Genomic DNA, 57,161 nt, shown 5'->3' on the forward strand with positions numbered 1-57,161 from the left:
TTGTCCGCTTTTGACTCCCCCGAACCAGACTTTCCGGGAAGTCACCCATTCTGAGATTGCTTTCGCAGAAGCACGCTTAATTGTGAAGTTCTGATGGGTTCATGGCCATCACGGCTTGAAAACGCGTTGTGTTATAAATGGTGCATTTGTACATATAAGCACATCTCCATTACCAGGCGATGTGGGACGTCACAATCACCCCTTCTTAGGACCTAGCGTCCCCGCTGGCGACCCTCATGGGATCACCCCATTCTTGGCGTCCCAGTGAGTGCCTGCTGACAACTCTCATGGGTTTGTGCACACTCCCACCATCTCAGGCTCGGCAATGGCTCTAATATCATTTGTAACGACCCACCCCCAATGACACAATATTGTCTGCTTTTGGCTCCCCCGAACCAGACTTCCCAGGAGGTCACCCATCCTGGGATTGCTCTCGCAGAAGCACGCTTAGCTGCGAAGTTCTGATGGGTTCATGGCCATCACGGCTTTAAAACGCGTTGTATCATAAATGGTGCATTATACATATAAGCACATCTCCATTCCCAGGCGATGTGGGACTTTACAATGCTCTGTTATCCAGCTTTGTACTCTATTTCTCGTTCTCCTGATGCTTGAGTGGTGGATAATTTGTCTGTGGTAGGAGACGTGGTTCATTGGAATGTTCTCTTTACGCGCTATGCTCAGGATTGGGAGGTGGAGATGGTGATGTCCTTCTTTGATCAGTTATACTCTACTCAGGTTCAGCATGGGGAGGTTGATAGGGTGGTGTGGAATCTTTCCAAGAGGATGAATTTTGAAGTGAAGACTTTCTACAAAACTTTAGTTTGTCACGAGGCTGCTTCTTTTCGTTGGAAAGGTATATGGCGTGTTAAAGCTCCAAAGTGGGTGGCGTTCTTTGTTTGGACAGCGGCTTTAGGAAAGATCTTAACTCATGACAATTTACGTAGGTGTGGTATTGTGGTGGTAGAGTGGTGTGTTATGTATAAGAAGCATGGGGAGTCCGTTGATCACCTTCTTCTTCATTGTGATGTGGCACGGGTTGTTTGGAGTTCTTTTTATAGTTTGTTTGGGGTGAAGTGGGTCATGCCTAGTAGTGTCTTGGATTTATTGACTGGTTGGGGCACTTTGTTGGGTCATGGTCCTGTTTTCTGTATTTGGAAGCAGGTTCCTTTATGTGTTTTGTGGGGCTTGTGGCGTGAGAGAAATTCTAGGCTTTTTGAGGATGTGTAGGTTTCGGTTGGGGCTCTTTGTAGAAATATGCTTAATATGTTATTTCTTTGGGTGTCGGCTCATAGTCCGGGTAGTATGTTGTTCGCTGAATTTTTACATTCTTGTTCTTTTATTTCCTCTGTATAGGGGCACTTCTGTATACTTCCTGTGTACTAGGGTTGCGCCCCTATGTGCTTTTTAATGAATTCTTACTTATATAAAAAATAAAAATGCTTGCCTTTCTTTTTTCCCTGCTTTGGGGCTTCAAAAATGCCAAGTTGTTATTGTAGCTGTTTGAAAAATGCAATAGTGCTTGCCCTTATGCAAATTTTTGAACTTCATGCTTCAGCTGTTTTAAATAGTCTTGTATTTTTTTTTTTGGTACTATGACCCCCCCTTCTCTTTGCTTGGGGCTTGTGCATCACTGTTGTCTCATTCTCAGGTTATGCGTTCCAACCATGGGGAGGAATATACAATAAGGGAGCTAAATCCGGTTGAGTGGACATTTGACGATTGCCCCAAGGTGAGCTTTGGCCTTTGATGTATACTTCTTGCTGTCCCAGTAATACAGCACATGTTTATTTATTTGTCTTTATTTTTACCTCTTGAGATTATGCTGGTACATTAATTTACAATAACTAAGAACCAACCATGAAATGAATCACAGCGTGTATGAATTTCTTGGCTCCATTAATGTGTTAGACAATATCTGCATAGCTATATTGTAGCCTTTAATAGACATTTATATTGATATAAATGCGGGTAGTGTTGTGTTTCACAAAATTGTAGGTATCATTCTCTTTGCCTCAGCATGTACTAAATAATATTGCTATTTTGGAAAAACATAGTCATAAAATGTTGGTGCAGAGAATCGGCAATCAGCTATTGCAACTCTGAGTGATTAAAATATGCAATATATCTGAAAGTATGCAAATATATCTGAAACTAAGCATGATTACCATGAAAACTACTCAGTTACTTAATGTAGTGGTAACACTCTGCCTTGCATTATAAGTTGTATTATATTCTAAGAGAATTTTGATTAATTTGAGTGTCTTTAGGAATCTAAGTGCCATTTGAATATCAGTTTGATACCAATGATTACTATAAGAGATCAAATTTTTTCTTCTTGACATAATAATTAGTGTCTTCCTTCTCTCATTTACTGTCAACTTATTAGCAATTTAACTGTTATAGATATGTTCCTGGCTGTGATTGTTTGATGTTTTCATATGGTCAAAAAGCAAATGTGTGAAAGCATTTTTATGTTTAATTGTTTAATATGTATTTTAGTAATGATCCTGCCCTTGTTTGCAGTTGCCTGGTTATGATTCCTTACCATTATAATGCGGAGAACTTAGTTGAGATATTCTTTTTTTTTTTTCTTTTTAATTTTCTCTTTTTATATTTTTTTTATTGTGGGTGATACGCGTCACAATCATTGGTGTTGACGTAGCATTAATTTGGACGGAAGTTGGGTGCAAGGATCAATGTGTTTTTTTTTTTATTTTTTATTTTTATTTTTTAACTTACCACAGGGAACTCTCAGCCACTTTTTTATACCACAGGGAGCTAAGTGCAAATATGTGCAACCACATGACTGATTTTGCATTTGTTCCTAAATTTTACAGCACTGATATTTGGTCTCCCATATCCTCTCTTTACAAATAAGGCTTTTTGCTTGCATTTTTTTTTCTTCTATTGTTTGTCTGGGGAATTATGGGTATCTGGTTCTCTTCTTTTCAGATTCTCGTACCTATTGCTAATGGCACTGAGGAAATGGAAGCTGTGATGATCATTGATATTCTTCGACGAGCAAAAGCAAATGTTGTGGTGGCCTCTGTTGAGGATAAACTAGAAATTCTGGCTTCTCGTCAAGTTAAACTAGTGGCAGATGTGCTCCTCGATGAGGCTGCTAATCTTCCATTTGACCTAATAGTGTTGCCAGTAAGTTGGGGGTTTTAGCATGCTACTTGGCCACAACCAATTGTTTAGCATAACTACTTTCTGTAAATTTGCAGGGTGGAATGGACGGTGCCCAAGCATTCACAAACTCAGAGAAACTAGTGAACCTTCTAAAGAAGCAGCGGCAATCGAATAGACCTTTTGGAGCAATATGTGCATCCCCAGCTTTAGTCTTGGAGCCCCATGGCTTACTCAAGGTATGGCATTTAACATGCCTGGATCCAGGATCAACGTTACCTTCTTCATTTTAACCAGTTTCTCCACAATCTTTAAGAAAGAGACTACGTAATTTTGTGCGACTCAATCTATTAATTACAAGATTTGGAATCTAATCGCTTTCTTAAATTTGCTGCTTTACACATTATCAAGTCTGATGAATTTAAGAAAGAAAGACCGCAAAGCACAAATTCATCGGACTTGATGCTGTATATGATTATTGAGTTTGTTCTGATCTATACTGTGATTATCCACTGTTTTTTAATGCTGTTCCCGTATTCTATAACACTGTTGTCAAAACATTTTTGAATTTTATAACGTAAATGGTTTCTTCCATTCATATTTTTCTGCATTTTGGTGGCTTCCGTTGAAAAATATGTATTGCTCTGATCCAGGGTAAAAAGGCTACAGCTTTTCCTGCATTGTGCTACAAGCTGTCAGATCAGAGTGAAGTTGAAAACAGGATTGTGGTTGATGGCAATCTCATCACCAGCAGAGGGCCAGGAACTTCCATGGAGTTTGCGCTTGCAATTGTAGAGAAGCTTTTCGGGCGCAACAATGCTCTAGAGCTTGCAAAGACGATGCTTTTCGTGCGCCCATAGAGCTTTGTACAAGTTTGGATTGACCATCTAATCTAGAAGAGACAAGAAAAATGGTGAGTTGAATTCACTTTGCTGTTATGTACAACGGTTTGTCTATAAATAAATGAGTTTTGAAAGAATTAGGTAGCAATCCAAACACAGAACACTTTGCAGTAAGCTTGTTGGCCATTCTTAAACAATATGTAACAGTACCGAAATTGATACCGAATTTCTAGTGTTTAATTGATGGAAATCTGTAATGAAATTGGAATGGAAATGGAAGAAATTGATGATTTGATGAAAGAATTGATAAACATGGAAGAATCAGTAATGGAAATCTGTATAGAATTGGATAGAAATGGCCACATTCGAGAGTGTCAGTCTCCTTAGTCCTTAGTGACATTTGAGAGTGTTAATCTCCTCTTGTTCCAAGAACTATACAATGATTTAAGATATCCCTACAATTAGACTATGGGCTTTATATAGACAAAGCCTTAAGTTAACTTTAACAATTGGAAAGAGTCAAGCCCATTCAGCCCATTACTACAATTAAGCCCATCCTGCTACTAAAGGACTATTACACAATCTAAGGTGTTTCCTCACTCCTTATAAAATAGGTATAGGCTCTGTTAATATTTTTATTTTTTCTTTTTAAAATAAAAATATTAACTATCAGTCTAAACACAAAACATTTCAAAAATATAAAAATAGTTTTCCTCTTTATGTCACATTAGAATATTTTTTAAAGTAGAAGTAAAATATACTCACAAAAATACACATTAACAAACAGAATAGATCGTATATTTTTTATGAAATATATCAAACTGAACCAATTTAAAACTTAGTATATTGGTTATTAGCGACTTAGTTTTGTGATTTGCCAAATGGCCCAAAAATAATAGTAATGAAAACTTGATTGGCCAGATAAATTCAAAGCTCGCTCTTACTTGGAAAAAATGAAAGGGAAAAATACAATTTAGTTTTTCAAATTATCACCCTTTCTTTGGATGATTTCTCAAATTACCAAGACATGTACTCTGGCCCCTCAAATTACCAATCTTTGAAAAATGCCTATTTTGGTGAAATATCCCCCTAATACCTCTGCCATGTGTCATTTTCAATTAAAAAAAAATTAAAAAAATTAAAATTTTATTTTTAAAAAAAATATTGTGATCGATCGGAGGACGTACTACTTATTTCTAGCATCGTCCTTGGGCACGATGTACGCCTGCAGCTTGGTGAACTCGTCTCTGCCTCTTCGAACGCAGACATGGCTAACTTCATATTCTTCGATGTCTATGATATGAATCTTTCGAAAGTTATGAATGATTCCAATCTAAATTTTGTTTTGTTACAAACGATGAGCAAGAAATTATCATTGTGGAAGACTTCGATTGGTTTCTGACAGAGAAATCAACGGCTGTGAGTTTGTTCGTTGATATTCATATTCATTTTTCTTTCAGTGATTTTTTGGCATTCAAAACGTTGGTCAATGGCTACATGGGGCTCAAAGATCACAAGCTTTTTTCTCAGGTGGAGGATATTTTTCAGAGCGGAGCGAGCTTGAGCTTCGCCGAGATCAGCAAGCTAATGATTGTGAATTTGAGCTTGCCGAGTCGGCCTATAAAATCGGTCATCATGGCGTTGCAAATGGACATTGACTAGAGGGGTGTCGAGAATATCGAGTCGCAGTTGGAAAATAACGTCACCCCAAATACCCATCTTTTTAAAATAATAATAATAATAATAAGAAATAAAATTTTAGTTGAATTTTTTTTTGGATTTTTTTTTTAATTAAAAAATTACATGGGGCAGGGGTATTATGGGGATGTTGCTCCAAAATGAGCATTTTTCAAGAGTTTTGATAGTTTGGGGGTCAGAGTGTAAGTCTTGAAAGTTTAGAGGGCCATTCGAAGAAATTGTGGTAGTTTGGAGAGCTAAATTATATTTTTTCAAAAAGAAATGTATAAAAGAATCTTAAATTTTCCAAGCTACACACTTTCTTACGGTCGCATTAAAAATGTAGGTACAACAAAGACTGCTACTTTTTTTTTTTTTTTTAAATATGTCCATATAAGAGAAAGAATAAGAAATTTGAACTAACATCATGAAACATGATCCCAATTGAATAAGTTATCTTGTCACATCTCTTCGAAGAGAGAGAAAAGAATCAAGCTTGAAGCTTGAAGAAGATGAGTTGAGGAGTTGTGTGGTCAAATAGGGGGTTACGTGGCTTCATCCGTCGTTTGTAGTGGTGCGGTCCAGCTAGGCATTCTAGAAGTTCTTATGCAGTGCGTTTGGGTCCTAGGATGACTGATGCGGTGCGTTTATTAATAAATAAGGGCCTGACGTTTTATCCCTAGAGCTAGTCGTTTTATATAGTTCCTTAAGTGCTATCGTTTTAGTAGGGTTGGAAGTGCAATTGTAAGAGACACTATATAAGTCTCGCCTTAGCATTGAATGAGGTATCTGTTGAATTGTGGACTTGTTCCTTGGAGGGTGGCTCCTCTCTGCCGATTTATGTTTTCCCCAGCAATATCAATATAATTATAGCACTTTTCTCTCCATTTTCTCCCTAATTTCCATCTAAATTCCATAAAAAAAACCCTAAACAGTAACCTGTGTGTAACAATTGGTATCAGAGCACCGATTCTTGGCCTATGAAAACTAGGTTTGGAACTATGGCAGAAGACATGCAACAATTGAGGAATCATGTGACTCAGCTTCAGGTCGAAATGGCTACTAGAACCAACTTAGCTAATCTCCAGGCAAATCTGAAGGAGGCACTGCAGCAAGCTCAGGTGGAAATGAAACAGATGGTCCAATCCCTGCTGTCCAGTCAGGCGGGATCTAGCGGGTCTCATGGGCCGGGTGGTGGGCACTTGGAACAGGGAAGGAATGTAGAGCACGGGGAGACCTCTAACCCAGAGGGGTTTAACTCCAGCGACGGGCTCAAGCCTAAAACAATCCGTTGGGAATTCCCACGGTTTGACGGTGAAGACCCGGAATCGTGGTGTTGCCGTGCGGAACAATACTTCGATTATTATAACACTCATGACCCTCAACGTCTCTCCATCTCCTCCTTTCACATGGAAGGGAGAGCCATGGTCTGGTTCCAAGAATTTAAGGCTACTGACCGGGAGGTTTCTTGGGGGGAAGTTCGTCACAGCTCTCCAAATTCGGTTTGGTAGGGGCGCCTACGACGATCCTATGGAGTCTCTATCTAAGTTAAAACAGGAAGGACCCTTGGATGATTATAAGAGCAAATTCGACACCCTGGCCCTCAAGGTCCAGGGACTGCTCGAAGCACACAAGCTAAGTTGCTTTATGGGGGGATTGAAAGAAGAAATCCGATTGCCTGTGAGGATGTTCAATCCAAAGAACTTGGTGGATGCGTATGCAGTAGCTCGGATTCAAGAAGAGTGTGTAATGAATGTGGCTAAGAGTTTCCGATCTAGCTGGCGATCGGTGCAAATAACCCAGTCACACAGGGGTTTAACCACTGAACTTCCGGTCGGGATTGCTAAGGGGAGCAGTTTTACCCCTACTAAGAACACTCAGCATGTTTCCCTAAGGCAGAATTATCTACCTCCACCGGGGGGAGGATCAAACCGGGCAGACACTGCAAGTCCCAGCCGAGCCTTAGTGCCTGTATAGAAAATTACTCAGGCCCAGATGGAATAGCGCAGAAGGAAAGGCCTTTGCTACTCTTGTGATGCAAAATGGACTAGAGGCCATGTCTGCCAAGTGCCCAAGCTTTTTCTCATCGAAGTTGCGGACCAGGAGGAGGAAGAAGGGGTCAAGATAGCTTCTCAAGCTGAAGAGGACCCATGGGAGTTTTTCTTGGAAGAGTTTCCAGAAATTTCGCTCAATGCCATCACGGGGTCACAAAACTATGAGAATTGTGGGAATTATTCGGTTTCGTAGGGCTATTATCTTAAATGACTCGGGCAGTAACCACAACTTCGTGGATACAAAACTGGCCGCTGCACTAGGAATTCAACCATTTGGGCAAGATGGAATCAAGGTTAAAATTGCAAATGGGCAGGAAGTGGCAAGCCCAGGGAAGAGCAGGGAGGTGGAAGTTAAGATGCAAGGATACCTCTTCCAAACTGAGTTTTTTATCCTGCCTTTGGCAGGCTGTAATGCTATACTAGGCATCCAGTGGCTTCGGGCCCTTGGACCCATCTTGTGGGATTTTACTCAGCTGGAAATGAGGTTTAGGTATGAAGGTACTGGCTGTACCTTGCGTGGACTTAGGCAAGGTTCCCGGATGAGTTGGGAGGAGGGAGATTCTTTCAAACTCTCTAAGCTTGAGAGGAAGGGCATCCTGTTATACTTAATGGAACAGTCTACCAATGGGGTCCTAGAGCCTAAACAGTCCATGACAGTCTCTAAATAGCCCCAGTTACCCAGACCAATGGCTGCCATACTCGAAGATTACCGTGACATCTTCCAGGAGCCAAAGGGGCTGCCCCCCCATAGGGCTCACGACCATGCTATTACACTCCAAGAGGGAGCATAACCGGTGTCAGTTCGGCCTTACCGGTACCCTTTTTACCAAAAGGAGGAGATATAACGAATTGTGAAGGAGTTGCTAGACTCAGGGGTTATTAGGCCCAGTCACAGCCCATTTTCATCCCCGGTGTTATTGGTAAGGAAGGCGGACGACACGTGGAGGATGTGCATGGATTATCGGGCTTTGAACAAGGTAACGATCAAAGACAAATTTCTTATTCCTGTAGTAGATGAGTTATTGGATGAACTGTGGGGAGCACAAATTTTTTCTAAGTTGGACCTAATATCCGGGTACCACCAAATCCGGGTGGTAAGAGGCTGATATTCCTAAAACTGCATTTCGAACCCACGCTGGACATTATGATTTCTTGGTTATGCCCTTTGGGCTAACCAATGCCCTCTCAACCTTCCAAAGCCTAATGAACCACATATTCCAGCCCTTTTTGAGGAAGTTTATCTTAGTATTCTTCGATGACATTTTGATATACAGCCCGGATATGGAGACATACCTCACTCACCTTCAAAAGACACTAGAACTCCTGAGGAAACACCAGTTGTTCGCTAAGATGACCAAGTGTCGATTTGGTTGTGTGGAAGTTGAGTATTTGGGGCATGTGGTCTCAGCTCGAGGAGTTTGTGTAGACCCAGGTAAGATTCAGGCCATGGTGGACTGGCCACACCCTACGACCATCAAGGCCCTGAGAGGTTTCCTAGGGTTGACAGGGTATTACAGAAAATTTATAAGAGGTTATGGAGCTATAGCTGCACCATTAACAGCCATGCTCAAGAAGAATTCCTTCTCGTGGTCAGAACCGGCTCAAGAGGCCTTCGTAGCTCTAAAAACAGTAGTTACCCAAGCCCCAGTCCTAGCCTTGCCCAATTTCTCTCAGCCCTTCCTAATAGAGTGCGACGCGAGTGGAGTTGGTATAGGGGTAGTCCTTATGCAGGGCAAACGGCCTATAGCCTTCCTCAGCAAGGCACTCAAGGGTAAAGCACTCCATATGTCCACCTACGAAAAAGAACTATTTGCCCTTGTCACCGCAATACAGAAGTGGAGACCTTACTTATTGGGACGGCCTTTCGTGGTCAGAACTGACCAGCAAAGCCTCAAATTCCTGCTAGAACATAAGGTAGGGACCCCTTTCCAGCAGAAATAGATTACAAAACTGTTGGGTTATGACTTTGTGGTTGAGTATAAGAAGGGAGTTGATAATAGGGTGGCTGATGCCCTATCCAAGAAAGAGGGTTGGGAGGAAGGACTTTCCCTATCCCTACTGTCCATTCCAACTGCTAGTTGGGTAGAGGATTTAAAACAGCAGTACACTGAGGATGATGTGCTCAAACAGTTGATGGAGAAATGGCTGAACAATGATCTAGACACCCGCAGATACTCTCTTCGAGATGGACTCTTGCTTTACAAGCACAAGATTCTCTTAGGAGGGTCCCCGGTACTTAAAAACCAGGTGCTACAGTATGTGCATAGTGACCCAGCAGCTGGGCACTCAGGGTATGATAAGACATTGCAAAGGGCCAGAAGGGATTTTTATTGGCACGGCATGAGAAAGGACGTCAAGAACTTCATCAAGGAGTGCGATGTGTGCCAGCTGAACAAGAATGAGAACATCTGCCCTGCCGGACTACTGCAACCACTCCCTATCCCAACCCGGGTGTGGACAGATATTTCAATGGACTTTGTGGAAGGGTTACCCCCATCCCAGGGCCATTTGGTTATTCTTGTGGTGGTGGATAGACTTACCAAATCCAGCCACTTTATCTCTCTTGCTCACCCCTATACAGCCGCTAAAGTGGCCCAGCTATTCATCCAGAATGTCCTTAAGTTGCATGGGATGCCACAGTCCATAGTCTCGGATAGGGACCCGACATTTACCAGTGCCTTCTGGGCCGAGTTGTTCAGGCTACAGGACACCTCACTCAAGCTCAGTACTATCTATCATCCACAGATGGATGGCAAAACTGAGATCGTGAACAATTGCCTCGAGACCTACCTCCGATGTTTCACATAGGATAGCCCTAAGAGATGGACCTACTGGCTACTGTGGGTAGAGTATAGCTACAACACTACATGGCACTCGGCCATTCGGATGACACCCTATGAGGCAGTTTATGGGGTACCCCCCCCAAACTCTTAAGCTACATTCTGGGTACTACCCGTGTCGAAGCGGTAGACGAAGTGCTTCGCAACGCGAGCAAATCCTAGCCCTTCTTAAGCAGAACATACAGTTTGCCCAACAGAGGATGAAGAAATACGCAGATATAAGGCGCACTGAAAGGGAATTTGAACTAGGGCAAATGGTGTACCTGAGGCTCCAGCCCTATCGCCAGTCAACAGTGACATACCGCCGAGCCCTAAAGCTGTCACCTCATTTTTACGGGCCGTTCTGCATCATTCGCCAAGTGGGGAAGGTCGCCAATGAACTAGATCTACCGTCGGCCGCTCGAATCCACTCAGTCTTCCATGTGTCCCAATTGAAGCCAAAGTTGGGATCTTCCACCTCAGCCTTGCCAAAGCTACCACTGGTGAACTCCGACGACGTTCTTCGCCCCGAACTGGTTGAGATTTTGGATCGCCGCTACCGGCCGAAGGACCACCGTCCCTTCATCGAGCTACTGGTCCGCTGGGATGGCCAAGGCCCAGACGACGCCACTTGGGAGGACCTCTACCGCCTCCGAGAAGCCTACCCACACCTTGTGGGCAAGGTGTTTTGAGGGAGGGAGTATTGTCACAGCTCTTTGAAGAGAGAGAAAAGAATCAAGCTTGAAAAGCTTGAAGAAGACGAGTTGAGGAGTTGTGTGGTCAAATAGGGGGTTACGTGGCTTCATCCGTCGTTTGTAGTGGTGCGGTCCAGCTAGGCATTCTAGAAGTTCTCATGCCGTGCGTTTATTAATAAATAAGGGCCTGCCGTTTTATCTCTAGAGCTAGTCGTTTTATATAGTTCCTTAAGTGCTGTTGTTTTAGTAGGGTTGGAAGTGCAATTGTAAGAGACACTATATAAGTCTTGCCTTAGCATTGAATGAGGTATCTGTTGAATTGTGGACTTGTTCCTTGGAGGGTGGCTCCTTGAATTTGCCGCTTTATGTTTTCCCCAGCAATATCAATATAATTGTAGCACTTTTCTCTCCATTTTCTCCCTAATTTCCATCTAAATTCATAAAAAAAACCCTAAACAGTAACCAGTGTGTAACATATCTCTTGAGAACAATCACTAGTCAAAGACTGCTACCTTAATGTCATCGGTTGCCGTCTCAAAATTCAATTCAATGGTTGTGGCCTGTGGGTCATATGGGCCATAATGGGCGTAGGCAAAATTCGTAGCAAAATCTCCACTAAATGAAAATTGCTATCAATATTTGACGGTAGAAAGAGAAAGAAGACCGAAAAAAAGCACATCCCAAAAAAAAAAAAAAAAAAAAAATCCCTCAATAGGTTCTATTAAGATCTGGCATAACAGGTTCTTAAATTTTCAAAATAATGAAATAATTCTTTAAATTCATAGATTGAAAAACTCCAATTTGATCGTAGACTGCATTAAATTATTAATATAAGAGTTTGTAATTTCCAAACCTCTTTAAAGGCATTGTGTTGACAATTCTTTATTGTGAACGCAGATGACAACTGGAAGGTCATGAATGAATGAATGAATGAATGAAGCCCCCAATTTTATTATTACTATATTATTATATTAAGAAAACAAACTGAAACAAAGATGGTTGGCTAAGAGAAATTTATTCTGGCGACTTTAGCTAAATTTTTTTTTTTAATTTAAAAAAAAAAAAAAAAAAAAACAATTTTACGTTCTCGAAAATGCCAAAAAACCCTTTTTTAAATATCAGTTATCTAAATAGATTTTCAAGAGCGTTTCCTAGACTAACACAATTTTTTAAAAACAAACAAAAAACTCTTTTAAAAAACAAAAAATTTCTCAAAAAATAATAATTAAGTACATACTTATTTTTACAGGTGTGTGGATGTCACCCTTGCGATCAGGGGTATAAATGAACTGATCCTGAGCGGGTATTAACTATTCGGGCTCGACTCATTTATGTAACGGACATTGAACCTCGAACTTGACACGAGCCTAAAATTCGTGTGCGAGCTCAGCTCGCTTAGAAAAATTTACTGACCGAGCTTGAGCTCGAGCTCAGTCATTTTGGTCGATCCCGAGCTCGAGCTTGACATGTATCATACAATTCAAATTATTTATTTTAGCAATAAAAAATAATTAAACCACATTTATGATCATATGATTCATACAATCTAACAATTTATATGATTTTAAATCTTGGATCACGTGATGACTTTTATGTAATGATTCATAAGTATCGAATGATAATACTTATAAGTTATAACATTAGATATAGTGGATCAGTGATTACATGTCATATGTTACAATGTTATATTATTATATGATCATATTATATTACATAAATAATATAGTATGAATCATATGATTAAGTATCTGAATTGTCATTGTATCATATGATTAAGTGATTAACAATTAAGTATTAATATTATTCACTTTTATTATTTTATATACATATTTATATAACCAAACAAGTATAATCAATTAATATTTACTGACCATTTTTATTTGTTACTTAATTTATGCTTACATATAGTATAGTATATTATTTATTGATATATTATGTTATAAAAATAAGTTATATATTAATTTGTTAATATATAACTTATTTTTATAATATATATATATATGTATACGATTCGAGTTGATCCTTATACAAGCGGGTTTACGAGTTTTAATCGATTCGAACACGAGTCGAGTTTATTCGAACCAATCTCGAGTAAGTTTATGAGTAGCTTAGTTCGTTCACACCTCTGCTTACTGTGGCTATCCACCACCAGTGGAGACCAACTCCAAGAGTTTTCTTCACTATTTTATTTTATTTTATTAATTTTTTACAAACACTTGTAATTTTTATTTCTAAAAAATGCTTCACGAAGCTTCACCAACAATAGGCCCTTCCTATAATACTTTTTTAATAAAAATTGACACCTGTCAAGATAATTCTCAATTTTTTTTTTTTATATATTTTTAAAAAATCCAGAACCCAAAATGGACCTTAAAAGTTTAAAACTAACCAGTTCAACGGTGCTCTTTGTAAACCTCAGCGGTGTGGCGTGTGTGCACCATTTTCTCTACTTTTTTATTTTTTATTTTTTTATTTCTCTAAAAAAAAAAGTAAACTCTAAAATATTCTTATATCACATTAATAATTTTTTTTTATTATTATTCAAATAAAAATATTTACTACAAATTTTTTTTTTCACTTTTTTATAAAATAATTTTAAATTTTTTAATCATATTAATCATTTCTTACTATTTGTGTACAAAATGTATAGTGTGACTGTGTGAGACAAAAATAAAATAAAATAAAATAAAAAATTACTCCAAACAAAAATTCCCGGAAACAATCCTTTACCAAACCGAGCCGTGGTTTTCCAAGCCTAAAACTGTTTGTTTCCAAGCCTAAGTTTGTCGGCTTTCCTTTTATCCACGCCCAACGGTGTCGTACAAGACTGGTAACTGAAATTCCCCGTAGCCAGAAGATCTCTCTCTCTCTTTCTTTCTCTCTCTCTCTCTCTCTCCTGAGTCTCCTCTTGGAAGTTCATTGCTAGCAGTACGGTTCCAAAGGCTAAAGCTTCTTCAATCTCCAAGTAAGAGACTTAACAGCATCTGTTCTTTAAACGAGAAAATGGGGTTAGTCTATGTTGGATAATTCCGGGTCTTCTGCTTTTTGGTGTTCTCTTTCCAGAAAACGATAAGCTCAAACCAAAGTGGTATGATTTGGGGTTTCCTTCATTTACTGAGTTGTGATCAAAATATAGACGAATAAAACTGAAATGACATGATGGAAAATCTCCAGGTTGATTAAATAGTAATTAGCTACACACTTTAGTTCTTCATCATCATAGTTGTAGTTCTTATTATTATTAAAATTGCTCTTAAAATTTTATGAGTTATGACTGAGTTGTGCGTTTATGCCATAACAGTAACAACTTTGTTCATCATTTGCTTAGGAATATATGGGGCCTATAGTTCAAAGTGTTCAATTCAGTGAAAACCACACCATGGGTTGGGTGTTCATTTCAATTGTGAGTTCATAATTTGCTGGAATTTTACATGGACTTGGGTGCCTTAGCAATATATGCAACAATTCTACTGCAAAATTTTTCCGTTGCTTACACTAGTTTTTCCAAGAGAAACTTTAACAACTTGTATCTCATGAGTTTAGTTCGATCTCTGTTATGCAGGATGTTTAAGGATTTTCTACTCTCTCTTTTTTTTCCTTAAAAAGCACTCTCAAATATGTGTGCGTGCGGGATAAGGATCCACGACAATTATGTGCCCAAATTGCTGGGCAGGTAATTCCTGCGAATCCCAATCCGTGTATGCGTGTGGATGTGGCTGTTTGTGTGTAGAACTTACTTTGGGTAGTGCTTGGAGAATTCTCATAATTGGTAAACTGGCTTGCTATGACCAAGGACATTAGAGTTGAGTATTCGGCCTCATGAGCTTCCAGAGCCCCTATTACTCGTAAATCTGTAAATTTCGTACAGATGTATACAAAATTTTAAGCTACCAGTGTATTTGAAGTATTCAACTCTGAAAGGTTACTAACTTACTCAGATGGGTAAAACTGTTCCAGAATTCCTGGGAAAGGTCATCTTAAGTGATTTTTTGTTCTAGCTTACTTTTGTGCTCTGCATGCTTCTTCTTCTTCTTTTTTGTTTTGTTTTTTGTTTTTGTTTTGTTTTGTTTTGTTTTTTTGTTTTGTGTCTGCATATATTCAGTGGCAAGGAAATAAATCCAAAGGTTCATAGTGACTTCTATTTTATGGCTGTTGATAGCTCCTTGTGCATCATCCTCTCTGTTGAAATATTTGTTTGTGTAGTCAATTTTGCTTGAGAACAGAACTTTTAAGCCAATCAGACATGATACTGAGGTTATACTTAATATAAACGATAAAATGTTAGATGAATATGTGGGGCATGGTAAAGCCCAATATTCTTTAACAGATAGTTTGGATGTGGCTATTTCCAATGTTGTGGCAGCCATGTTTTTGTTCTCTTTGCTTGATAGATCTGCTGAACTGTGGCCACCTAACGATGGTTTCTAGACGGCATACACCCTACCTCATAGCAGAATTATGAATTAACATTTGTGACTAGGATTTTGGGCAGTTAACAGTAATATGATGACAGGTTTGTGTTAAATGGTTTACTTTGACAGGCAGGGCTTGATTTATTGAAGGTATTGATAGCAAGAAGCTGGTGATGACTTGTTTCCCTTTCTGTTTTAGGAAAAAAGGGACTTCCTCTGATAAACAAACGATTGAAGATGATGAAGGTACACATTTTGACCATTTTATTCTTTTGTTCCTTCATATGGTTAATTTATCAGGTGATAAAGGCCCCGTATAATACATTGTGACCTTGCACATACATTAGATCAACTGACTTCTGTCCAATATGGTCTGTACCAATGTTGGTTACTTGGACAAAAAAGTTTTAGCTGTTATATTTGCTGCTCTCTACCATGATATGCTGAAACGCTTTCTAAATTCATAGTTTTTTCCCAATCTCAGGGAGGAGCATTTTGTGCTCTGGTGGATGCTATCTTCTAATAAGTATCACTTTGATTTCTGGACCAGTTTAAAGTAAAAAAAAAAAAAAAAAAACCCTCAAAGGCTACTATAGCAACTTACTGTTATGATACAGAATTGGGTACTCTCCAGTTGTTTGTGCATAAGTGGGCCTCTTTTAAATGGCTTGACAACCCCGGACCTTTGACCAATATATAATTGTATAAGATGGAGTTGACTTTTACTTCATACATTTCTAGCTATGGACACTTTACAAAGACAATTATTTTGTTTGGTTTATTCTAGTTTTATGCCTTAATAAACATTGTTGAGGAAGAATTTTTGTGTTATTCGCTAAACTCACTTGCCGCTCAATTGGCACTAATAGTAGGTCTTCTGATAACTTCAGATTTTATGCCTGCTTTTTCCAGGACGAAGTTAAGGCTTTTCTTTTTTTGAATGCTTAAACAAGCTAAATTTTGTATACCATGCTTTAACTGTTTTCTGTGTTCTCTTGAGCATGAGCATAGATGTTTTCAACACATACACACGTTCACATGTATATATATGTTTTTTGTATTTTAAAGCTTCTAATTGATTCAACATATATAGAGCTTACAGGTATCAAGAATTTTAACCTGTACACTTACAAGGAATTGCGGGATGCCACTAATGATTTTAGTCCAGCGAGTAAAATTGGGGAGGGAGGTTTTGGTTCTGTCTATAAGGTGATTGCATACTGTATATGATTTCATCCATATTCTGTAAGGAATACTGGTCATCACCACTTTATTATGTTAAAAATGTGGTTCTGATTTTTGCTTCTAATGACTTATTTCCTCTTCAAAAATTCTTGTAATTGAACAGGGAAGACTCAAAAATGGCAGTCTGGCTGCTATAAAGGTATTGTCAGCTGACTCAAGGCAAGGGTTGCGGGAGTTTTTGACGGAAATAAAGGTGATCACGGAAGTAGAGCATGAAAACCTGGTTAAGTTGTATGGTTGCTGTGTGGAAGGAACCCATAGGATTTTGGTATATGGCTATCTCGAGAACAATAGCCTTGCGCAAACGCTTCTTGGTAATTCAATTGTTTATTCTTCATTTGAAGCCATTAGGCCAGGTAATGACTCAGTCTCCTTTTCTACTTTTTTAGGTGGAGGCCACAGTAGCATCCAGTTCAGTTGGGAAACACGGCGTAAAATTTGCGTTGGTGTTGCACAGGGACTTGCATTCCTTCATGAAGAGATCAGCCCACATATTATTCACAGGGACATCAAAGCAAGCAATATTCTTCTTGATAAAGACTTGACACCCAAAATTTCAGATTTTGGTCTTGCAAAGTTCATTGCCCCTAACCTGACCCATATTAGCACGCGTGTTGCTGGAACAGCGTAAGTTTGTAAATTTGAGTTGTAACCTTTTCAATTGTGTATAATTGTCAGTATGATATTCGGCAAAGGTAATTATGATTGTTGGCTGCTCAATGGATTGTAAAACTTAAGACATTGTTTTGGATTGTTATCCTATAATAAGGGCTTGTGTAGACTGTAAGTAGTACCTTGTGCCATCATTAGGAGTTGATCGGCGGTCTTGACCAATTGATTTTTTTTTATTTATTGGAGATCTGATATTTCCAGTCAATCAGACTATACTGCCTCAAGAATCTGAGAGTTCTTGTTTAATGGATTAGATGTTTACTGTGTTTTTCTTTTTTGTCTGTCCCCAAAAATCAATTCTTTTGGTTTTATTTTATATATATAATGTTCCAATTGATTTTCTTAGTTAGTTATTCAATAAATTGAAATCACTCTGAACTTTCAAGCCAAACAGGCCCTAACTGAATATTAACATTGCTATGCCAAAACCTTCCTATAAGATATTGTTGGCCTAAAAGGGTTTTAAGTGTATAGCCCTAAAAAAAGAAAGTGTATAGCCCTCAAAAAACTTGTAATTAGTGTCAATGTGGCAAGTTCTTCCTTCTTGAGCTTCTCATTTCATTTTTTGCAATATTTATTGATTTTCTTTAGATTATTTTCGTATGTTCAAGTGTCCTTGTTTGGTTTGTGTAGAGGTTATCTGGCACCTGAATATGCACTACGAGGTCAAGTGACAAGGAAAGCAGATATTTATAGTTTTGGTATTCTGCTCTTAGAAATTGTAAGTGGGAGGAGCAACACAAACAGGCGGTTACCTGTTGAAGATCAATATCTTCTTGAAAGGGTAAGGACTTTATAGTTCTTTTTTTTTTTTATAATTTGTTTTCAATATGAAGAAGGATTGAAGGATAAAGTGATAGCCTTAACTTGCTAAGTATTTAAAAAGAAAACAGTCTCCTGCACGAGTTCAATACATACAAGCATGGCTTCTGAATAAAGTTATCATGTGACACCTCTAATAGGAGTGAAGAATGAGGACCCACTCCATACAAGCATGGCTTCTAAATAAAGTTATAATGTGACACCTCTAATAGGAGAGAGGAATGAGGATCAGTCCATCAACTTTAGCTGTGGATTTTTAAAGAATGAACTTGTTCTCTGGTATGGTCTGAGATGTCTTAAGTACTTCTGGTTTAGCTATATGTTGTTTTACCGAGGTATAGAAGTCCTAGATGTAGGTGTTATATAAGCTTTTCATTAGAGTAAGTTCAAAGGGGTTGAAACCACTCCATATCCTTTCTTGTCACTGTAAAAGCTTTTTCAAAACTAAAATTGCTACTTTAGAGTTCTCTATAAGACCCGTGTTTCTGACTACTTCAGTTGTCTTTTTGTTGTCGACGACTCAATCAAGCTTCCCTGTGTGCTGCTTTTAGCAGAAAGCACACAGTGCTAATTTTAAGGTTCATCACTTTATTTACTCCCTTTAGGGTTGTTGTTTTAATCTCAGACTAAGATATTGAATATCTTTTTCTGCATATTAGTTTTGATTAATTATTTAAACCTTTGGAACATAATTTCCTTGAACACCACCCTATAATCTCCATTTTGATGGACCAGGTTTTCTTTCTTAAGATCTGGAATCTTTACCATCAGCTGTCTGGAAAGCCACATTCTTGTTCTTTACTGCTAAACTTCCTGCGTGTTTTGGAGTTTTTATCCTTCACTTTTGAAACCAACTGCTGTAGTTAAGTGATTCTCATCTCTTTGGTTATCTCTATTTATATATGTAATTTCCTGTTTCTTCAGCCATCCAAATGATTGTATTGGTCTTTAAGAGAATGAATCAGGAAGGGCAATTTTGTTGCTAAGTGAGGAAGGCAACTAACTAATGATTTAATTGGTTTCATATCTTCCAAGTCCTAGTTGAAAGCATTGTTTTGATTAATTAAATGGAAACATAATCACAAATCAAATATGGTTTGATTTTATTGATTTGAAATTAATAACTCTTTGGAAGTATTATTGTAAATCAAAAACATTGCAACTCTAGTTTCCTGAAAGCAGGCTGTGCCTTTTACTAGGAATCTCAAGGTTTTCAAGAAACATTGCCCAAACAAATTGCATAATAATTTTCTTCTCTCCATTCAAATGGCATATTGAATTGTTATGGCTGTACAAAGAATTAAGTCATTTCTTCATTTTGATTATCTCCAGTAAAGCTAGAATTCTGACGAACTTGTTAAAGAGAGACTTGCAGGCGTGGGTACTGCATGAGAAGGGAGAACTGCTGAGATTGGTGGACACATCATTGAATGAGAACTTCGATGTTGAGGAGGCTACCAGATTCCTAAAGATTAGTCTTCTTTGCACTCAAGACATGCCAAAGCTCCGACCATCCATGTCCACTGTTGTCAGTATGCTACTGGGTGAAATACATGTAGATGACAAGGAGATATCAAAACCAGGCCTGCTTTCTGAGTTACCGAATACAAATGATGATGGTAGAGGCCAGAAAACATCTTACGCATCATCTTCAGGGTTAGGAAAGCTGGATAATTCGTCTTCATCAGAAAACATGACCACCTCATTTGGTACCATGACCTTCAATTCAATTTATGACCGAAGCAATTAAGTAGGTGTTGTTTAGCTTGTTTTGACAGCGGTTCCAGGGTTCTCTTCTTGATCTCTTTTGACCAAAAATCATTTAAATTTATTTTGTTTTCAAAAGCATATAAAAAAAAAAAAAAAATACTTTCGAAGTGCTTTTTTTCCAAACAACACCTCAATTTCTTTTCTGTGGAACTGTCAATGGGGGTTGGTTATTCAACTTATTCTTTTTGTAATCAATTAGATTTAGTTTTTAGAATGCATATTAACACTGAGAAGAGCAGTTTGTAGAAATGGCTTGCAACCTAAATATTCATAAACTTTGAACATTTTTGCACTTAAATATTCTAGAAAACATCCTCACCTTCATGTACACAAAGGAATCTCAATTTAGTGCGTTGGGGAAAAAGATTCCCGTTTGATACATCAGCATTCAAGTACTAGTGTTGGGCATGATCCCTTATAATATACATATATATGTGTAAAAAGATGATACATTATTTTGACTACCTTAGCCAAAAATGAGAAAAAGAATGGAAAAAGAAAAGAACTGAAACTGCGAAGTTTATCTAGCTTCTGGTTTTGTAACATCTGAACCATAAAATGAAAAAGCAAAGTACTCTGTACCCAATGATGAAGCCCAAAATAACGGCTAAATTGCTCCACTTCTGTGACTCTTTCAGATCTTGCTGTCTTAGGAACAAATTTGCACTCAAAGTGCATTGTCCTTCCACAAATGTCAAGCACCTGGTCCTCCCTTGCTCTCCCCCATATTCATTTATCAAAAAACACTCAAATGGGTACTTGAACAAGCTCAAGTAATGCATGAAAATCCAGTAACTGGGTATGTTTTCCTTTGATATGAAATACCCAGAAAAGAGAAAGAAAGAGCCCATTAATCCTGCAATCACTGAGGTACCCATGATGAAGTTTGGCACTAGAGCACTGAAACATGCTACAAAAGAATTGGACATCAATAGAACCATCCAAACCACCAGAGAAAAGTAAAGAAATCCATCGATTTCCTTCCTTAAACCAACCAGCCAATAAACTGGGGTTGTATACAGAAGACCAACCATTAAAAGGAAAGGAATAAAGACGAGGGTGTTTGCCATAACATAAGAAGATACTCTGTAAGCTCCTCTTGAAGTCTCATTCATCAAAATTCTTCTCTCCTGCAAGAAAATTGGTAGGCCTTCTGTTGTGGAAGACAGCAAGAAAGTGAGGCTGAAGGCAAAAAACCCAATTCGAGTTTGTAAGGCAACTTTCCCTTGCTCATTCCCAACATTCAGGAATATGGTTCCTAGTACAAATCCTGCTATCAAGGCTTGTATGACTCTTGTGGCAAATAGTTGCTTGGTTCTGAAAATGTTGCTGCAAAATCGTCTCCCTAGTATTAAAATCTCCTCAAATCTAGAATTTGCAAAGAAGAGAAGCTTCTCTTTTCCATTGTTGGAGTGTTCACTATTTTCTTCACTATTTTCTGGAATTTGAATGACCAAGCTTTCTATGACATCAATGGCGAATTCAAGCACATTAACATGGGGAGGAATGCCATGGCCAGCCAGCATAAGCCTCTCTTCCAGAAGGCTCAATGATCCATTATGCATGACAAATCCATTTGAAAGTAAAACAATGCGATCAAACAGCTCGAGGATTCGAAAACTGGGTTGGTGAATGGTTAAAATAATTGTCTTACCTTGATTTACTACCATTGATCTGAGCAATGACACCACAAGAAAAGCTGAGGCTGAATCCAATCCAGAAGTTGGTTCGTCAATCAAAAGAACAGCCGGGTCATGAACCAAATCAACTCCGATGGAAACTCTACGCCTTTCGCCGCCTGAAATCCCACAATTTGATCCTCCTCCACTGATCATCGTGCTTGCAACATGCTCCAACCCAAGCTCCTTCATTAGATCTTTTACTTTAATGGCAGCCTCTTTTCTCCCACCCCTTAGCCTTAGCAGAGCACTATACATGAGGGTTTCTTGTACTGTAAGTAACGGAAACAAAGCATCTTCTTGGCTGACATATCCTGATATTCTCCTGAAGAGGTTGACGTCGATAGGCCAATCATTCACCAACACCTGCCCTGACACTTTCCTCTGTGATGATATCATTCCTGCTAGAGCCTCCAGCAGTGTGGTTTTTCCAGCTCCACTGGGTCCAGCAATGGCTGTGATCTCCCCAGGCCTTGCTTCACAGCTTACATGCTTCAAAATGAATTTAGGAGCTCTCTTTGGAGTTCCACATAATTTGTAGGACAGATTTTTGGTTTCTATTCTATATGGAACTCTCCGGCCACCGGAAACCGGCCCCTTCACTGGCAGTTCCATTTGACAGACAGAGAGTGAAAATGTGATGTGTTAAGATTGAATATGTAAAGAAGAGGAGGAGATGAGCTAACACACCAAACTAGGTGTTGCAAACGTGCAAGTTAAAAAGGTTGAGACGCCAATATAGATATTTTTGACATGCATGCATGGGCATAGACAGCCCTTGGGCATGTGCTTGATTTCATTTTTCTTTCCAAATGGGACTTTTGGTGGGCTTTGGAAAGCTTGGTGTGTGCTTCAAGAAAGCTAAAAAAGAGGAAGCTTTTCCAGGTGAACCTAATATTGACTGAGCAGGGTTGGTGTTGGTTGCCTCACCACCTTCCCACCCTAATTCACAGCTCAGCAGTTAAGTAGGTTGGAAACTGCTAAGATGACATGTGTAGGTACGTAGGTAGGAAGGGATTTGCCTTAATTACTCGCACTAATTACTTTCTAAATTAAACACAAAAATAATTGGGGAACTGTACAACTCTTAGCACAATTTTAACGGTCCTTATTTTATACAAATGACTATCACATGGTAGTTGATGTTTTTGGGATGGACATGATAAATACCACATGAATTGTTATGACAGTCTGTAAACATAGTAAGTATCATGTGTACATATCGCCACGTAATGATTTATGTTTTAGTGGTTGACGTGATAATTGTTATGAAGACGGTCACATCCCTTTGTAAGGGACCTGTACTATTTCTAACGGCTCTCAATTAAGAAAATAGGAAAAATTTCACTTACACCTCCAAAGTATCAGTGGTTGCGGGTCGAGGACTCCTTCTCGTTTCCCTTTTTCAAACTCCAATTCGTATTGTTCATAGAGAAATTTCTGATCAACAATAGAACAAGATCCATTTTGCATCATGTCTAAGGGATTCCTTGGTTTGGGCCGAAGAAGCAATATCACTCGATAATTATCAAACTAATTGCAATCTTTTTCTGTTCGTGAGGATCCCACCAGGGTGACTTCTACTTCTAATAGGCCATGAACTAAATCAGAATCATTCTCAACGAGTCCATAAAAAGTGATCCCATTTTTTTTTATCTTGGTTTTGCAATCATAACTTCGAACTTTTAATTTTTGAAATGTCAATATTCTGAACAAAATTTCGTTTTAATTTCACCAATTTTTTTGTTAAATCGCACAAATGTCCTTTTTTAAAAATATATATATATATATATATATAATAAAATTTCACCCACATGGCTATGGGTCACCAGACCCCAAGGAATTTTTGCTTTTTTTTTTTTTTTTTTTTTTTTTTTAATAAGGGGTATTTTGGGCATTTTAACAAAAATGGGTGAAATTAAGAGTGAAAAATTCTCGAGATACCAATATTGCAAAAATTAAAAATTTGAGATTATAATTACAAAAACACAAATAATTAGAAAGGTGCAAGTGAAGCTTTCCATGGAAGATGGCCTAAGGAAGAAAATGATTTGAGGATTGACGTTGCAGCATGACATCCTGTAAAACTTATTGGTTAGTTCTTCACTTACCAGGAAAAATATGTTACAAGTGAATAAAAATAAAATATAAAATGGTTTTGGGGCTTATGTACCATGAAGTTATGGGCTATCGTCAAGGGCTGTCAATTTGAGTTGGTAGGTTAGGTTTGGGTAAACCCGCTTGATTTTACCAACTCGTTAAGGGTTAACTCAAATACAATCTGTTTAGTAGTTAAACGGGTCAAATCCTTTAACCTTCAACCCTCACACAACTCACGAGTGACCACACACGACTCGTTTGACCCGCTTAAAAAATGGGTCGACCCGTTGGCATGTTTTGACCTAAATGCAACCCGTTTTGACATGTTTTATATATATATATATATATATAAACGGGTCAAGTAGGTTGACACGTGATTGGCCGAGTCAACCCGTATGACCCGAACCCATTTATTCCAAATTTTAATCCTTTAATGCCGTGTCAAGTTCGAGAATCGTTTCAAAAATTGACAACCCTACTATGGTGCATCTTTTGCAATAAGAACAATGAACTCATTTTTGTTGATTTCAGGCTGGGAGTTTATGAATGTGCTATACAAAAGATTGAATGAACATATTTTGCTAGTGAAATTGAGATGATTCATTTTAATGTTAGCAGCAACACTGTTAATAGTAACCATAGTATAAAAAACCTTGGAAATTCATATAAATTAAATAATAGAGAGATGTTGGGTTTCATTCTTTTGTACATTTCTTGTTCATCTCCGTATAAGAGATGAGCAAATCCATCATTGAATCTATGAGACCGTTTCACTGATTCAATGATGAATATACGTAAAATATGTATAAAAAATACGTAAGAGAATAACACATAACCCGTCTCTAAAAAATATGTCACACTTATGCACACACATAAAGAAAGTAATAATGAATTCGAGGCAAAATGTTAAATAGATACGACATAGCTCCAATTAACCAGCAAGCAAAGACATTGACATTGGCGTATTCTTGAATTATAATTGGGAGTTGACCGTGTTGATTGAAGACACAAAAGGAAATATAGGATCATGAACCAGTGGGGTCTAAGATTTTAGAGTGCGGTTGTGATTGCGATTTCGTAGATAAAATATGTGATTTTAAATAAAATCGTAGAAAATAAACCGTTTGGGAATTACGTTTTTAAAAAATTCTGATTTGAAAATATAGAATGGGGTATTTTTTTGAAAACGCATAATTTTAAAAGGCTAACTTGCGATTATGATAAACACTTAACTTCGTTTTTAAAAATTATTTTTCCAAATAGCTCATTTAAAAATCACTATTTGAAATTGCAAGTTCAAACGGCCCTTTAGTTGAAGTGCCAAAAATACATTTTAACAAATTTTAAAGTTGTCACTCGTCTATATATATATATATATACACAAGAATAAAAAGGTATGTTGCCCCTAACTCACAGTCTATCTACAAAGTATAAATAGACGAGTGACAACTTTAAAATTTGTTAAAATGTATTTTTGGCACTTCAACTATATATATATATATATCGTCTGCAATAATACTCCAAATTCTAGATAATCAGTTCGAACTGCTAACGTTGGTCAACATGAGTCCGTTGGTCAGCCCGTTGTTGCCAAGAGAGCATGTTAGGGTGGTCCCGACAGTGGTTCCGATAGAGTTTAAACTTGATTATTGAAAACTTAGAGTCTTAAAGCATACTGTGTTCAATCTTTAGGAGCTCTTATTCTAGATCTTATATGCTTTCTTCTTCTGATAATAGTGACAATGTCATAAATAATGAAGAAATTAATATCATGAATCAAGAACGAAATCTTCAAGAGTGGAATTTACCTTTAGTCCCTACAAGAAATATTTATAAACAATCAACTTTTTTAAATTTATATTTTCTTTCAGATTATACCATCAAAACAGTTGAAAGAATATTTTCTTTAAATAAAGAATATGAAACTATTAAATTATTTTCAAAAAATAATATTGAAAAGCATAAGCAAAAAATTCCTTTATACATATAGAACTTGTCCAAGTAGCTGTTAAACCCTTAACAAGACAATGATTAAATAATAGTGTCTTATTATGTTTAATAGATGGTAGACATTTAAATTTTAGAGATTCGTTATTAGGATCTATAGAATCATTTTTATATGAAGATTCTCTATATTTTAATTGTCACCCGAATTTTTTATTATCCTTATTTGACCCTACTCTTCTACAAGCTTTATAATTAAATATTAAAACTCATGGTTATAATATGATGAAAGGATCACAACCTTTAGCTATTGTTCATAGAATTTATTATAAACTTATGAAAACAACATTAGAACCTCAAGCATTTGTAGAAAGCCCAAAAGGACAAACTTTATTATTACAATGTAATACACAAAATTCTACAATATGTACACTAAAACAAATCAGTTGGGATGATGTAGTCTCCTGAATATGAGCATAAGAGAAGATGATTTTTTAATACATATTCATAAATAGAACAAAATCATATAAGAGCTAAATTTTATAGTCAAATGAATGAAATGAGAACAGATATATATTTCTTCCCTTGATTTGAACATAATTATAAACAAATTAACACTAGAGAAATTAATACTATCAGTAGAGCTAAAAATAGTTGGATAAAATTACAAACTAATGAAATTATCCATGAAGAATATCCCCCTTATGAATCTATTACTCTTTCACACAGATGATTGCAGGTAGTTGCTTCTCCTCTTAAAAAAGCATGTCTTAGTAATGATAATAAAAATTTAGATAATATTATACAACAAAATAATTTTACTAAATACTAATACATATATAAAAGATCTTGGTGAAAAAGTAGAAAGAATTGAAAATCAGATAAATCCATTAACATTTAACATTTAGAAATAAGAAAAAGAAATTGAAAGACCTTTATTTATACCATATGAAACCCCTCCAAATTTATACTTTTCTTTTAAAAAATACAATACGGAATTATTAGAAGAAATTTCTAAAAGATTAGATACTTTAAAAATTAAAAATCATGCATCAATCTCAAATCATAATAAAGAAATTCTGACCATAAAAAAAATCACATGAAGAAAAAAAGAAGAAGAAGATATAGAATCTTATATAGATAAGTTACAGTTTCAACTTAAAAATTTAGATCTAAATAAAATGATTTCAGGAAATCATAATGATTAAGGAAGAACGCCTAAGAATAATTATAAAGGAAAATATACAACGTATACTTCTATAACTCGTAATTGGTATCCTAAACCCACACCTCTATATATATAATTTGAAGAAAAAGAAAACTAGGAATAAAAGCTACTTACACACCTGATACTTTATATGAATGGAATATATATGGTTTATTAGAATATGAAATTTTGAATGTCTTATATTTTTTTAAAAAAAAAAAAATTTATTGTAAGTTACAATCGTTGATTGATGTTGACGTGACATATTAATGATTCTATTAACTTTTTTTAATGGTAGGGATCTAATGCTTTTTTTCTTCTTCTTCATCTTCTGCTTCTTCCTTTTTTTTTTTGTTTTTTTATTGTTTTTTTTTTTTTTTTTGCTTACTTTATAGTTTTTAGTTGGAAAAAATACAAAATTAGTCTATGTGGTTTACCTGATTTTCAATTAGCTCACTATCGTATCAAAATGAATTCAAAGGTCCTTGAGGTATACCAAAAAAATAATTTACTAACTATAGTAAAATTCTGTCCATTGAATTAACAGATTATGTTAGTGTGACACTGACTTAAATATGATACGCGTCATAATTTAATTGGCTCTGACGTGTCATATTCTTGGATGTATGTAAATTTAGTTAACGAAATTTGACTGTAGGGAGTAAATTAATTTTTTGAAATACCTTAGAGACCTCTAAATTTATTTTGATACGATAGTGAGCTAATTACAAATCAAATAAACTACATTGACTAATTTTATATTTTTCCTATTTTCTAAACCATATAGTCACATACTACTATTTGTCAAAAGTCCAAACTACTTTGACCAATTTAACATTTGTTTTGTGTTATTCATTTGTTTCTTCGGTCACAGTATGTTTTTGTAATGCTCAAATTTACATTGCACCATTTGTTGGCATGTAGCTAGATCGGCTCTCTTTTCTTTTTAGAGTGTGCGTTATTATAAAGATAGGTCCAAACGGTGTCTTTGTATTGTTTGTGTATTGTTTAGGCAACTGTTTTTAAGTCAAATCCTTTTAGCTTAAAGTGTAAGGGTTCTTGTACTTCTATTTTCATGTATTTACCTTCGGGCTTTTAACAATATATGGTAGCACATCCTACATGTTCTAAAAAAAAAAACAAAAGCTAAGGTTAGGGTTAGACATGTAATAACTTAATGTACTCTAAAAAACATAATATCACTTTTTATTTGTTCTCTTTCAATATATTGGAGTACAATTGTAAATCTATGGATTATATTGCGAAAAGTGTTCGCTCTAATTTGGTTTTTATTCATTTATTTATTTATTTTTGTTTTTCATTTGCTCAAAAGAAAAACGGAAAATGAAAAATTTCACAAAATGGTATCGAATTATACGTTGTTTTGATATAAGATTACTGAACTACTAAACGTTTTAAACTGAGATATCCATGTTTCCAAACGTAAACATTTCACTTAAAGGTACTTTGTTAGGATTTGCTGTTAAATCTTAATAGAGTACCTAAAATATCCCTATTTTTTTAGGAAAAAAAAAAAATTAAATGTTAGTCAGAATTTAACGGAAATTGTAACAATATCCATGCCTAAATCTTTGAATTTTTTTTTTTAAAAAAAAAACACAAGGGTATTTTGAGAATTTTGACAGGATTTAACAGTAAATCCTAACGGAATACTTTTAAGTGAGACGTTTGGAAACGTGGATACTCCAGTTTGAAACGTTTGCTAGTTCAGTATCCTTATCTTAAAACGACGTATAATTCAATATCTTTTTGTAAAGAAATTTGGCTTATATGCCGTATGCATGCTGTAGTGGAAAACGGTACCGTTTTTAACTTTAAAAAAAAAAAAAAAAAAAAAAAAAAAAAAAATTGCTTTAAAAACTTAATAATAAAATTTTTTATTAAAACTTAAAAATTATATAATAATAATAATAATAATTTAAAATAAAGAAATTATTAAAAACTAGAAAAACAAAAGGGACGGCTGGCCACCCCATTTTTGGCCGATCTGGGGTGGACCATCAAGCACGAAGAAGCTCAACCATCAAGCACGAACTCCGATCCCAACGGTCAGACGCTGAAGTTCGCCGTGGCCATCTCTCTTCTCCGATTGAAGCTTCTTCAAATCCAGTCCAATCCTTCTGAGTCCGACGCTCTCTCCGATGGAAGCGAAAGGTCCCGCCACCAATTTCTCATATCTCTGTTTGGTTTGCGATAAAATTTATGAACAGAACTTTGTGGTCCTACTTTGCTTTTTTTCTTTGTCTTATTGAGTTTTATCTGTGGAGGTTTAGGCTAAGGAGCGAAAGCAAGAGATACTGAGACTCAAAGAAGATCTCAAGGAGGCCGAAGGTTCTCAAATTTCTCTATCTCTCTCGGTCCCTTAGATCGTTTGATTTAGGTTTTGTGATGTGTATTTTGCCTTCAGATGCTACGCAGTGCGATATGTGTAACAGATTTATTATCTGTTTAGGAATTTAGGGTTTTTATTTCAGAATTGTAAAATGAAATTGGAATGGGATTGAATTGATGATCAACTGAGGAAGATAATGGAAGAAAAGATAGATGATGAATCTAAAAATGGAATTCAACTTAATCCATGGAAAATTATAGAATGACAACTTAGAGAGCAACTCTCCCTGTCTAAATGCTGGATACCAATTTTCATGCTTAAAACATTTAACTAGTCTTGTTTATATTGACTTACCTAAAGGTCACTAACTAATAAGGCACAATACCCATTAAACTACTAAGGCGGACATTAACTAATATATCTGTTACAATATGTTTCCGCAAAGCGCTTCTTGCAAGTACTATTTCTTTGATAATTTGAGAAAGTTGAGCTCTATGCAACTTGGAGACAGCTCTTCGCCGGAGATTTCTCAGACAAGGTTATATCATCGTCCCCCCTAATTCAGCCCCAGCCACCCCCTTGGCCAAAAATGGGGTGGCCGGCCACCCCATTGGTCAACCGGCTGCCCTTTTTGTTTTTTAAGTTTTTAATATTTTTTATTTTTAATTATTAATTTTTTTTTATATAATTTATAAGTTTTTTAATAAATTTTTTATAATTAAGTTTTTAAAGCAAATTTTTTTTAGAGATAATTGCACTGTTGGTCCTTGTGATATACCATAATTATTTTTCACTCCCTATGGTTTAAAAAGTTCATGGAAGGTCCATGTGCTATGCAATAATTACAAATCGATCCCTAGCGTCAAATTCTGTTAAATTTTTTAACAGATTCCGTTAAATGTCACGTCAGCGTCACGTGTCGCCAATAAGATGGAGACACGTGTCCATCTTAATAAAAAATATAAATTTATTAAAAAATAAATAAATATACTTATTTTTTTAAAAAAAAATTAAAATTAAAATTAAAAAAAAATAATAATAAAAAGCAGCAAGGGGTGGCTTTGGGGGTGCCCAGCCACCCCTGGCGGCCACTAGGGGTGGTGCGCGGCCACCCCTTGCTTCCCGTTTTTCTTTTTCTTTTTTTTTTTTTAAAAAAAGAAGTGTTTTTATTTATTTTTTAATAAATTTATATTTTTTTTATTAAGATGGACACGTGTCACCATCTTATTGGCGACACGCGGCGCTGACGTGTAGAACTAACAGATTCTGTCAAAATGGTGGACGGAAAATTGACCCAGGGAGTAAAATGTAATTATTGCATAGCACATGGACCTCCTATGAACTTTTTAGTTTTGAAACTATAAGAGTAAAAAATAATTATGACATACTATAAGGACCAACAGTGCAATTATTCCATTTTTTTTTTTAGTGAAAACGGTACCGTTTTCCCCCTAAGCTCAGGTCATTTCCCAACGTCCAAATATCCCACTGCAATACAAATAAAACCCCCAAAATTTGCACACCCTTCTCTCTAGGGTTTTTCCGCTTCTCGGGAATTCTATCTCTGATTCTCTGCGCAACAACCATGGCGATACACTCTCTCTCTCGCTCTCTCCCCAAAACCCTAACCCTAGCCTCCTTCCTCTCCCGCTCTTTCGCCACCTCCAACGCTGCCGCTTCCTCTCGCTCCGCTATCTCCTCCCTCTCTCTCCTCCGCCCACTCGCCGCCGCCGGTGTGGCCCTCCGCCGTGTCTCTTTCGCGGCTCCGTTGAGAGGATTTGCGACGGGCGCGACGTCGTCATCGCTCAACGATCCGAACCCCCCCACGTGGTCGAACCGACCCTCCAAGGAGATAATGTTGTTCGACGGTTGCGATTTCGAGCACTGGCAGGTCTTTGTGGATAACCCCAAAGGCAACCCCACCAGGGACGAGATCATCGATAGCTACATCAAAACCCTAGCCAAGGTTATTGGAAGGTAATGAGCATTTCCATCTCTCGTTTTTATTTGATATCGTCTCTGTTTGGTTGCTGAGAAAATGTACGGAAATGACAGAAAATGAACATGGATTAATGTAAAGGATATATCTTTTTTTTAATCGCTCTCTTAATCAGATTTTAGGTTTCTTTGAGTTGAAAATATTTGTTTATATTCATTGACTTGTTTAAATCCTCCATATAATTGTATGAATGTGATGGTTTTGCATGTATGTGTGTTTGGCTGTCAAGAAAATGACATGGAAGGGGAAAAAAATGGCATATGAGGTTTTTTGGTGTTATGGGTTCTGAGAGGGAGTGCTCTTTAGATATGGTGGAAAGTGTTACCACGCTCACTTTGCTGGAGAATTTGGCTTTGATAGATTTCTTTCCATACATTTATCGGTGTGTTCACTGTTTCCTATTAGCCCAGTGAGAATTTTTTTCCCAGTTTTTGTCGTAAGTAAATATACAGTACGCGATTTTATCTTATTTTATTTTTTGCGTTGAGTTGGGTGGAAAGTAATATACAGTACTTGATTTTTTTTATTTATTTTTTTTGTTTTTGCTTTGAGTTGGGTGGAAAGTTTTCATAATCTTTGAGATAATTTAGGTGGAATAAATTATATTTTCAGGTTGGTTCAAGTCCATAACATCTGTTAAGATGCCCTCCCTTTCAAGTATGATTTGGTTCTCCATTTCCTATTTGAAGGTGGATTGTTATTGGCAATTTCAATGTTGTATGGTTATGCTATGTATGATGTGCGCGCTTCAGAAAAGCCTATGCTACACATCATATGTGTGTTTGCATGTTTCTAGTTTGTATAAGTTCTTTGTTGTCTTTTGTATGTGTCTTACAGTGAGGAAGAAGCAAGGATGAAGATCTACTCAGTTCATACTGGATGCGTAGGGTTGTATGCATTTGGGGCTCTTGTGTCTGAAGAAATATCATGCAAGCTTAAAGGTTGATCTTCTTTCAGCTTGCTCTGCTTCTGCTGTTGCTTTATAAATGTTAATATTCAGTAATATGTTTGGTCGGTGGAAATTTTCATGGATTTATTTTTTGAATGTTTCAGAACTGCCCGAAGTCAATCATGTTCGTGCTGATTTTTATTGGGATTTAGAGAACAAAGAATATGAAGGTAAGGGTGTGTATTGTATCACGTAGCATTTGAAAGCTACTAAAAGGAAGTCATGCTATGGTATGTAGTATAATATTTTGAGAGTAATAATTTCTTGTTTATTGAATTTGAAGGAATCAAAAGGTAATTGTCCTAAGTTCATTTTTTTTTTTTTTTTTTAAATTCTGAGAATCAATTCTAGTTCTGTTGATCAGTTTTCAGGATCTAAATTTTTCTTCATTGTCTTTTGAATGCTGTCCATGTGTTGTTGAAGGACGCATGATGATGTAAAATATTTTGTTAGTTGTTGACTACCATCTAGGGATTTAGAGCTAAGTGTATCGATGTGTTGGTATTGGGATAGTTCTACTCTTGCAGTTTGGCAAGTAGAACAATAAGAAAGAGAAAACTGCAAATAGTTTTTGAAAATATTTGCTCTTTCTATCCTCTTAATAATGATAAGTGTACCTTTTCTGCTTTTGATCTTTCGTTTGCTTTATGCAGGTGAACCTTTCGTTAATGGGTTTGCAGTTCCTTATGATCCTATGTACCATGTGGCATGGATGAACAACAATGGTCGGAGCAATGACAGACCTCGTAGTTTTGATAGATCAAGACATTTTGAGAGGTGGGAAAACATGCAGAATCGAGATTTCCAAAATAGGCCTTGAGATACTGATATTGCAAAAATAAAAAATTTGAGATTATAATTACAAAAACATTGATAATTGGAAAGGTGTAAGTGAAGCTTTTCAAAAAAAAAATATGAGACCAAAAAGAGGCAGGACATTAAAGGTGGCCTAAAGAAGAAAATGATTTAAGAATTAATGTTGCCTTTCCAAACTTTAACCAAAAATTAGCTAGAAAATATATTTTTGTTATTTTAACTACTATTTTAACAAACTTTCTATATTAAACTCTTCAAATATTTCTCTATATTAGCTAAATATTACTTTTTTATTGGTTTTAAGCAATTACTCCTAATAAATGAGGAGATAAGAAAAGTGAAAAGTAAAGTGAAAGGGGGTAGGAATTCAAAAAATTGAGGGAAAACTGCAATTTACCTCTATGAAGTTGAAATGAATCTGCAGTCCTAGTACTAATGTTTGGATTGCATCAATTGCAACCCATAAAGTTTAAGAAATTTGCTTTGTTCTTGTAGGTTTAGGTTCTCGTGGGTTTGTTTGGTGGGCTTCTTTCTTTCTTTTTTTGGGCTTTTTTTTTTTTTTTCGATTTTCAGCTTTGCGTTTTCTCTTGTATACTGTCGGTGTACTAGGGGCGCCTAACGCTTTTAATAAAGTCAGTTTATTACTTATCAAAAAAAAAAAAGTTTAAGAAATTTGCAATCCATCTCTTTTCGTTCAATTGTACCAACTGAAGAGACAAAAGTGACCTCGCAAGCCGTGGACATGCCTTTTTTAGACAATGGTGAACAAAAATGCCCTCATTTAAATAGTACTGTTTTGGTTCAAAAATTTCAAAAATTTATCAAAACACTTTAGGTCTCTCCAAACTGTGGGATATGAATTTGGGACACGTGTCCCTCCTTAGAGCTGTCGGAGATTGTTGACAAAAGCGGCGATGCGGTTGTTCGAGCTTAGATGGCCTAAAGTTTGATCTTTAGCTCTTGAGCGAACTGCGAGAGTTTTTCTTTAATCGGCCTGCTTTCGACGGCATACTCTTCTGGCATGACAGCAATGACTCGGAGAACCAGTGTGTTGTTGTTGGGTTTGCAAGTGTTGGATGATGATGATCTTTCGGCCAGTTCTCTCATAAAGGAAGCGTATTGGCCACTGAGTCCGATGTCGAAGTCGACGACGTGGATGAAGATAAAGCAGTGGAGAGCTTCGAGGAGGGCTTGGTGTCATGGGGAATTCTTTATAAGGCAAGGAATGCAGTTTGAGGAAGGAAGCATGAAGCATAAAACTGACATGGAGACTAAAGGAGGAGAAGAAGTGCAGGAAGTCTGCCCCATCTCCAGTACAAATGGCCGCCTTTGCATGAAGCTCTGCAGATTGTGCTTTACAGCTGTAATCCGGTTTGATGGTTGAGCATGTGGAAGTTGTTCAGCAGTCTTATTCTTGTTTCACTCTTTAGCTTGTGCTTTTTTTAGACAAAGGTGGCATTTTCTGTTTTGAGACCTGTAAAGTTCAGATTTAACTTGGGAGACTCGCCATCTCGAATCAGCTTATCAATTCAATATAGCTATAATTCGTCATTCATACAATCCATTTCTTCTCTCATTTCCATTTTTATCTTCTACAATTTTATGTTGATTTTCCATAACAAGAACAAGCTTGTTACACTTGGTGGTGAAGTGAGCGAATAGAGGGATGTCGGAGATTCTAGAGAAGGCTTTGTAGGTTCTAATGGTTTGGACGATTTCGGACTAGGAAGAGAGTCGAGCCGGCCGGTTCGAGCCTGCGGTGGTCAGGAGGGTTTGCAAAGCTTCTTTGAAGTAAACGCAGCTCGTTGGAGCGGCTTTCCAACTGGGGATCGAAGCCGTGGGTTGAGCCGTTCCAATATAGCCTGGGCGAGCTGCAACTGGTTCGAGTCCAAGCAATCTGCAACGCGAATAAGGTCCTCCACAACTTCGAAACTGTTGAGGCTGATATGATGAAAGTTGTGCGCCAAATCAAAGGAACTTAGATTTTGATGAGCCAGGTTCTTAGCGGAATAACTCTTAGAGAGATTGAAATCAGAGTGAACAAACTGGGAGGGATCGAATTGCTGGGAGTGTGGGAGCTTCGGAAGGTGATGGGGAACTTTGGGCTCGTAGGGATTGAATTGGAGAACACTCTTCAAAGCAGGGTCAAGATCGTCATGCAATCCCAGGTCCCAGCTCCTCGATGATCGAATTCCAGTCCAGATTATGCAGTGCATGCTCATCCAATTAAGTCAAGCGGGTCCTCTGGCCGTGGCAACACGCCTGGATGAGTTGAAATTTTGGTAGCCAAGGCCGGTCTTTTGGTGGCAGGGCTAGGGCTCTGACATAGGTCAAGAACCGAGGTGGGCTCGTAGCATAGGTTTGGAGTGTTGGTATTAGGGCTGTGTAAGCCGATATTTTGGCCGGTGAGAAACGAGAGAGAGGCTTTTGATGGTTATGATTGCTCGCTTTTATCTTGGCATGTGTGCATGCGTTGTCTTCTTCCTTCTGTTTCTCCACACTGTAATTCATCACACCCATTTTGGCCTTATCCAAGGCCTATGGCGAAAACCGATAACAAGAAGAAACAGCAAGGAAGAAGACGACGCATACATGTACGGGACGAGTTGGGGCTTTTTTTCATTTTATTCAAACGCTGCGTTTTGTGAAAAAATGAGGGTATTTTTTATAAATTAGAACTAAAAACCCTTGTGCGCGGCATGGGAGTGCATTTTCGTTTCATCAGACGGAGTAATTGGACGAAGTGGGTGGATTGCAAATTTTTTGAACTTTGTGGGCTGCAATTGATGCAATTTAAACATTAGTACCATGATTGCAAATTCGTGTCAACTTTACGGGGGTAAATTGTAGTTTTCCAAAAAAAAATAATAATAATAATTTAGCCTTCCAAACTCTCACTTTTTTTTTCTTTTTTTTTTTCTTTTTTTTTTTCTTTTTTTTCGGATGGCCTTCCAAACTATTAAAACATTTGAAAAATGTTCATTTTGGCGAAATATCTCCATAATACTTCTGCCACGTGTCATTTTCAATTTAAAAAATAATAAAAATTAAAAAAATTAAAAATAATAAATAAACTAAATTTTTATTTCTTATTTTTATTTTTATTTTTATTTTTATTTTTATTTTTATTTTTATTTTTAAAAAATATAGTTTTTTTTGGTGTTTAAATTTTTTTAATTTTTATTGAATTTTTGTTTTTAAAAAAAATTGAAAAATTGAATTAATTTTTTTGAAAATTTTAATTTTTTAAATTAAAAAATGACACGTGGCAGGGGTCTTATGAGGATATTTTGTTAAAAGTGGCATTTTCAAAAAATTTGGTACTTTGGGGGGATAGAGTGCAAGCGTTGGTAGTTTGGGGAGCCATCAGGAGAAATAGTGGTAGTTTGGATGGCTAAATTGTATTTTTTTCAAAAAAATAAAAATAAAATTGAATAGCTCATGAAATTTGTGAGCCAAATTTGGGGTGGAAGTCTAATAAGAGACAAAATAGAGAAATTATAGAGTTTGCTGACATGTTTTTTTGGATATATTCATCAAAATTTAGTGTAAACTTTGAAATGGAGAGTTTATTGGAGATGCTCTGACGTCCTATAAGACTTGCTAAGTAGTTCTTCACCAAGAAAAATATGTTACAAGTGAATAAAAATGGAATATAATGGTTTTTGGGCTTATGTACCATATAAGTTTTGGGTTTTGGTAAGGGCGAACAATTTAGGTTGGCAAGTTAAGTTTGGGTAAACCTGTTTCTCTACCAATCCTTTAAGGGTCAACTCATATATGACTCATTTAAGTAAATGGGTCAAATTCTTCAACCCTCATACAACTAACGAGTGACCACACATGATCCGTTTGACCCGCTTTAAAATGGGTTTACCCGTTTGGCCTGTTTCGACCCAAACACGACCCCTTTTGACATGTTTGACACATTTTAACATGTATAATGTATATTTCATATACAAACAGGTTGACCCATGATTGACTAAGTCGACCTGTTTATGACCTGAACCCGTTTATGTCAAATTTTAACCCTTTAATGTCATGTCGGGTTCGCGAATCGTTTCAAAAATTAACAGCCCTACTATAGTGCACCTTTTGCAATAAGAATGATGAACTCAATTTTGTTGATTTCAGGCTGGTTGTTTATGAAGGTGTTGTACAAAAGATTGAATGGATATATTTTGTTAGTAAAATAGAGATGATTCATTTTAGTGTTTAGTAGCAACACTGTTAATAGTAAGCATAGTATAAAAAACCTTGAAAATTCATACAAACTAAATAATAGAGAGATGTTTGATTTTATTCATCTAGGGTGGCTTGCGGGCCACCCCAAAGCAAGGGGTTGGTGGCAAGCCACCCTTGGCCTATGGGGTGGCCTATAAGGTAGCCCACAAGACACCCTGGATGGGGCCGGCGGCCACCCTCGGCCCATGTGGGAGGTGGGGAGCCACCCTAGAGGTGACACCGACAGCCTCTGGGGGTTGCCTGCGAGCCACCCCCCTCCCCAAGACTAGCAGCCACCCCCAAAACCCCCAATTTTTCATTTTTTAAAAAATAAAAAATTTGGAGTTTTAATTTTTAATATATTAATTTTTTATTATTATTAAAAGTGACATGTGTCGTGTTTTTATTGGACTAACATTTTAAGTTTGTGGATGGAAAATGACTTCATGGAGTAATTTGTAATTTTTCGCTTACCACAAGGACCTTACAATTATTTTTTATACCACATGAAGTGATTTGTAATTTAGGTCAACCATAGGGACCAACGATGTAATTTTTTCAATTTTTTTTTTTTTTTGGCATACCATATGGACCTCTAAGTTCATTGTGATACTATAGTAAACCAATTACAAATCAAGTAAATTATGCGAACTAATTTTACATTTTTCCTACTTTCTAAACCATATAGTCACATGCTATTATTTGTCAAAACTTCAATCAGCATAATAATTTTACTCCACCTCATGAAGAACTTCAATTGTTTATGATGAAAGTTAGATCCTTGAGTCGTCGCATTCCAATGTTATTCACAAAATTCTTAAATGTTGTAGTTGGTAATGTTTTGGTAAAGTCTGTCAAATTATCACTTGATTGTATTTGCTTCACATCAATATCACCACTTTTTTGGAGCTCATGTGTATAAAAGAATTTTGGTGAAATGTGTTTTGTTTTATGACCTTTAATATATCTTCCCTGATTTGTGTGATACAAGCATCATTATCTTCATATAATATTATCGAGCTATCTTTGATGTTGTTGGTACAGTTTCCGTATGGTGTGAATCTGCACGTTCTTCTGATGTTCTTCACGCTTCTTAATAATTTTGCAAAACAACAAAAACTAAGGAACCCTTTCGGCGGTCCTCTCTGATGCCTAAATTAGTTTCTGTAAGAAAATAATACTATGTGCATAAAAACTGAGTCTTCGTTTATACTTGGGGTATGGGCCTATTTATAGGCAAAGAGGTGGAGTCAAAGCTGGATTAGAATTCCTGCTCGTTGTTGATCTAGAACTGCTATCAGAGTTCTAATCAAGATCTAGAATTGATGTCAGAGTTCTAATTGGACTCTGATCTTTTATTAGACTTCTAATATGATATCTTCTTAGACTTCTGATCTAATCATTCTTCTTATCTGATTGGACCATAAGTCCTATCCCAATTCTACCAAGGATAGGACTACTGATCAAACTATACTTGGGCTAATTAGAGTCCTATCCCAATTTTCTGATTTATCTGAAGTAGTTGTTAAATGTCTATCTCCTCCTTAGATCGGGTTGAGTGAAATTTATCCCCAACAGTTACCCCCTAATTCCCTTATCCGAAGCTTGCTTGAATAATGGGAATTCCATGTCTAAGGAAACCCGAGCTTTGTCTCCTTTTGAAAACCTGCTAACCTGCAAAACCTGAGGGTTAAATCTTACCCCCCCAATTACCTTCTTGTTTTTCCTTAGGGTTTTCTCCCTGTCTCTTGAAAAACCTGCAAAACCCAAGGGTTAAATTCGACCCCCCTGGCTCTCTTTATTTCTCTCTCTCGGCAAGGATTGATTCGAGAATGCTTTCTTCTTGCTCTCGGCTAGGACTGATCCGAGAGTTTTCTTCTTGTACTCAGCTAGGACTGATCTGAGAGTTTTCTTTTTGTACTCGGCTAGGACTGATCCGAGACTCTCGGCTAGGACTGATCCAAGAGTTTTCTTCTTGTACTCGGCTAGGACTGATCCGAGAGTTTCTTCTTGCACTCGGCTAGGACTGATCCGAGACTCTCAGCTAGGACTGATCCAAGAGTTTTCTTCTTGTACTCGGCTAGGACTGATCCGAGAGTTTCTTCTTGCACTCGGCTAGAACTGATTCAAGACTTTTCTTCTTGCTCCCGGCTAGGACTGATTCAAGAGACCTTTGCCTGCAAAAGAAGCGACATCAACGGGTTCCCGGTCCCTAGACCGGGAACACTCCGATGCTTAAGTCAGCTCTATTCTTTTATTCTAAAAATACTTATTCCCAAAATCTGGGGAATTTTCTGTCTTTTATTATAACATGTCTGAGTTAAAAATAAAAGTCTAGTTCTTTGCAAACATAAATGCTAAAAATAAAAGTCTAGCCTGAAATTCACGAGAGTCCTTTTTATGGGATCACGGGCAGATACTGTTGTTGCCTCGGTTCTCTATGCCGTGGGCTTCTGCTTCCTCGGTTCTCTCTTCTTTCTATGTCATCTCGGGGATCATTCTCTTGATGCCTCTCGTCTAGCTGAGGACGGTCTCGGGGATAGTAATCCCATGGCTGCTGATCTCGGGGCTGATAGTCCTGATGATTTCGAGGCCTGTTATTTCCTTGCTGGTTTCGTTTTTCTCCCAAGAACCGAACCAGCTTGCCATTCTTTATGAATTCTTCTATTAACAACCTTAGGGTTACGCACCCCTCGGTGTAATGACCTACTTGTTTATGAAAATCACAATATTTGCCTGCATTCCTGTAAGGAGGATTACCTGGTATCTTTTGTGGTTCCCGAAATGCCGGATCTCTTTTTATCTCCATAAGGACTTCTGATATCTCGGCATTGAGAGGTGTAAAATTGTAATCTTTGAACTTCTTTACCTGCCTCTGCTCTTCCCCATCAGCTTTCTTGAATTCTTCCTTTTCTTTTCTGGGGTTGTCTCTCGGGGTGGCCTAGAACTAGCCATAGACTTCAGCGTTTCTTCCTGATTGATGAATTCTTCTATCTTATCCATGAGGCCCTGCAAGGTACTCGGTTGCTTCCGGACCAACTTCTTCATCAAAGGCTCCTCGGGTGAAATTCCTTGATAAATGGCAGCAAAGACCATATCCTCGGTTGGATCTTCGACCGTTACCTTCTCTCGGTTAAACCGAGCCATGAACTCCTTAAGACTTTCGTTGCTTTGCTGGTGCAATGATAGCAAATATCCTGAAGGCTTCTTCCTTGTTCGGAAAGCTAGAAATTCGGTTACGAATATTTTGGACAACTCCTTGAACTAATAAACGGAATTCGGGGGCAGCTTCCTGAACCAGTCTCGGGCATTCCCCGAAAGAGTAAGAGGGAAGGCCCGACATGCTAGTCCCGTGAAGGTCTAGATGAGCTCGAAAATTCTCTAGGTGATCCAAGGGATCTCCGTCTCCTGCATAACTTAGAATTTGGGGTACCTTAAACTTCTCGGGAAGCCGATAGTTTGCCACCCGTCTGGTGAAGGGTGAGTTTGTACCCATTAGGAGCTTGTCCACCACTACGGATCTGCTTTTGTCCTTTCTTTCCATCTCCATGTACGTGCACCTTCTCTCCAGCTCGGCAATAACTCTGCTCAGATCTCCTTGGCGATCATCCTCCCTCTAAGGATTAGTGTTGCTGTTGTGATCTTCTTCCTCACGCTCATCCCTGTTCATCTCGAGATTGGGCTGTTCCGGCCTCCTGCGCAGCAACTCGGCATTCCGCTGTGTTAAGGATTCAATTTGGGCTTCCAGCGCTGCTATGCGATCTTGATCTCCACCCCCCGGGGGAGGGTTCGGTGGAGGCTGCGAATTATTCTGAATAACTGGCTCCATTCGGACTATGGGCTCTCGGTTGGTCTGGCTTCCGGAACGTTTGTTCATCACCATGCTAGATCTTCTTTTTCTTTTATGAGAAACGAATAATCGTTCCCACAGACGGCGCCAAACTGTTGGTACAGTTTCCGTATGGTGTGAATCTGCACGTTCTTCTGATGTTCTTCATGCTTCTTAATAATTCTGCAAAACAACAAAAACTAAGGGACCCTTCCGGGGGTCCTCTCCGATGCCTAAATTAGCTTCTATAAGAAAATAATACTCTGTGCATAAAAACTGAGTCTTCGTTTATACCTGGGGTATGGGCCTATTTATAGGCAAAGAGGTGGAGTCATAGCTGGATTAGAATTCCTGCTCCTTGTCGATCTAGAACTGCTGTCAGAGTTCTAATCGAGATCTAGAAATGATGTCAGAGTTCTAATTGGACTCTGATCTTTTATTAGACTTCTAATCTGATATCTTCTTAGACTTCTGATCTGATCATTCTTCTTATCTGATTGGACCATAAGTCCTATCCCAATTCTATCAGGGATAGGACTACTGATCAAACTATACTTGGGCTAATTAGAATCCTATCCCAATTCTCTGATTTATCTGAAGTAGTTGTTAAATGTCTATCTCCTCCTTGGATCGGGTTGAGTGGAATTTATCCCCAACAGATGTGATATTCACTAAGACGATTGTACCACATGCGTCCGGATTACTTTAACCCGTATAAAGATCTTTGTATCTAGATATAACAAATACTTCGAGATTTAGAATTGTATGTTTTAGGCATTCTGTATCTTTTAGGGATTTTTATGTATATATCATTATCAAGATATCCATATCAATATGTTGTAACCACATCCATTAAATGCATATCCAGACTTTCTGTAACTACCAAACTAATCAAAAATCTAAATGTAATTGCATCCACTACAAGGGAATATGTTTATTCATAATCAATACTAGGTTTTTGCGGGAAACTTGTGCAACAAGTCTTGTTTTATATCTCACAATTTCATTTTTCTCATTACATTTTCGTACAAATATCCACTTGTATCTAACAAACGATACACCTTCAAGTGTTTGGACTATAGGTCTAAATACTTCACGTTTTGCTAGTGAGTTCAATTCTGCCTGAATTACTTCCTTCCACATTGGCCAATCATTTCTGCAACAACATTCTTTGACGGATTATGGTTCAATATCATCATTACTTCTGGTAATGTCAAATGCATATGAAAATATATTGTTGACAAAAGTTTTACTTCTATCCAATATTTCTCATGTACTTATATAATTTATTGAGATCTCATTATTTTTAGGTATCTATTCCTCTTCAGGGGCTAACTTTTCAGGAGATTCCTCTTTGAGGGATTCATTTTTAGGATAATTTTGTACAAAAAGTTTGGATGAATCAATTTTTGTTGCCTGTTTTGTGGGTAAGGCCTCTTCAGGAGCACCGATTTCATTTCGTTGTGTTTTTCTCTTCCGAAGAATCTTATCATTTGCACCAATAAGTCTTCCACACTTCAAGTGTACCTTAGACTCATTTGTTGTTGTATTAATTGATTGTCCTACATGGACTTCTATCTTATTGGAGTATTAGTAGCTGAAATGTGAGACTTAACTATTTTCTTGTTGCCAATAAATGCTCCTGGCAATTGATTTGCAATACTCTGCAAATGAATGATCCTCTGAACTTCTAGTTCACATTGATTTGTACGAGGACCAAAATGAGATAACGTCAAATTATTCCAAGTGGTTTTTTGTTGTGTTTTTGGCAACGACTTTTCTCTCCCTAGTGATGGGAATATGTTTTCATCAAAATGACAATCTTTAAAACGTGCTTTAAAAATATCACTAGTTAAAGGCTCGAGATATCTAATAATAGAGAGAGAATCAAAACCAATATAAATCCCAAGTCTACTCTAAAGTCCCATCTTAGTGCGTTGAGGTTGAGCAATTTGAACATATACAGCATAACCAAAAATACGAAAATGAAAAATATTTGATAGTTGACCAAATGCAAGTTGTAAAGAAGAATATTTTTGGTAAGATGTTGGTTTGATTCGAACTAATGATACATCATGTAATTTTGCTTGTCCCCAAGCATGAACAGATAGTTTTGATTTCATAAGCAAATGCTGAACAATTAACTAAAGTCGTTTAATAAATAATTTAGTTAAACCATTTTGAGTATGGGTATGAGCAACCCAATGTTCAACATTAATACCAATTTACATGTAATAGTCATAAAATGCTTGAGATGAAAATTCACCTACATTATCCATCTGAATAAATTAAATTGGATAATCAGAAAATTGTGTCTGTAATCTAATTATTTTGGCAAGAAGTCTAGCAAATGCAACATTACTAGTAGAAAGCAGACAAACATGTGACTATCTAGTTGATGCATCTATTAAAGCCATAAAATATCTAAATTGCCCACATGGAGGGTGAATCGAACCATATATATTCCCTTGAGTTTTTTGTAAAAATGATGGAGATTCAATAATTACCTTAGAAGGGGATGGTTTGATAACAAGTTTACCTTGAGAACATACAGCATAAAGATAAGCCTTGGTAAAAGAATCTTCTGGTTCTTTAAGGGATGTCCATGAGAGTTCTCAATTATTCGAGGCATCATAATTGTTTTCGAATGTCCAAGGCGATCATGCCAAAGCATAAACATCTTTGGATTAAAGCACTTCTGGTGCATCACAACATGTGATTAAATTGTTATTATTGTTGTATAATACAACTTGGAAGAGAAAGTAGACAGTTTTTTCAATGAGTTTCTGGCCCGAAATTGTTGAAGTAATATAAAGATATTCGTCACTACCTTCATTAGTGGTTTTAACATGATAACCATTTAAACGAATATCTTTCAAACTGATTAAATTTATTCTAGATTCAGTAAAATACAAAGCATCGTCAATATAAAATTTTGTTCTTTTTGACAATATGATATTCGCTCTTCTTGAGCCTTCAATTAGGTTTGATGAACTTGATATAGTATTGACACTAGCTTTATTTAATATTAAGTATTGAAAATATTTCTTAACTCTAAGAATTGTGTGCGCTGTACAACTGTCTGCTAGACACAAATCTTCACCAATCATCTTGAAATTAATCATTCCATCAGTATGAGCCATGCCTCCATATATAAATAGATAAAAAAAATTAATTACAAAATACAACATAATATGATAGAAACATAAAGAAAACATATTAATTGTTGTAGACATATTCATCACCAATTAAAAGATCAGTTTTTTCTGTTAGAATCTACAAAGAAATTAGAAACATCAAGATGAGTGATACCCTCTCAATTTGGAATATCAAGAAAAACCAGAGTATCTACAGGATCACTGTGATTAGCAAAATTCATTTCAATTCCCTCTTTATATATATATATATATATATATTTTTTTTTTTTTATGGAGGCTTGATATTTAAGCATACGACAGGTACGCGACTAATATTCTTTCATACCACACCTGTAACATTTATCTTCATAATTATTTGTAGGTTTATTCTGTAAACCCTTGTTTTTCATTTTGTTTCGCCTCAGTATGGTTCCACTTCTAGTGTTAGAATTTCTTTTGTAAGAATTATGAGTACATTTCCTTTTACCTTTATAATTTTTTCTACCACGTCCCCGATTATGGTTTCCTTTATTACTATGAAATGAGGTTCTATTTGCTTCAGGAAATGGTATAGAACCCGTTGAACGAGATTGATGATTTTTCATTAATAGCCCATTGTTTTAATGAGGCAGTACAAGAATAATGTATTATTTTTTCCTTTGCCACATGTTTTTTTCACCGGGTTTTCCTTGGCAAGGTGTTAACGAGGCATATTCTTAGTATATGATCATCCAAGGGTTATGAATGCATTAATGCATTTGGTGGATGACCATTTATTTCTATCTCTTGAAATTCTATATATTCATGTCACATTTTAGAATTCCTATAACATTCATTTAATACATTGATGTAGCATTTTAAGTATTAGGATCTTCTCCAGCTCAATTGAATTGGAGAGTATCTTGTTAGTTGTAGAGTAGGGGCATTTTGCAAAATAAAAAAGAATCATACATAGTTCCTAAGAACTAGTTTCACATATTGCAATATATTTACGTTGTTTTGTTGTTTTCTTTGATTTTACAACGTCCACACTAATTTGGTTTTTTATTTTTTTATTTTTGTTTTCTATTTGCTCAAAAGAAAAACCAAAAGGGTAGGGAAGATATTTATGCCATTCTCCCCAAAGCCCAGGGGCATTTCCCAACGTCCAAATATCCCACTACAAATAAAACCCCCCCCCAAAAGGCCAAAACCCTCGTTTCATCCACTTGCACACCCTTCTCTCTAGGGTTTTTCAGCTTCTCGGGAATTCTATCTTTGATTCTCGGCGCAACAGCCATGGCGATACACTCTCTCTCTCGCTCTCTCCCCAAAACCCTAACCCTAGCCTCCTTCCTCTCCCGCTCTTTCGCCACCTCCAACGCTGCCGCTTCCTCTCGCTCCGCTATCTCCTCCCTCTCTCTCCTCCGCCCCCTGGCCGCAGCCGGTGTGGTCCTCCGCCGTGTCTCTTCCGCGGCTCCGTTGAGAGGGTTTGCGACGCGCGCGACGTCGTCATCGCTCAACGATCCGAACCCCAACTGGTCGAACCGTCCCCCCAAGGAGACGATCATGCTCGACGGTTGCGATTTCGAGCACTGGCTCGTTGTTGTGGAGAAGCCCGAGGGCGACCCCACCAGGGACGAGATCATCGATAGCTACATCAAAACCCTAGCCAAGGTTATTGGAAGGTAATGAGTTTTTCCATCTCTCGTTTTTATTTGATATTGTCTCTGTTTGGTTGCTGAGAAAATCTACGGAAATGACCGAAAGTGAACATGGATTAATGTAAAGGATATATCTTTTTATTTTAATCGTTCTCTTAACGAGATTTTAGGTTCTGTTGAGTTGACAATATTGGTTTATATTCATTATCTTGTTTAAATCCTCGATATAATTGTACGAATGTGATGGTTTTACATGTGTGTGTGTTTGACTGTCAAGAAAACGACATGGAAGGGGAAAAAATGGCATATGAGGTTTTTTGGTGTTATGGGTTCTGAGAGGGAGTGCTCTTTAGATATGGTGTCTAAACTTTCACACTCACTTTGCTGGAGAATCTGGCTTTGATAGATTTCTATCCATACATTTATCGGTGGTTCTCTGTTTCCTATTAGCTCAGTGAGAATTTTTTTTCCCAGTTTATGTCGTAAGTAAATATACAGTACGCTATTTTATTTGTTGAGTTGAGATGGGTGGAAAGTAATATACAGGACATGATTTTTTTATTTTTTATTTTTGCTTTGAGTTGGTTTGAAAGTTTTCATATTCTTTGAGATAATTTAGGTGGAATAAATTATATTTTCAGGTTGGTTTAAGTCCATAACATCTGTTAAAATGCCCTCCCTTTCAAGTTTGAGTTGGTTCTCCATTTCCTATATGAAGTTGGATTGTTATTGACAATTTCAATGTTGTATGGCTATGCTATGTATCATGTGCGCGCTTCAGAAAAGCTTATGCTACACATCATATGTGTGTTCGCATGTATCTAGTTTGTCTAAGTTCTTTGTTGTATTTTGTATGTGTCTTACAGTGAGGAAGAAGCAAGGATGAAGATCTACTCAGTTTCTACAAGATGCTACTATGCATTTGGGGCTCTTGTGTCTGAAGAAATATCATACAAGCTCAAAGGTTGATCTTCTTTGAACTTGCTCTGCTTCTGCTGTTGCTTTATAAATGTTAATATTCATTAATATGTTTGGTCAGTGGAAATTTTCATGGATTTTTTTTTTTGAATGTTTCAGAAGTCCCCGGAGTCAGATGGGTTCTTCCTGATTCATATTTGGATGTTAGGAACAAAGATTATGGAGGTAAGGGTGTGTGTATTTTATCACGTAGCATTTGAAGGCTACTAAAAAGAAGTCATGCTATGGTATGTAGTGTAATATTTTGAGAGTAATAATTTCTTGTTTATTGAATTTGAAGGAATCAAAAGGTAATTGTCCTAAGTTCATTTTTTTTTGTTTTAATTCTGAGAATCAATTCTAGTTCTGTTGATCAGTTTTCCGGATCTAAATTTTTCTTCATTGTCTTTTGAATGCTGTCCATGTGTTGTTGAAGGACGCATGATGATGTAAAATATTTTGTTAGTTGTTGACTACCATCTAGGGATTTAGAGCTAAGTGTATCGATGTGTTGGAATTGGGGTAGTTGAATTCTTGCAGTTTGGCAAGTAGAACATTAAGAAAGAGAAAACTGCAAATGGTTTTTGAAAATATTTGCTGTTAATATTGAAAAGTGCACATTTTCTGCTTTTGATCTTTCCTTTGCTTTATGCAGGTGAACCTTTCATTAATGGGTGTGCAGTTCCTTATGATCCTAAGTACCATGAAGAATGGATAAGAAACAATGCTCGAGCGAATGAGAGAAATAGGCGCAATGACAGACCTCGTAATTTTGATAGATCAAGAAATTTTGAGAGGAGGAGGGAAAACATGCAGAATCGAGATTTCCAAAATAGGCCTCCAATGCCTAATCAGCCTATGCAGAATCCTGGGCCCAATATGGTTGGACCGCCTGATCTTCAAAATAGGTCTCCAATGCCTAATCAGACTATGCAGAATCCTGGGCCCAATATGGCTGGAGTACCCCCTAACAATAATATGGGGAGGATGCCGCCCAACAACTTTAGTGGTATGCCACCCAATAACAGTATGGGTGGCAACAACTATAATGGGATCCCACCAAACAACATGCAGCCCAACAACTACATGCCACCGAACTACAATGGAATGCCAACGAACATGGGGGGGATGCCGCCGGCGCCAAACATGGGAGGGATGCCGCCGCCGCCGCCAAACATGGGAGGGATGCCGCCGCCGCCGCCAAACATGGGAGGAGGGCTGCCGAATAACATGGGTGGAGGGCCGCCGAATAACATGGGAGGAGGGCCGCTGAATCCCGCATGGTCTAATAACATGCCTAACAGAGAATACCAGAGGCCTAACACAGAATACCAGAGTAGCTACCCTCCGAACAGGAACATGGGCCCTGGTGGAAACCCTTACTCAGGTTGAAGTATGCCCAGAAGTGAGATGCCCACGCCCTCGAGCTGATTCTTGTAGGCATGCTGTAGATAAGTAAGAAGGCTTCCGATGTTGTCTAGGGGTTATGCTATAATGTTCATCGATTTTGAAAATACTAGCTGGTATTAGTTTTATTTATGCCCTTGGCACACTGCCGGAATACCTTGGTGTTCAATTGAAATATTATTACAATCTGGAAGGTAGATCCTATATGTTACATTGTGTTTTGATAACCTGTTAATGTTCTTGTAAGGTAGACATAAACGGCTTTGGATTTACAATTTCATTCATTTGGCGTTGCCTTTATTTCCTTTGGATGAGTCTGATTCGTCTTCTTGTTTGTGCTGCTCTGCTTTTATGCGGATATTCTTGATAAAATGACTCGGCCTCTATTTCACTTGAAAAAGTTCGTTGCATAAGTGGAGAAGTAAATAAATGTTATTGAAATGATTGTGTTTTTAGTCGGGAGGCATTCAGTTTGGTGGTTGATTTATGCATGTATCGTTTTTAGCGTATAGAAACTACTCTCTTTACCGTTGAATTTAAATTTTTAACTGTTTAGAAAGGTTGAAAAAACCTGTAAACAGATAAATGTTCTTTCTATGGGTGCAATTTGCTTTTGCTTAGACCTATGGGTGCAATTTAAATTCTTAACTGTTTAGAAAGTTTGTAAAAACATATAAAGAGCTAAAATTCGTTCTATGGGTGCAATTTGCTGTTATTACCGGTCTCTGGTGTCAAACAAGGCCTATAAATTTGGACAAAGATTTCCGATCAATCTATAAAAGTGACCTGTGTCTTTTTTCACGTCAGAATCACAATTTTTTTTTTTTTTAATTGCAAGAATAAAGTAGAAAGATATTTTACTAAAAATGCATTTGATTTTTCAACTTTGCCCTTACAATTAAAAAAAATATTATTTTTCGCTTGTAAAAAATGAACATTACTACGTCAACCCAATAGGATTCGGGTATAATATTTAACATTAACTCTTTCTTTTAATGGTGGTGGCCCAAAACTTTCAGTTTTCCCCAACCTATTTCAAACCCAAAAGAAACTCTGAGCCCCTTGTATCAAATTTCTAACTTTCATCCTAGGCAGACAATTGTAGTATTGAATGGTAACACCAATAACATGGCCACCTGCCTAAACTGTCCATCCTTCTTGTAATTTTTCTAATTTCTTACAATCTAAATAGATACTGGTAACACCTATAGTATTGCCAAATACCTAAACTATCCATCCTTTTGATTTCTTAAAACCTCAACAGCCATCCAATTTTTATTTTATTTTATTTTATTTTGGAATTAACAGGATTTTATTCTCTTCAATTTAGTGCCCTTCTGATATTCCTAGATGCAAAGAATCTCGAGCAATTGTGGAATTCTTAAAACACACAAGTAACTTGGAATAAATTTTTAATTCAATAAATTGAGGATTTCAGATTGAATGGACTCTAAACCCTTGTAAAAAATAAAAAATGATATTTTTATGGAAAATGTTAGATTTACAACACCAATACAACAACCCCTCACATGAGGGTGAACTCCACACACTGAGGCCCACCCTCATGTGAGGGGTTGTTGTACAGTTGTTGTGATGGTGTAGTGTAAGAATCAAATCCCTATTTTTACATTCCCATGTTGATTGCATCTCTTTCAAATAATAATAATATTTCTTTTACGCAATTATTTCAATAATAATAATAATTTTTTTATTGTGTTACTTTAACACTTTCCCGCACATATAAACTCAAACTCTCACATCATAAGTGAGGCTCAGTACGTGAAATATTCAAACTAAGACAAAGTTTGAACTCACTACTTTTGCTCCGATATATGCTGTTGCAAAATCTTGTTATTTGAAACTGGAATACATTTTGGTGTTGGCATCAACATTACTTGATGAAAGGTCATGATTTGTTAAAGCCGTCGAAACATCAGATACAACTGATCAGGGCATTAGAATTTTACACAATTGTCGTAATCCTTTAATGCAATATAGAGAAGAAAACATCATACGTTTCATAATTTCATGCAAGTGAACATGAGATTATATCCAGCTGCTGCGACGTAGCTTTTGCTTTGTAGAGTTCTCTCTTCAGCCGTTTACGGATGTCTTGAATTATGCATAGACGGGTTATCGACTTGCTTGCTTGTTGGTGGTCCTTTGGAAGGCCACAGAGCACTACAGTTTGAAAAATGATGTCTATTTGCCTCTTTTGGTGCTTATGGAGGAAAAAAAAACAATATGAACTTTGAGGATTTGGAAAGTACTTTGAAAGAGATTTTATCCTCGTTCTACCATACATTGTACTTTATGATTGCAGCTTATGTCCACTCGGTCTTTTAATTTTGCTACTTTTCTCGCTTGCTTTTCTTTCTCTATTTAGGTGTTTCCTTTGTATACTCTCAGTGTACTAAAGAGCGTCTTACCTTTTTTTATTATTATTATTAATGAAATTGGTTTCTTATTAAAATAATAATAATAATAATAATAATAATAAAAAAAAAAAAAAAACTGGAAACTGACCTCACAGTGGTTGCATCATTAGAACATGCCAAAATAAGTAGACAACAAATTGACATTGATGCATGGGAGAAGAAATAAGAATCGAGATCTTAAAACTAACTCAAATAGGAGTACAGCTACATAGCAGAAACTAGAAAATGGTCAAAATTAGAAAGAGTGATCACCTTGTCTTCCATACGTCAGGTTTCCACAGTTTGTGAAAGCAGTGGAAACCTATACTTTTCATTGGATCAGCATTCAGAGGATGATGCTGAGAGAACTTCTCTAGCTGTGGATTCTGCTTTTTTCTTTCTAACAGCTTGGATCTGATCGGCTAGTGAAACTTCTCTTCGCATTTTTTCTCTCTTTATGTGTTCTAGGTCCAATTTCTCCAGAGCTCCAAAATGTGAAACCACTGTGTCTCCTCGACCAACAACTTGACAATTTATGGATTTCTTTGTCAGAATCTAAAGACAAGATGGAAAATAGTTCATTAAAACAACACAACCTGGAAAAGTATTATAGAATCAGATTAATAAGATAGAAATACAATGCATGGAACCCAAACAAACTGATAATCAGATTTAGAAATCACATAAGCAGTTTAGTTCAAAGGGTCAAAAGAAAATTAATTAGTTAGCACAGGTCCCAGGTCCCCCCCTAAATTATGCCATTATATGTGAAGCTGAAGCAACACTTTTACCATTCAATTACTAGTCCAGTTCTAAAACAATTCCCTCATTTACCTAGTTATCCACTCACAACCATGAGAAGCTTAATGATATTGTATTTATTACAGGCCCTAAATCGTTAAATACGTTATTCTTGAAAATCACAGTTTAAATCCATGAGGTCTCCTGGGCAATTACCTTTATTAGTTTCTGCTCAAGTTTTGACTCTTCGGCAACTGCCAAGTCATCTTTGTCTTCCTTTGATTTTCTGTTTGTCTTTCTATTAATCTCTCCTCTTGCTCTTGCCTTCCCTTCCTGTGCTTTTCTCTTTTGAGCAAGCCTTGCTCTTAACTTTGTCTTTTCCTTTACCTTTGCCTTTTCAGCAGCCCACTGAAGCTGTTGGAGAACCATTTCTTGTTTTATCTTATTATAACTATCCCACTCTAACTCTTGTTGGCCACTCCCCCCTTTCTTAGCCGCTTTTGCTATGCTTTCTTCCCATGAAAGAATGAGTTTCTCTGCTCTTGCCTTTGCCATCCGCTTTGCCTTTGCCTTGTTGTCAACAACCCAACGAAGCTGTTGGAGGGCCATTTGTTGTTTTATCTTATCATAGCTACCCCATTCTAGCTCTTGCTGATCGGGCCCTCCTTTCTTAGCTGCTTTTGCTATACTTTCTGCCCATGACGAAACAAACCTTTCCCTTAACCGTTTCAATTTCAAACGCTCTTGCCAAACACGTCGAACTGAAGAGCTTATTTTTGCCTTGATATGAACACTACAAAAAAGTAGACAGTGTTGGACTCATGTTAGAGGTCAACAAAACTTAAGTAGTAAGACACCTATCGAGCATACATAGATGAGTTGAGTCAAAAATAGACCTCAATTTCAAGTATACCTTTAAGCTTAAGGTGAATCTAGAACCAAGGAAGATTAAATTCTACTAGCCACAAGAAATTTCATCTTGGTCGCAAGAACTTGCTCACCAAACCTTAGACAATCCTACAACATTTTTTTCTTTCTTTCTTTCTTCTTCTTCTTCTTCTTTAATTAACGAAATGCTTAAAATCTAAGAAAATGCCTTGGAGGTCCATCTTAGAGGTACCAAGTGAATTGTATGTTTACAATACAAAGCTCAAGCCTTTTATCCAGACAAATGTCCCAGGGAAAATAGTTCTTGTCAATCTGGTTTCTCTTTCAATCTAATTATATGAATAAAAAATTTCCACAATCATACTTCTTTGGTAAAGAAATCAACCCTAAATTTCATTCAATTCACAAACAGAGTTAACATATGTGACCCCCACAGAGGCACTTAATCTAGCAAGTAGTAAGTGTTAGAACTTCAACATTTCTTAGCCTAGCCAAAAACATAAAATGGCTATTATTAGACGCCTATCATCCTTATATTCATCCAAATACCCGTATGTCTATTAACCAACTAACATCCGCTACCGACTAACATCCACAACGATCATTCTTGAAGTAATTCGACTGGAAGTCTTTTTTTTTTTTTTTTCCTTCCTATTTTCCTGTCTCTCCATTCTTCAATGTAGAACTCTTTAAATCCTTACCTTCTCCTAAATCTATTTTGTTTTTCATATATAATAGAAAAAAAAAAAAAATTAAATTAAATCCAGCATACTCACACTTGGATGTAAGCTTTTAAGAATTTATCAACTTTACATGCCACACAACCAAAGTCTAACCCAGTATTAGGTTTTAAACAGAGAATACTTGAACATTTTTGTTGAGGAAAATAAATATGAAAGATTGTAAGATACAAGTAGTACCTGTGAGGACGTGGATGTTCAGACATCTTCTTCCTAACCTGAAAATTGTTAAGGAAGAGAAGGGGAAATAAGTGTTAGGTAAAAAACGAATTAGCTAATTAAAAAAAAAAAAAAAATTTGTAAGGTGCATAGTACCTACTAACAAATAAAGAATAAAGGAAGCAAGGAAATGGGATCCAAAGAATTTCCTTAGTGTTATAATGCAAAAAGTTTGCTCTTTTTACACTGAAAAGTACAGTAGAAAACTATGAACACAATGAAGATCCAAAAATCTGCAGAAACAATTCTATGGTTCTGCCTTTTGATATTAAACATTACCTACTGGTTAAACAGCAAACTGTGCAAAAGACAAAGATCCTAAAGTTAACTGAATCTTACATGACTTCACCTTGGGGTCTCTCAAGGCTTCTATTGTTCTTCTCTTAATGCGCTCACGACTCTCTGCATTATATAGTATATTGGCACTTCAGAATTAATAAAAATATTGGTATGTGTAATAGAACTGTACGTTCAGCAAGAATTTTGATAGAGATGATGTCCCATCTAAAATGCGGTTACCTGCACTATGCTTCTTGCCTTTGTTCCATGGCACTCTCCCCTTGTTTGCTAATCCTATCTTTCTTCGTCTTTGCCTTTCCTTATGGTCTTCTATGGTTTCTTCAGAGTCACTGTAACCAACTATGTGTTCCTCATTCAAAATATGGTTCTCAGAAACTTTTGGCCGGAGACACTCACTAGAATCAAATGCATCTCCCACATCAAGACAGATTTGTAAGGCTGCAAAAGGATGAACTCTCGGAAAGGAACTAACAAGGCAAAATGAGGAAGACATGTTCTTCAGCACAGCTACAGGATGATTCAACTGCACTGTGCTTGAGTGGCATTGTGTGTATTCCACCACATAACCAAAAAATGGCCCTGAAAACGTGGTTGGAACATGAATGGGAGGAGGCTGTAAAATAGAGAATCTCCTGATAGAAGTTCAAATGAGTGGTTAAAAATAAACCTTAATCACAAATTATAAAGTAAGCAACAATCTGATGCTTAAGTCACATGATAGCATTCATATCATTCTTTGACAAATAATACACACGCTCACACACCCACACACATACAAACCTATTTATCAATCTATCCATGCCTAGGTGTGCTTCGGAGTATTTGTGTCATAGAAAAAAATAATTGGCATGGGTGAAGGGCATTAATACAACTTTATGTGTTTCCTGACTTATAGAACATCACCAAAACGTCATACTTCAATAGTACATCATCAGAGACATAGAATTGGATTAACCATTCTAAGAAATGCATATGATTAGAAAATTGGTCTAACATTTTTTTTTTTTTTTTTATCAGTAACCAAATGAGGTTTTCCCTTAAATACAGGTGGTTATAATAGCCTCACACGTATCATATACATTGATTTGATAAAATCATTCAAAAAATTTAGATATACAATTGCAACATTATTTCATTTCATACTGTAAACATATTAATATCAGATGGCATTTAATGCCAACTTTCTCCTCTTTAAGTATTGTAGATGGTTTTCCAACAACTCTTTAAAACCCTTTTTTTTTTGGGGGGGGGGGGGGAATCATCAAATCAAGATTATCAAACCTGCAATGTATTAAACACAATCAATCGCATGATGCGTTCAAAACCATTTCTTTATAATGACATAAAATTCAGTATTGAAACTCGGCCACCTTCTTTCCAATTATTCTCCAATATTATCCATAGTCTGCCTTTTAAATCACTAAAGCACTCCTCCCGTGTCATGCATCATAAGATAAATAAGAAAAGAGGATAACAGTAGTAAAGGAGGTGGCAGAAGTTAAACCCAAGCTAAACCCATGAAAGTAAAGAAATCAAACTGAACCTAACATGAGGCTCACTGGAGATGGGCTTTCCATTTTCCCATTTCTACTTGGTACTGGAGCAAAAATAACATTAGAACAAAATGGCATTTGAACTTTAATTTTTTTTTCCTGTTTCTTTCCTCAATTTTCTCACCAATCAAAGTAATGATTTCATTCAAAAACAATTCAGATAAGAAAGAAAAAATTAAGCTTGGAGCAAACCCAGTTTCAGGAAGGGGTTGTAGAGAGGGACTGCGTGACTTACAAGTGACAATATGGCATTTCAGAGCGGATGATAACCAAACATGGTATGGAGGAGGAGAGCTTTGCCCTTTTGATTCTTTGATATCCACTTTTCAACTGGGTATCGGTCTCACCTTAAACGTAAAACGGGCATTACCCTATTTACAACTTAGAGCACTCCCCAATTACAATTTAAAATAGCTAACCAAAATTCACTTTATCTAATTTAGCTAAAGAGAGACACCGTAAATCCAATTATCTATCGTTAACTCTATATTATCTAGATATGCTTTATTTATTTATTTTTATTACTTTAAAGGCAATTAGTTTTCTTCTTCTTTTAATTCCGGAATCATAGACTCAAAATCCCCCATAGCCAACAGGAAGCAGACGCCAAAAGGGAAACTCAAGGCCGACTAAAGCCTCTTTAAATTCAACACGAATTGAACCCCAAACCCTTCTTACTCCTCCAGATTCCTTAAACAACGTGCTAAAACTGCAACTGAATTCCCAAATACCAGAAAAGTTCAAACGACACCCTTTTAAAAAACAAAACTAATTCAACTTAAATTCACGCATTCGTATACAACCGGCCAAATCCCATACCCATCCTCCAACCGGTTGCGGAAACAACCCAAAGAGCAAACCCAAATCCAAATAATAATCAAAACTCACACACCCATTCTCTCTCTTGCTGAACCACTCGGTCCACTCTCATTTCTCTCTCAATCGGTCTCGTCTGGTGAAGGAAGGAAATTGGGAGGGGATGGGTTACGAAGAAGAAGAGGAAACAGGGGGAGGGGAGTCTCTGCTAGTGACCTAAACAAGATAACTGAGGATAAAAAAAAGGGCAAAAAGATAATCCATTGGAATCCTCTAAGGATAGGCGTGTGCAAATAAACTCCCTGATCATATATATATATATATATATATATATATAATTGCAACGTTGATCCCTGTGGTATGTCATAATTATTTTTTACTCTCTATGGTTTAAAAAGTTCATGGAGGTCACTGTGGTATGCAATAATTACATTTTTTTCCCTGGGTCGATTTTCCGTCCACCATTTTGACGGAATCTATTAACCTTACACGTCAGCGCCACATGTTGCCAATAAAATAGCGAGACGTGTCCATCTGAATAAAAAAATATAAATTTATTAAAAAATAAATAAATAAACTTATTTTTTTTAAAAAAAAAAACAAAAAAAAAAAGAAGAAAAAATGGCAGGCTTGGGTTGGCCACGCGCCAGCCCCAGTGGCCGCCGAGGGTGGCCCGAAGGCCACCCCTAGTACGAAGGCCACCCCAAGCCTGCCCTTTTTTCTTCTTCTTTTTTTTGTTGTTTTTTTTTTTTTAAAGTAAGTTTATTTATTTTTTAATATTTTTTTTTATTAAGATAGACACGTGTCGCCAATAAGATGACGACACGTGTCGCTGACGTGTAGGACTAACAGATTCCATCAAAATTATGGACGAAAAATCGACCTATGGAGTAAAATGTAATTATTGCATACTACAAGGACTTCTCATGAACTTTTTAAACCATAGGGAGTGAAAAATAATTATGACATACCACAGAGACTAACGGTGCAATTATCCCATATATATATATATTAAAAGGAAATAAAAAATCAGAGAATTTACTAGGCTTGTTATGGAGTAATTCTACGTATTATATAAATGTCCATCAAGTATTCATCAAATA

The 57,161-nt window shown here is 36.9% G+C and overlaps 6 protein-coding genes, 1 long non-coding RNA gene and 1 pseudogene across 17 annotated transcripts in view; 5 read left to right on the forward strand and 3 right to left on the reverse strand.

The window, feature by feature from the left end:
- The window catches only part of LOC133875274 (protein DJ-1 homolog B-like), a 9,164-nt gene extending 4,940 nt beyond the window's left edge, over positions 1-4,224 (forward strand). Inside the window, exons 5-8 of the mRNA XM_062313347.1 lie at positions 1,652-1,732; positions 2,956-3,156; positions 3,231-3,371; positions 3,786-4,224. Coding sequence (XP_062169331.1) covers positions 1,652-1,732; positions 2,956-3,156; positions 3,231-3,371; positions 3,786-3,992 — 630 coding nt within the window. The 3' untranslated portion in view covers positions 3,993-4,224. The remainder of the gene's footprint in view (positions 1-1,651; positions 1,733-2,955; positions 3,157-3,230; positions 3,372-3,785) is intronic.
- Positions 4,225-13,990: 9,766 nt separating this feature from the next.
- Positions 13,991-20,331, forward strand: LOC133875066 (cold-responsive protein kinase 1-like). 10 transcript variants are annotated; one of them, XM_062313059.1, is made up of 8 exons: positions 13,993-14,307; positions 14,548-14,622; positions 15,761-15,877; positions 16,725-16,840; positions 16,980-17,190; positions 17,266-17,503; positions 18,182-18,332; positions 19,734-20,331. In XM_062313059.1, the coding sequence occupies exons 3-8, from the start codon at positions 15,805-15,807 to the stop codon at positions 20,118-20,120; spliced, it is 1,176 nt and encodes a 391-aa protein (XP_062169043.1). In that variant the 5' UTR covers positions 13,993-14,307; positions 14,548-14,622; positions 15,761-15,804; the 3' UTR covers positions 20,121-20,331. The 10 variants fall into 10 exon arrangements, with proteins under 10 accessions (XP_062169048.1, XP_062169047.1, XP_062169046.1 ...); XM_062313064.1 differs by lacking the exon at positions 14,548-14,622 and having other exon boundaries at positions 13,991-14,307; positions 16,734-16,840; positions 19,746-20,331; XM_062313063.1 differs by lacking the exon at positions 14,548-14,622 and having other exon boundaries at positions 13,992-14,307; positions 19,746-20,331.
- Positions 20,332-20,484: 153 nt separating this feature from the next.
- LOC133875065 (ABC transporter G family member 10) lies at positions 20,485-22,458 on the reverse strand. The gene has a single exon (XM_062313053.1). It carries the CDS (start codon positions 22,432-22,434, stop codon positions 20,665-20,667), a length of 1,770 nt encoding a protein of 589 aa, XP_062169037.1. The 5' UTR covers positions 22,435-22,458; the 3' UTR covers positions 20,485-20,664.
- A 6,599-nt stretch (positions 22,459-29,057) lies between these two features.
- Positions 29,058-29,666, forward strand: LOC133875879 (uncharacterized). Its single transcript, XR_009901505.1, has 2 exons — positions 29,058-29,245; positions 29,365-29,666. It is a non-coding gene; the product is annotated as an uncharacterized LOC133875879 (long non-coding RNA).
- A 1,244-nt stretch (positions 29,667-30,910) lies between these two features.
- On the forward strand, positions 30,911-34,751 carry LOC133875972 (multiple organellar RNA editing factor 8, chloroplastic/mitochondrial-like). Its single transcript, XM_062314262.1, has 4 exons — positions 30,911-31,400; positions 32,260-32,363; positions 32,476-32,541; positions 33,025-34,751. The coding sequence occupies exons 1-4, from the start codon at positions 31,009-31,011 to the stop codon at positions 33,189-33,191; spliced, it is 729 nt and encodes a 242-aa protein (XP_062170246.1). The 5' UTR covers positions 30,911-31,008; the 3' UTR covers positions 33,192-34,751.
- LOC133876209 (scarecrow-like protein 15) lies at positions 34,127-35,781 on the reverse strand (annotated as a pseudogene).
- A 9,753-nt stretch (positions 35,782-45,534) lies between these two features.
- Positions 45,535-48,688, forward strand: LOC133875236 (multiple organellar RNA editing factor 8, chloroplastic/mitochondrial-like). Its single transcript, XM_062313284.1, has 4 exons — positions 45,535-46,044; positions 46,887-46,984; positions 47,098-47,163; positions 47,633-48,688. Exons 1-4 carry the CDS (start codon positions 45,656-45,658, stop codon positions 48,367-48,369), a joined length of 1,290 nt encoding a protein of 429 aa, XP_062169268.1. The 5' UTR covers positions 45,535-45,655; the 3' UTR covers positions 48,370-48,688.
- A 2,285-nt stretch (positions 48,689-50,973) lies between these two features.
- LOC133875992 (uncharacterized) lies at positions 50,974-56,330 on the reverse strand. Of its 2 annotated transcripts, none has more exons than XM_062314286.1 (6): positions 55,478-56,330; positions 53,909-54,268; positions 53,739-53,791; positions 53,351-53,388; positions 51,759-52,335; positions 50,974-51,356 (listed from the first exon to the last, which is right to left on the reverse strand). In XM_062314286.1, the coding sequence occupies exons 2-6, from the start codon at positions 54,180-54,182 to the stop codon at positions 51,141-51,143; spliced, it is 1,158 nt and encodes a 385-aa protein (XP_062170270.1). In that variant the 5' UTR covers positions 54,183-54,268; positions 55,478-56,330; the 3' UTR covers positions 50,974-51,140. The 2 variants fall into 2 exon arrangements, with proteins under 2 accessions (XP_062170270.1, XP_062170268.1); XM_062314284.1 differs by having other exon boundaries at positions 53,909-54,321.
- Positions 56,331-57,161: the final 831 nt, after the last annotated feature.

This window comes from Alnus glutinosa, chromosome 8 (assembly GCF_958979055.1).
Source record: "Alnus glutinosa chromosome 8, dhAlnGlut1.1, whole genome shotgun sequence".
Classification (NCBI taxonomy): Eukaryota; Viridiplantae; Streptophyta; class Magnoliopsida; order Fagales; family Betulaceae; genus Alnus; species Alnus glutinosa.

Coding starts and splice junctions, on each gene's coding strand:
- LOC133875066 (XM_062313054.1), top strand. CDS start 14,837: ATGTGTGCGTGCGGGATAAGGATCCACGACAATTATGTGCCCAAATTG. Junction 15,878..16,724: donor AACGATTGAAGATGATGAAG/GTACACATTTTG, acceptor CAACATATATAG/AGCTTACAGGTATCAAGAAT. Junction 16,841..16,979: donor GTTTTGGTTCTGTCTATAAG/GTGATTGCATAC, acceptor GTAATTGAACAG/GGAAGACTCAAAAATGGCAG.
- LOC133875065 (XM_062313053.1), bottom strand. CDS start 22,434: ATGGAACTGCCAGTGAAGGGGCCGGTTTCCGGTGGCCGGAGAGTTCCA.
- LOC133875972 (XM_062314262.1), top strand. CDS start 31,009: ATGGCGATACACTCTCTCTCTCGCTCTCTCCCCAAAACCCTAACCCTA. Junction 31,401..32,259: donor CTAGCCAAGGTTATTGGAAG/GTAATGAGCATT, acceptor TGTGTCTTACAG/TGAGGAAGAAGCAAGGATGA. Junction 32,364..32,475: donor AATATCATGCAAGCTTAAAG/GTTGATCTTCTT, acceptor TGAATGTTTCAG/AACTGCCCGAAGTCAATCAT.
- LOC133875236 (XM_062313284.1), top strand. CDS start 45,656: ATGGCGATACACTCTCTCTCTCGCTCTCTCCCCAAAACCCTAACCCTA. Junction 46,985..47,097: donor AATATCATACAAGCTCAAAG/GTTGATCTTCTT, acceptor TGAATGTTTCAG/AAGTCCCCGGAGTCAGATGG. Junction 47,164..47,632: donor TAGGAACAAAGATTATGGAG/GTAAGGGTGTGT, acceptor TGCTTTATGCAG/GTGAACCTTTCATTAATGGG.
- LOC133875992 (XM_062314284.1), bottom strand. Junction 53,389..53,738: donor AAGCCTTGAGAGACCCCAAG/GTGAAGTCATGT, acceptor AACAATTTTCAG/GTTAGGAAGAAGATGTCTGA. Junction 52,336..53,350: donor GAACATCCACGTCCTCACAG/GTACTACTTGTA, acceptor ACTTTTTTGTAG/TGTTCATATCAAGGCAAAAA.